Source organism: Triplophysa dalaica, chromosome 22 (genome assembly GCF_015846415.1).
Source record: "Triplophysa dalaica isolate WHDGS20190420 chromosome 22, ASM1584641v1, whole genome shotgun sequence".
Taxonomy (NCBI): Eukaryota; Metazoa; Chordata; class Actinopteri; order Cypriniformes; family Nemacheilidae; genus Triplophysa; species Triplophysa dalaica.
This window is the reverse complement of record NC_079563.1, coordinates 2,944,096-2,996,872: the sequence shown is the minus strand read 5'-3', so window position 1 is coordinate 2,996,872 and position 52,777 is coordinate 2,944,096. Positions and strand designations below refer to the sequence as shown.

Below are 52,777 nucleotides of genomic sequence, written 5' to 3'. Positions count from 1 at the left end.
TGAAAAAGTAGTGCAAACAGATATAAGAACAAGCCACGAACTATTTTATCACAACGTAAAATAATCTACAATATAAATAACCTATTAAAAGTAAAGTATTTTCTTAAAAACGTAATTGTAAAATATTTTGAAAATGTAGGATATAAATGCTTAAAATTAAACAAACTAATAACCACTTACAAGAGACATATCAACGGAAATAATTATGCCTGCTTTTCATCTAAAATCTCTGAGGTCAGAACGAAAATATAGCCAAGTATAGTCTATTAGGCTAAATGAACGAATGAATAAAAAAACAAACTGAAATACTGCCATAATAAAGACACCTACCTACGCATCTCATTCAGTCATCATAAGTTTAAAGAGGGTAAACTTGATCATTTAACTGAACTGTACACGTACATTTAAGACACTTTGCGATGAGGTGTACAGGTATGTTAGAGATCCTTATGGGTCCCAGTGGCTTCGGGTCTAAAACGTTGACAAAAGATCGTGTCCGATATGGCATTGTGTCTCTGGTAATTTAAAATGAATTTGCTTTTACCGAATTGACTAGAAAGACACAATTAAATCAGTTTAATTGTTATATAAACAACAAATATTTGTTACACCAAAATTTGCAATACATAATTAGGTTTATACCGCAATTGACATTGTTGCATTTTATTAACAGACAGCAACTCAAGCAGTTTGTCGCACATTTTGGGGAACACCATCTTACAGCTGTTAGATCCATAACGCCGTGAGGTATCTTGCTTTGATGCAGGCTGCAAGACATTTCGGGTCTTGTCTGGAGAGGTGGAGGAATAGCTGCTTTATTTAAAGATCTTTTTGGCTGCAAGCAACTTTTACTTGGTGACTACCTGTCCTTTGAATACTTGAGTATTGCTTTAAAAAGTGCACCACGCATTCTGTTTACAATTATTTACAGACCTCCCAAATACTCCCCAGTCTTTTTTGATGAGTTTTCAGAACTGCTACAATCTAGACAAAACCTTACTATCAAACTACAGGCCAATATCAAACCTTCCTTTTATAGGCAAGATCATTGAAAAGGTTGTCTTCAATCAGCTGATCAAATTCTTGAACTTAAATGGCTACCTGGACAATTATCAGTCTGGCTTCCGTCAGCATCATAGCACAGAGACAGTGCTCATAAAGATAATTAATGATATTCAATTGAATTCTGATTCAGGCAAAATATCAGTTCTGGTTCTACTAGATCTCAGTCCTGCTTTTGACACGGTAGATCATACCATACTCCTACATAGGCTGGAAAACTGGGTAGGGCTTTCTGGATTGGTACTTAAATGGTTTGGGTCATACCTTAAAGAGAGAGGTTACTATGTGAACATAGGCAACCATAAATCTGACTGGACACCCATGACTTGTGGTGTTCCACAGGGCTCAATTCTTGCACCGCTCCTCTTCAATTTGTATATGCTCCCACTTGGCCAAATAATCAAAAAGTACCAAATTGCCTACCACAGCTATGCAGATGACACTCAGATCTATCTAGCCCTCTCACCCAGTGACTACAGGCCTATTGACTCTCTTTGCCAATGCATTGATGAAATGAACAGCTGGATGTGTCAAAACTTCCTTCAGTTAAATAAAAACAAAACTGAAGTCATTGTTTTTGGTAACAAGGATGAAACTAACAAGGTAAACACATACCTTGACTTAAGAGGTCTAAAGACACAAAATAAGTAAAAAAATCTTGGGGTCATTTTGGAGTCTGACCTTAGTTTCAGCAGTCATGTCAAAGCAAGAAGCAAATCAGCGTACTACCGTCTCAGAAATATAGCCAGAATCAGATGTTTTGTCTCAAGCCAAGATTTAGAGAAACTAGTTCATGCATTCATCACCAGCAGGGTGGAAATCTGAGCATATCACTCCAATCCCCAGGTCCTTACACTGGTTACCAGTTACTTTTAGAATCAACTTCAAAGTATTATTAATTGTCTATATATCACTTAATGGTCTAGGACCTAAATACAACTTAGATATGCTCATTGAATATAAACCAAAAAGACTTCTCAGATCATCAGGATCAAGTCAGTTAGAGATAACAAGGGTTCACTCAATACAGGGCGAGACAGCGTTTAGTCATTACGCCACCCGTAGCTGGAATCTGCTTCCAGAAGACATCAGATGTTCATCAACAGTAGCATCATTTAAATCCAGATTAAAAACACACTTGTTTAGCTGTGCATTCACAACCTGAGCACTGTGCTGGTTTACATCAACTGCACTTTTATTTCTAATTTATTTTTATTTCGCTCTTATTCTTTTCATATATACACTAACATTTTTTAATCAATTTTATTGCTGTTTTATTGTTTCTTAAAAATCTAAAGTTTTTGTGATCTTAAATCATTTGCATTTTAAAGATACATTTTATTTCTTTCTGTCAATCATTTTTATGTAAAGCACTTTGAATTGCACTTGTGTATGAAATGTGCTATATAAATAAACTTGCCTTGCCTTGCCTTGCCTAGTCTGGCTCTAAAGAAAGTGCTGTCTATTTGTATCTGGTCAATTTTATTTGGCCTGCTCAAGAAGTTCGCTTGGCTAAAAGATCGGTTTTTCTATTTTTTATTAACAAAATAAAAACGACGAACGTTTCCACAATTCCACAACATCCAGCATTTTCTGAGTGTCGCAAATTAAAACAAGATCATGTGAGGAAAATAAAAAGAAAGTCTGTAGAGATTGCTGCTATGTCATATAAACAGAAGCACATACTTGGAGAGTTGCCTACGTGTTAAAATCGGAGCAGTTATCAGTGGGATGCTGGTTGAGATCTCAGTATTTGACTGACAATTAAACACAATAAATGTCATGTAAACATTGATGATGCATAATATTTATGTGAACATGATGGGTTGAAGTAAAACATAACATAATTCCTTCTAGCCAGAGCAGGAGGGCATTCATAGTCTGAGCATAATAGGCCTAGAGTGTGTCTGTGCAAACTACTGGCAGTGCAAGCGTCAGTTGAATTTCTGAAAATGTTTATGATGTATAAGAAGCTATCTATGAGAACAACTAAATTCACTTAATCGAGCAGATGAGTGGACACCGTGGCAAACATATAAAGAGTATCTGCATTTCTTGATTTGATCTACGTCAGAACCGACTTAAACCACCTGCTGGTGAAGCGGTCAGGCAGCAGGAAGAGATCATGCATTTGTAGAATCGGCGCTTTATTGCTTTTCCTGGGATTCCCGGATGTGAAACTTTGAATTTCAACCCGAATTTCAACCCCTGAATTTGTGGAAGCGAATTTTTAAATCGAAATAATAAGGACTGAAAATTATCTGTCGAATATTAAAGGTTGTATTTAAAAACAAGTTGAATTTTTTTAATGAAATTTAAAAGGTTAATTTTGATTTTTTTATTCTTAGACGGTGATACTGAGTGTGAAATGTTTCAATTTGAAATATTCACAGCTTAAATGTACAACCATATTGAATTGCAGAACCGTAAAATGCAATAACTGTTAATAAAATGCATTTTTTTTCAGTTAGTGCTATTCAGCACGTCTCTTTGCTTCAAACACATTTGTCACTATTTTACTTCCATACAATTTTCCAGATGAGAGTACGTAGGTCAAGGGATTATTATCACTGTACACAGTAAAAGTTGGGGCGTAATACAAGTATTACCTGAATTTTTCAGTCACAGCCCACTTAAGGGCTGTAGTTCTTCTCAGCCGTGGTTAGTGTTCTGGACCCGTAAGCAATCACCCTCATCTGTCTGTTTTGCCGTTGGAATAGGACAGCTCCCAGGCCCTGATTTGATGCATCTGTATGCAGAACGAATGGTTCAGAGAAATCTGGGAACCCTAACACTGGCGGTCGAACCAAACACTCAATTAGTTTCTCTAAAGCTTCTTGCTGGTTTGCTGTCCATTCTATCTGTTGGCTTGACGGTACCACAGAACCTTTCTTTTTCTTTTCTGTCCTTTTCTTTCCTCTTGTTGCACATTCGACATCATTGGCTTTTGCTTTCAAAAGGTTATACAGTGGACTGGCAATTCTGGAAAATCCTTTATGTACCGACGCTAATAGCTGAGCAGGCCCAAGATCTTGCATAGTTCGCCTGCATTATTGGGTCGCTTGTACTTGAAAGTTGTAACAGCAGCTGTGTCGGCTGGGTCCATGCGACTGCCTCCGCAGAGACAATTCTGCCCAGGTACCTCACTTCATTCTTGAACATGTCACATTTCCGTGGTTTTAACTTAATCCCATGGGTACAAAGTTGCCTCAGTACTCTCCTCACAGCCTCTACCTGGTCATCAAATGACTTTGTGAAGACAAAGATGTCGTCCATATAGGGTACACAGATCTCGTCTCTCATTCCCTCTAGACATTTCTCCACAAACTGTTGGAACGCTGCTGGAGCGTTCATCAGGCCGAAGGGGATCCATTCATATAAGCCCCAGGGTTTTGTAAACACTGTTAGGGGCCGGCTCTCTGGGGTCATGAAGCCTTGATGATATGCCTTCACTTGGTCGAGCAGGGAGAACCAAGAATTGCCCCCCAGGCCATCTTAGATGTTTTGTACTCTAGGGATCGGCTGGCGGTCAGGTACTGTCTTCCGATTTAAGTCCCTGTAATCTACACACAGTCTGAGGCTGCCATCCTTTTTACGGATGCACACAATCGGTGAAGAATAGGAGGAGGTGGACTTCTCTTTCCACACTTGATCAAGTAAGTCCTGCAGATAGTCCTTCATTTCCTGGTACAAGGGCTTTGGGACTGAATTGTATGTCCGAGCTACAGGTGTACTGTCTTTCAAGGAAAGAGTCATCTGCAGTCCCTCTGCACAACCAATGTCGTCATCGGATTTTGAGAAAGCCTGGCACTCATCCCTTAACATCTGCTTAACTTGTTGTTGCATGGCTCAAACAGTAACACACTGTCTTGCTTTATATGTGGCATTTTAACTTCACAAGGTATGTTCATGATTGTGTGCTTTGGTATGTTCACCGGTACCTTGGCAGTACTCACTATATACTCACCGAGATCTCCAGCCGTCACCAGATTGATGAAGGTATGCACTTTGCCTCTCCTCAGATTGGGGACCGCACTTGCAACGGTTTGGTACAGCTGTCTGTTAGTCACCCTGTCTGAACTGTCTCTATGTTTCAGTTTCATCACTTGCTCAATTACATTAAATCCAATGATAGTTTTAGGGAGTTGCTGACCCTTCAGAACAAGCACAGGAATGACTAATTCCTTCACTCTTCCAGCAGGGGAGGCCAAATTGAATGTCATCTCAACCCATCCCAGTCAGTACCATTGGCTGCCACAAGGTGTAGACGTTAGTCTGTTTCTGTAGCTTCAGCAATACCTCTCAGTTTTACTTCAGGTATGTACCTGTCTTTCCAATGCTCATCGATAATACACACCTGGGAGCCTGTGTCCCATAACGCTTCTGTTTCATGTCCTTGCAGATAGCAGAGCACCAGGCATTGTCTGCCAACTAGGGAAGTTACTGGGGAGTGCTGATTAACTCGGCATTGGGCTGTTATTATGCTGTCTATGTCATGAGGCACGGGGGGGTTGCAATACTTCCTTAAACTGTTGTTTTGTGCGTCGTGGGGACGTGCTTGTATCTTGGGTCACTCCCTGTCCCTTTGGAGCAACCCTTTCTCGTTTAACTAAAAATCTGTCTGGGCTCTCATACCCAGTACTCTGCAACCTGCTGCAAAATGTCTGGTGCTACCGCAATAAAAGCAATAGGTACACAACTTTGTGCCACCCCTCTGTTGGCAATGAAAACATTGTCTTGCTCGCTGGCATCTGGGCTGTTGAAATTGGTGTTAGGGTTGTGACAACCGTTCATTAGGTCCTGTTGCGTGACCGGGTATATTGACCGAGTCGCTTGGGGGGGTATTTGGACATGGTGGCGCTGGGGCGGCTGATGTTGAGCAAAATGTGTCAAGGAATGGGGTGATTGTGGTGTTGAATACTGTTGCTGTGGTACAGCACCAAATTGTGGATGTTGCGATTTAAATCGATATTGTTTTTGTTCATGGGTGACTAAATCTGGCCCTGGGCTCCACCCTGGCAGCAGCTGGCTGATCTGTGTCATGCTCTGAGGATGTCTGCTTGCTGCTGTCACTCCGAACCCTTTATTGGCAACTGCAAAACATTGTAACTGGTGGCTGTTGAATAGTCTCTTTGATCTGCATAATGTCATCGCTAAGTCTTTTGAGCTGAGACATCAGGTCGAGTTTTGACTGTTTAGGTAGACATTTTTCATCGGGGACAGGCTCATCTAGCTGTGTGGCGTGAACAATGGCATGGCATTCTGTTTTCCGCTTGTTCTGCCTTTCCGACTCATGAGAGCAAGCAACATTCAGTTTTTCGAAAAATACTTCTTTGGAAATCGCAGCGTCAGAAAGATACGGTTGTAAGTCGCTCTGAATACGGTCGTTTTGCAAACCCGTTAGAACTGAATGCAGAAACATATTCTGCACTAAAACAGGGTCATACTTCATACTTTAGATTTATCTTCCTGGGAAGCAAACAGAATTCTTTGTCTCAGGTCGAGAGCACGTATCAGGAAGTTTTGTGGGGTCTCTTTGCTGCGCTGGCCCTCTGTGGTCAACTATTTGTATAATTCAGTTGCATTCTTTTCTTGATAATGAGAACGGAGGATGCGTCTGTGTGCCGGCCCCACCGATTTTCCTGGATCGGCAGAAGTGGTCACTGTGAAGTCGTTTATTTTTTCATTAATACTTAATAGCTCCAACATACCACTATCCTCTAGCTCTTCCAGCTCACTCCTCAATAAATAGCTGCTGAGATACTTTATGAGTGAGAGACAGGTCACATTTGTCACATCTTTTACTAAGGTGATGTGTAAAAAAGAGCAGAGTTCCATTAATTTCTCTCTTGACAGCTTGCATAATTTTTCTCCTATATCCTCCTGCAGACCCTGAAGTGTGTCGATTCTTTTTTTCTCTCTTTTTCTGCAGTGTTTTGCAGTGTTGGAAGTGGCAGTTGCCTTACTGACCTGGGTGCCGTCGCTTCTGTAATCGGAGCCTCCAAATTTATGTTGTACTCCTGTAAGGGAGCACGTTTGCTAATGAACAGTCAGACGCGATGCTTCTCATTTAGGTTTTTTACTGAGAATCGTTTGTGGCAATAAATGACAATTATTACCTACAACAATGCATGAACTCTCTTATTTAGAGCTGCTAGACCTTAGTGCTGCATTTGACAACATTGACCACAGCATACTCCTACACAGACTCGAAAAGTAAATGGAATAGCATTGAAATGGTTTAAGTCTTATTTATCTGACCATTTTCAATATGTAGCAATAAACAATGATCTGTCCCACAAATCGCAAGTCCAGTACCGTGTACCACAGGGCTCAGTCTTAGGGCCTCTGCTCTTTGCATTATATATGCTACCTCTAGGAGATATAATAAAGCGACACGGAATTAGCTTTCACTGTTATGCTGATGATAATCAACTTTATATTTCCTCGAAGCCTCATGAAACCCAGCAGTTCCATTGATAAAAGGAATGCATAGTTGATTTAAAAAACTGGATGAGTAACAATTTTTTACTACTGAACTCGGACAAAACAGAAGTGTTACTTACTGGACCAAAAACCACCATACGTAACAACCAAGAATACTACTTAACTATTGATGGATGCTCCATAAAATCCTTGTCGTCAGCTAAGAATATTGGCGTTGTATTCGATAGTAATCTGTCATTTGAGAGCCATGTCGCCAACATCTGTAAAATTGAAAAGAATATATCTAAACTACGTCATATGCTGTCACTGTCAGATGCAGAGAAATTAATTCATGCATTCATGATATCAAGACAAGATTACTCTAATGAACTTTTAGGTGGTTGTCCTGCAGGCCTATTACAAAAACTGGTTCAAAACGTGGCAGCTCGAATTCTTACACTTACAAAAAAGTATGAGGATATAACCCCGGTTCTGTCAACCTTGCACTGGTTACCTATAAAGCATCGCATTAACTTTAAGATCTTGCTTATTACCTATAAAGCCTAACATGGTCTAGTGCTGCAGTATTTGAATGAACTTCTATTGTATTACAATCCTCCACGTGCATTATACTCTTAGGCATCCTGTCAGTTGGTAATACCTAGAATTTCTAAATCAAGTGCAGGTGGTAGATCCTTTTCTTATCTAGCGCCTAAACTTTGGAATATTCTTCCCTGCACTGTCCGGGAGGCAGACACACTCTGTCAGTTTAAATCTAGACTAAAGACTAATCTTTTTAATCTTGCATACACTACACCTCCATAATATTAATCCTCAGAGGATTTAGGCTGCATTATTTAGATCAACCGGAACCAGGAACACATCCAACAACAAATTATGTACTTGTTGCATCAAAGAGTGTAGAACAGTACTCTACTCTCAGCCAGTCTTGTCTCTTGTCTTTCCACCGTTTGCATACTGTTTTGCACTATTTGCCAGGCCGGGGGGGCTGCTTTAGAATTCAGAAGTTAGACATAATTAATATTGCAAAAAATAATTTATAGTTTGTTTAATATTTGACCTGTGGTTCTTTCCCCTTTATCTCAAATGTGTGCTTTCACTGTGCGTGTGTGGGAGTGTGTTTGCTTGCGTGCGTCTATGTCAATGTGTGTAAGTATGTATGCATATTGTGTGTGTGGAGCATTTTTTTTCACCTTTTTCCTGTTTTTGCAGGTGTATGACTTTAGTTGTTTTACTTGTAGTCAATGTGTTTCATGTACAGCTGCTTTGTAACAATGAAAATAAAGTTGAGTTGAGAAGATATTCAGTTGATTCAACTCCACTTAGTTTATATAGCGCTTCTTACAATTTTCATCATACCATGGTCTGTTTGAATACTGGATTCTGATTAGCCGGAAGGTGTGCATTAAAAGTCCTTATCGCACGGGTTAAAACTGACAAAATAACCGTCATTTTTCACCTGTTTGATCTAAAATGACACTGTAAACATCAATAAAGGTTATAACTTGGCAAATAACCATGGTATAAGCAGGATAATCCAAGGCTAGCCATTGCTATATCATTTGACTATAAGCAAAACATTTGAAGTTATACTTGTAAAAACGAAAAAAGGTGAAACACAGAAGACAGACATGCACACACAGGTTCAGACAAACCCACATACAAAACACAGACTCACAACTCCACACAACAACAAAATACACACATACTAAAAAAAGAAGACACACACGGACACGCACGCACAGCATAACGGAGAAGCACACCTTTCAGAAAGAGAGAGAAACACGGGTCAAATATTATACAGACTTTAAATTCCTTTATGTAATAATAAATAAGTTAAGTAAAACTTTCTAATTCTAAAGCAGCCCGCAGGCCAGGCACATAGTGACGAGGAACCCGAGGAACGAGGAATGGAGAGAAAAAACCTAGGGAGAACCCAGACCCAACCAGGGGATTCCAGATCCATGGCAAACGCCAGGGCAATAGCATCCCCCACCCAGTGTGACATAGTTTGTCTAGTGCCAGCCACCCCCCGGGTTGTGGCCCCCATAGCATATGAAAAGCTGCTCTGACTTATGCCACTGCCTGGTGCGGTGGACGTAATTCTAAAGAGCACATATAGGACACAGTAAGTGAAGCCTTTCCTGGTCCGGTGTCTTGATCGGTGGGGGGCAGAAGGCCTCAATTGAATTGAACTTTCGGAAGATAATTAGGCTAAGGATGCAGAATAGCTTTGTCCAGTCAAGGGGCAAATTCAAAGCAGAATGGCGAGACTGACAGGGCCTGCAAATCTCCAACTCTCTTCAGAAAAGTAATAGCCATAATGGCCAAAAAATATCTGACTCCATTTTCCTAATGGAGGGATCCCTAGCGCTTAAAATGGTCTCTATTATATTGACTGAAAATCCAGCATCTCTTAGTTGGTCCCCAGGCATGGAGGTTCCAGAGCTCTGGTCCGGAATGAAATACTGTCCCCTGTGCCTGAGACAAAAGATCTCTCCTGACTGGAATCTCCCAAGGCGAGCCTTCGAGGAGGGATACTAGGTACCACACTTTGGACAGCCAACGGGGAACTGTAAATAAAAGGTGAGACCCCTGTTGACTGACCTTGGACCTCTTAACTTGCTGGAGTAAGTATTTCAGGGCCTAAAATACAGCCATCATTTTGAGGGATTTGATGCGCCGTTTGAGAAGATGACCTCTCCAGATCCCTTGGGCTGTACTGCCATCTAAGACCGAACCCCGACCCGTAAGGGAAGCGTCTGAAAAACTGTCTGAAAAACACGGACCGAGAGAGAGACCTAAAGTCAGAAACCAAGGTCTGATACATATAAAAAAGGTACAAAACTCCTGACGCATAACCTGTATTTGCCTCTTGGGATTGGCCCTTGGATTAAATCCCCTAGCTCTGAGCCAAAACTGAAACCGTCTCATATGCAGGAAGCCCAATTGTATCATCGTGGATGCAGCCACCACGAGACCTAGAACTATTGTTGATGATTTGTAACTTTCTGGTCTAGCCTGATGTTTTGAATTGATTCGACACGTCCAGGGGACAACCGTGGCCGCCTTGTGCAGTGATGCCGGTAAAGCGTTACTTAGTAACGCGTTACTCTAATCTGACCACATTTTTCAGCGACATGTAATCTAACACGTTACTTTTTCCAAACCATTAATCTGATTAAAGTTATTTATCCAAGTCACTGTGCGTTACTATTTTTGTCATTTTCCTTAGTAAAAAAATATATTTCACTCAGGGAGTGAAGTCACGTAGCATTAAGTCACGTTTTCAGCATGAGGACAATTCACGTGTAATAGCCCCTACCACGCAGCGACGCAGGAGGAGAGAGATGCGCGTTTTTAGTTGGAAATACAGTCACGAGTTTGTGTCCGCTAGATGGCAATATTAAGGTTCGTTGTACTCTCTGTGATGGCGTCAAAGTGCTATCTAGCTACAAAAACACTACGTCACATTTGAAGAAACAATTGGAGTCGCAGCACTGCACAGTCCAATTTACAGAGCAAGTCCCACCAGGTGGTGCGAGGCAGAGAGCAGCAGGTCCCCCACCACCAGAAAAACAAATGCTGGACTTTGGTGCAAAACCAGTAAGTGGGGGAGGGTTGAAGAAGTTGGTTGGGCAGTAGTGATGCGCGGATGGCGGTCAAATTCGCGGTCGCTGTGGATGATCCGCAGGGTCGGGTGGGTCGGGTAATAAAAAAATACATTCAGATTAATTGCGGGTTGGTCGCAGGTGGATGATATCATATACAATATTAACAACATTTCTCTAAAAATACGAATTTGTTTTAAATGCATTTTTCATCAAGCGCTAATTTGCTGTAGTTTAAAAGAAATCCGCGCGTAGGGTAGGTGGAGGACAGTCTATTTCTTAAAAAAGGAATGGAGGCAAAACAGATCCGAGTGAAACGTAAAAAGGGAGAATTAAAAAGAAAAAAAGGTAGAAAAGAAAAGTACCGTTTGGGAGCGTTTTAGCAAAGATGAATCAAGTGCTGGGTATGCAATATGCAACGACTGTGATGCACTGTATGTATATGAAAGGCATAACACTGGTACCTCTAAAATGGTACATCAGGTGTGTGCTAAATCGAAATATTAGATTTAAGTATTTATAGACAGAAGAAAGACTGATTTGACCGTTAAGTGAAATCAAGAAAATCAGTCTTTAAATAATTTTAAATAAAAACATGTTTTTTTTTCAGGAAAAAGTCTTTAAATTCAACTTAAAATGTCAGGAGATACATTGTTGACATTCCTGTTAAAAATACACTTCCAATAAAGTGAGTGTTGGCAAAACCGATTGTCATTTTTATGTTGAGGCAGCGGGGGTGTTGGCGGCAGCTGCTGAATGTAACTGATAAAGTAACGTGTAATCTAATTTAGTTACTTTTAAAATCCAGTAATCTGTACGGTAACTAAGTTACTTTTTTTAGTTTTAAGTAGTTTTTTAAATGTTGTGAGAGATGTGGTTGAACGGACAGAGTTAGGAAGAATGTTCCACCAGTAAGGAGTTGTGAATGACAACGAGCGGGAGAGCGATTTACTGGCCTTATGAGAAGGCAATACAAGACGCCGCTGGTTTGCTGAACGCAGGGATCTTGAGGGGCTGTAGGAGTGCAGGAGAGTGTGGAAGTAGGCCGGTGCAGATCCAGTGATAGTCCTGTAGGCAAGCATTAGTGACTTGAATCTGATACGGGCTGCAACCGGTAGCCAGTGAAGAGAGATGAAAAGGGGCCAGAGCAACATCCATGCATTTTGTGTACTTGCGGGGTGACAAGGCAAGGCCGAATGGAAAAAACAATAATGGTAAGCTTCGCCTCAGAAAGTGAACCTCATGAATTTCCTGTGTTGTGGCAAGATCTCTATGTGAAAATACGTGTCCTTGAGATTGATTATGAGAAACCAATCGCCTGCTCGTCATACTTTTGGGTCTTGTATGTTCTCAGGTAGCGGTTCAACATGCGAAGATTGAAAATCGGACAAAACACCCCATCTTTTTTGGGAACCAGAAAATACAGACTGTACTAGCCTGCCTCTCTGTCTGACAGGGGAACACATTCTAAGGCCCTTTGCCCAGAAGACCTTGCAGTTCCTGTGAAATGTTAAAAAGCGAAAATAAATGCAGAAATTATTTTCAAAAAATATTAAAATGAACGAAAAATTTAAATTTAAACATATTTATTTATTTAAACATGTATTTATTTATTCATTTTTGTATTTATTTTAGGCATTTATGTTAATATATATGTATGACCACATTATTACATGTTCATATTTATTTATTTTATCATTTATTAATTTATAAATTTCTTTGTCTATATGGTAATGACGGGACGTGTCTTGCTTCAGACATAGCAGTCGAGCACAGAGTTCTGCTGTAGGCCACAGGCAAACTCTAAGGCCACAGTGACATTGTGCTTTGACAAAATGACATGCAAGAGATGAGTGTGACCACATGAAACAATAATATAGTGTAGTACAATATTTGCTTTAGTGAAGAATAGCTTTACAATGAGACTACATTACAGCTAGTGCTTGATCTGCTGAAGTAAGTCAGAGAAAAAAATCTTATCATGATTAAACCAAAAGACAATATATTATTTAAAGAGCAAAACCAACGCCTAAAGTTTGGGCTACTTAATATTAGATCACTAAATCCAAAGGCAGTTATTGTAAATGAAATGATCACAGAAATCAGTTTTGATATACTTTGCCTTTCTGAAACCTGGCTTAAGCCAAATGATTACTTCGGTCTAAATGAATCTACTCCACCAAGCTACGGTTATATTCATGAGCCATGCGTTGAACATAACTGTTCCAAATAAAAGTAAAAAACAATTGGTCTCTCTTACATTGGTTACTGTGTATAGACCCCCTGGGCCTTACACTAATTTTCTGATCGAGTTCGCAGACTTCTTATCGGATCTATTGGTCGATAAAGTACTGATTGTTGGAGATTTTAATATCCACGTAGATATTGCTAACGATCCATTAGCTGTGGCGTTTAAAGAACTGCTAGACTCTTGTGGTGTAACACAATACATCAATAGACCTACTCATCGCCTTAATCATACCCTAGACTTGATTATATATCACGGAGCCGATCTAACCAATATCGATGTAATACCTCAAAGCGACGATGTTTCCGATCACCATCTTATAACATGTACACTGCGCACTGCAGAAATCAGTTGTATATCTCGTTATCGACAGGGTAGAACAATCACCTCAACTACTAAAGATAGTTTCGTAAAGAACTTGCCAGATCTGACTCCTCTAATAACCTTTCCAACCAATATAGAATCGCTCGATGACATGACCAGCAACATGGGCACTATTTTCTCTAATACATTAGAAGCGGTCGCACCTATGAAGGCAAAAAAGAATAATGAAAAGATCACGGCACCATGGTAAAATAACACCAGTCGCGCCCTAAAAAGAGAAACGCGTAAACTGGAGCAAAAATGGAAACAAACCCAATAAGAGGTCTTTAAAATTGCATGGAAAGAGAGTGCAAGCTGTTACAAAAAGGCTCTAAAAGCAGCAAAAGCCAAGCACTTCCGTAACCTCATAGAAAATAACAAAAACAATCCAAGGTTTTTATTTAGTACAATTGCTAAACTAACAAACAAACAGACTCCACCTGACCTGGGTATTCCGCCGCACCTTGGTAGCAATGAATTCATGAAGTTTTACTGAGAAAATCGAAATAACACGAGACAACATAGCTAAAACCAAACCTCCAAGTGTGTCGGAAGAATTTGTTTCAACCGTCACCAAAAAAAGAAAAGCTACAGTGTTTTTCTCCTATAAATCAGGAAGATTTCATTAAAATTATTGCAACATCCAAACCGACGACATGCTTATTTGACCCCATTCCGACTACTTTATTAAAAGAGTTACTACCTGCTGTAATTGAGCCAATTTGTAACATAATCAACTCGTCAATTAATCTAGGACATGTCCCAGGGCCCTTTAAGATGGCTGTAATTAAGCCTCTTATCAAAAAAACAAACTTAGACCCCAATGAACTTGGAAGCTATAGACCGATTTCGATACTGTAGACCATAAAATACTACTAGATCGTATACACAATTATATCTGTATTCAGGGACAGGCACTGCAATGGTTCAGATCTTAGTTAACAGACAGATATCAATACGTCCATTTAAATGGGAAATCGTCAAATTTTACGCAAGTAAATTATGGATTACCTCAGGGATCGGTTTTAGGACCCCTGCTTTTCTCCATATACATGCTGCCCCTCGGCAACATTATTAGAAAACATGGAATTAGCTTCCACTGTTATGCAGATGATACTCAGCTATATATCTCATCAAGACCAGATGATTCCTTTAAGCTATCCAAACTGGCAGAGTGCATCGAGGACATAAAACATTGGATGACTAGTAATTTCCTCCTTTTAAACTCTAGCAAAACAGAAATATTACTTATAGCACCAAAATCAAGTAAACAGAATATCTCTGATTACAGCCTGCAAATTGAAAGCTGCACTGTTTCTCCAACAAATACAGTTAAAGACCTAGGCGTTATGTTAGACGGCAACCTGTCATTTAAAAATCACATCTCAAATATCACAAAAACAGCCTTCTTCCACCTTAGAAATGTTGCCAAATTACGAAATAGTTTGTGTGTTGCAGACGCAGAAAAGCATATTCATGCATTTGTGACCTCACGGCTCGACTATTGTAATGCTCTACTTAGTGGTTGTCCTGTATCATCAATAAACAAACAACAGTTAGTTCAGAATGCTGCTGCCAGAGTTCTTACCAGGTCAAGAAAATACGATCACATAACCCCAGTTTTATCATCGCTTCACTGGCTACCCATTAAGTATCGTATTGATTTTAAAATCCTTTTAATTACTTACAAAGCCCTGAACGGTTTAGCACCTACTTACTTAACCGAGCTTTTATCACGTTACAACCCATCACGCTCTCTAAGATCTCAAAACTTAGGACTTTTGACAACACCTAGAATAACTAAATCCACCAAAGGGGGTCGAGCTTTCTCATACGTAGCACCTAAACACTGGAATAGCCTTACTGATACTATTCGAGGGACAGACACACTCTCCCAATTTAAATCTAGATTAAAGACACATCTTTTCAGCCAAGCTTTCACTTAATGCATAGTTAATGAACAGCAGCTATGCTAATTATTCTCTTTATTCTCTTTCCGCCTCTGCCTCGGGATGCCCATCCCGAGGTAGGAAGAAGTTCCACCATGTCCAGACGACCACCACCAGCCAAGAGAAATTTGACCATCGGACCATCCCAGCTCAGACCACTACATCCCCAACCAAGAGCAAAGTCGGACTATTTGTCTTATTAATGCTGAAGTTACAATATTTGGTATTAAATGCTAAACTAAAATCACATGTCAGCAGTTTGAGTGCAGCTATGACACGTCAGAGGGGATCTGGCCCTCCCGGTTGAGTCTGGTTTCTCACGAGGTTTTTTTCTCCATTAATCAATCATTGGAGTTTGGGTTCCTCGCCACAGCAGGGCAGTCCCTGCTCACCGGGAGACTGCATTCATTCATTCATTTATTTATTTATTTAGAAATTAGATATTATTTATTAGAATGATCTTACTCGTTGTATAAATACCATGCACTGTGCTGTGTTTTAACTTTTCTGTTTTTCCTGTTTGCCCCTGTAAAGCTGCTTTGAAACAATACACATTGTGAAAAGCGCTACATAAATAAACTTGAATTGAATTGAAGTAATATTTTCATATTTTTTAAAGCATAGTCTGTCGTAATGTATTGTTTTTGCTCTTGGTCTACTGTAACAGTCTTTTTGGAAGTCTGCCGGGGAGTGAAACTTATCATCTTTTAACACCACATAAGCTGTTGTTGTTTCACTTTCTATGCCTTTTAAAAAAAAAACGTGTTATGAAAGAGTCTTCTGCAGGCAACTCTGAATAAAAACAGGTAATATAGAGTTTATTTATATTATCCGTACTCTGACCATAAGCAGTTCTTGTAAATAATAACTGCAATATGCAAACACTGCTAAATCCATCTGTCAATGTAAATAAAAAATAGAAACATTCTGCTAACTAAACAAAGTTAAACAACCGAACTACGGGACATGTGAAGGGATAAATGTGCGTACTGTTTTTAAACCGCGTTTAAATGTATTTCATTCCTGACATTAAGATCTATGGTAAAATGTAAATATAAAATTAAAATGATACCTTGTTTCATTCATAGATTCATGGCCCTGTGAGCTGCATTATAGTCTGTCCATGTCTTATTATTCTGAATAAATATATTGATTTATATTTAAGAATTTGACATGAAAATTATGTTATGTCAGATAGAAAGTAATTAAAAGATTTATCATAGAGGGGTGCACATATTTGGTTGTACCACCTGACGTTTTTGGGAGATCAAGTGGAAAATACTGTCAAAATAGCTTTAAATGCATTGAAATATTATTTAACAAATAAACACATTGTTCCTTTCCCAAAACATTAATGAAATCTGTTTTGAAACGATTAAAAAATCATTTGAACTGTTTCTGTCATTGACCCCTATAACAGCACTATGCACATCACCAGCAGAGAGGGCGCTGGAAACCAAAAAGCTATAGTTTCTCGTCTCAAAATTTGTGGTTTTAAAAGCTAACAGTTGATAATAGAAATTTACGATGAAAAGTTATATCGTGAATGTAATGTGATATACAAAAGTAATATTCTTTGTACTATTTATTGTATTTGTATTTAGTTTGAAGCAATAAAAAAAGGTTGTTTATGGTTTCTGGCATGGAACACGCCGCTTGTAAAACCATGATAACAGTAATAACAATTATTCATTGTGTGTAGTAGGTCTTATTCTTTATATTTTTGCATTTATAGGTATTGTATAAATGTATTTAACACTCCTGAAATGATTTCCACTACTTTATTAATAAAATGGAATACATTATGTATTGTTTGAGTGAAATATCTAGATAACAGATTAATGAACAACCAAAGAGATATCAGTATAAATGCCATTATTTCAATTTTTCTACTTCACATGCCATTTAAGGTAAAAAGATCTTAATAAACGTGAATCCTAGAAATAAAGTTAATAAATGTTGAAAGTTCTTGTTGCATGCATACTAGTTCTCAAGCAAGGCATCGAATCTCTCTTCCGACTTGGTTCAAAAGAGTCATTCATGTGTGAATCAAATAGCGATTCGTAAACGGAACAAACAGTCCGTCAGACCGGTGAGGTGGATGAAATGAGGTGAGCCTAACATATTTGCGTTTATTAATAATATTGTTAGTTGAGTATTTTAAGCGAGCATATATCAGAACTGTATAAATAGTGGTTTATTATTTCATGTCGTTTTCTTTGCTAATAAATCTAACGTTAGTAATTTACCATCAGCTGTGGATTAGCAGATGAGCTAGTCAGCAGCTAAGCTAAAGCTAATTTTATTAAATCGAGGCCCTCCATCAATACATTTTTGATTGTAGTATTCACATACTCAAATTATTATAATGTTAAAACTATAGCAATGCATTTCACGAAATAAAAAGCGATGAAAGTGGAGAAGGACAATGTTCCTTCATGGAGTAACGTTAACTGTCTTCTAGTCTTACATTTGTTTATTTCGTTGTTGTTTTCAGCGTTCACGTATGAATTTTGTGGTGTTAAAATGACTGTATTATTAAAGCAGATGGGTCATTCCGTGTAGAAACATCACCTGCTCAAGTCCTCATTTAATAAAATCCCTTCTGTCACTGAAACAGATTCATTTAAAAGCCTGTAAAGGAATCTTATGTTCATTGCGGTTGATTTGATAGACGGAAAGAAGATACAATTGTAGTTTGAACAGTATTTAAATACAATTAGTATCAGCTGTGTAAAGTGACCTACATTTGGACTCGGCCTTTAAAAGTGGGAACTATCGGTGCGTTCCAAACGGGTTTTATCGCCCTACGAAGGGTCCTTGAGGAAGGGGACACCATACGAAACATCACTCCAAATAAAGAGAAAATGACGTTGTTTTTATTGCTCCTTTTGCCAATGAAAATGTAATCAAACACTTTAAAAGATACACTTTCGAAGGGGCATATCAAACCAAATTACCATTCGTCTTTGGGTAAAAGGTTTGGACTGAATCTATGTGCTGAGACTTAATACAGCAAAGCTCGTCTTGTCTCTGCAGCATGAATGATAGGTCTACTTTAAATAGTGTTAAGATGTTCATAACTGATCAGATTTGTCATTCTCTTCTGGCAGATGATGAAATAGATAATCATCTCATAGACTTTCACTGAAGGAGGGATCTAGAGCCCACAGTGTCTTAGAGATTCGTCTTTTCTCTTTTTGCAAGAATGACTTACATTATCTTTCACTTGTATACTGCATAATTGTGTTATTTTTATTTATTTTTATTTTATGTAATTATTTTTCTGTCTGCATGTTTTTCCCACCAAATGCAGTTGCTGACCCCCCCATGGAACAGGCCAGCGATGAGGGGCTTTTATTCAAAGCTGGACTCCTCATCTTTGGGCATGGCTATGCCCCTGAACCTGGCTGTAGAGACAGAGAAAGCTCAGGCCCTGCTCCAGACCTTCAGCACTGCCTCTCTGCTGGCCAGCACAGGCCTGGGAGCTTTCTGTTTTCTCGCTGATCACTTTCTGACCCTGCCTTTCATCCAGGAGCATCTATGGCTCAGGGCTGTGCTGGATAATGGGGTCCACGGTGTAGTTGGGCTCTGGTCCTGGGCCATTGTGATTGGCTTGAGGAAGAAAAGTGACTTCTATGAAGTCGTTTTGGCTGGGTTCCTGGCCTCTGTCATTGACCTGGACCACTTCTACTTGGCTGGATCACTGTCGCTTAAAGTAAGATTGTGTCCTTGTTCTGCCCTTCAAATATTAATGTATGTAACTATTTAGTGAAGTTAATTATGTGATCAGCAGTCACAGAACAGAAAACATAAGCTTACATTAGTGTGATTTCAAATAGCCTCTTTGGAGGCAGCTTTTCCTCCAAGAACGGCCACCAGCATCCCCATACTGCCACAAGGCACTGCAAGTGACGTAAAACCATTCCCCCTATACTCTCAAACAACTTTAAACTCTCAAAGATTTTTTTAAATGATTGTGAACAATGTGCTTGCTGTACCCTGGTTTATTGCTGTAAGCCTTATATAACACTTAGTGGGTTCTTTCTTTCAACTCCCCACAGGATGCTTTGAGTCTGCCCCATCGGCCGCCCCTGCACTGCTCCACACTGATCCCAGCGCTGTGCTTCTCTCTGCGCTTCCTTATGTGGGCGTGCCGACTGAAGGACTCGTGGTGCTCCCTGCCCTGGATGCTGTTCATCTCACTGGCCTCGCACCATATCCGGGACGGCTTTCGTCGAGGCCTCTGGGTCTGTCCATTTGGAAACACGGCACCCATCTCCTACTGGCTCTACATCACCATCACGGCCACGCTGCCCCACCTGTGCTCTGTGCTAATGTATCTGACCGGTACAAGAGACATGATATCCACCAAACATGGTGTCACCATTGACGTCTGATACACTTTTATTATGACGCTTTTTTTAGGAAAGTTAAACACTTCAAACATTTCCATTCCTGCTTAGCCTCACATACAAAGATGGCTTTGTATTGTTCCTGCAGTATGTTTGATATTTTTAAATAGTCGGTAAGGTGGGAAATAAGGTTGTATTGACTGTGACTGTGAATATTGACTGGGGCTTATTTTTCAGCTTCTCATATTAGGTCCGGGCAATTTGGCTAGGTTTGTTTTTTAGCATTTGCTCTGAAATGCTCTAATACAACAATACCAGGTAATAGGCAGAAACAGTAAATATTTTTACTAAAACATTTTACTATGTTGAAAGCAACATTTAAACAGTAACTGTGAGCAGCTTGTGGGGGAAGTTAATCAGTTTTGTATTTCGGCAGACAGTTTAACTCGTATAAATGAATTTAACTTACACTTGTTTTTGTTTCCAGCTGTAGAAACAGAGATGCTGTAACTAGTCTAGAGACATTATTTTTAAGGAAACTTAGGGCGCTTTCTCACCTTTAGTTCGGTTAATTGGTCCGGATCAATTAAAAAAAAATCTACATTGTAACATTTTTCAGTCCCTTTCACAACCACACTGATTGCTTTGGTCCAAACCAGTCACATGACAACACAAGGAACTTGTACATCCCGCACATGTATGTACTGCTGGCAGAGTTTCATTACCTGCTCCCGGCACTGTTCCACAGATCTATTAAAACCACTTTCCATGAGTTGTTTGCTAAACCATGAAAATATATTGCTGTTCGTGGGTTATCAAAATGTTTCAAAACTGGTGAGACACAGAGTTTGTTAACATTACTTACATTAGGTATAAAAATACCAACGTAACAGTAGATGATTAATAATAATTAATGTATTACCATACCTTCGGAGCGGTTGTTCTTGGTAAATTCATATTTGTTCTTTAAAAATATATTAAGTAATGCTAATTTCAACATCTTGAAACATGAACATGTACATTTTACTGCAACTAATGTTAATGAATTTTGGCTATCAGCTTGTTAACCAGCTGAGGAACGTTCACTAGAGTAAAATAGACCTATATGCTTGTTTTTCTTATCAAGAACATGTAAAACAAAATAAACAATATAACCATATATCACAGACATTCAGTATACATTGCGTTTTGTTTTGTATGTTCTCTTTTGGTATTATACCGTTCCGAACAGGTTTAAATGAAGTTTTTATGTATTTTTTTCTATTTTGTCCTTTGTTTTAACATTAACATCTCAAATATTCGAACATGAAATTATTGAAAAATGCCCATCCCTAGGATGGAAAATGGTCATCAGGCAAATTTCTATGAGGCTCTGCACCTTCTTAAAACTGACAAACTGTCAACAAACACTATTCCTCACTCCATAATGCACAGATGACTACGACAGCTGGTTTAGTTCACAAAAGTTCAGTACTTTTTGCATTTGGGTCTGTTTGAGGTTGAATCACGTTCTAACCCCACAAAAGAACCGCTCCTGGGTGCACACTCGAGTGCGATTGCTGCATTCACACCTGCCAAAACGAACCGCACCGAGAAGTAAAACGAACTCTAGTGCGATTCAACCGTTCTAAATACCGTTTTAAATGAGTCTGGTGAGAAAGCAGTCTTAAAGACCAGTCATATAGGTGTCAATACATTATTCACTTATCACATATTTTATTCACAATTTTGCCTAATATTATATTGGCAACTAAATCATTGCGTGTAATGAGAATTTGATATGTTGGACTAGTGTAGATGGTCTCTTGTCAACTTACATATTTTAAGGCGTTAACACTGTTGTCATATTAAGTTTAGTGGCTTATGCTTTAAACTCGTCTACTGGATTATTGCCATTAGATTTTTCCAGATGAGAGAAGTCATTGTTAAACTCATACTGTGAAGAATGAAAAGAAGAATGGGTGTATATTGATGTATTGTGAGAGGTGATGCTGTGTTGTATATTTATGGTTGAAAACTTGCTGCAGGTGTAATTGAAGGATGTTTTCTACTGGCATTTGTTTAACCTACAACAGTATGAAGATCTATTCAAATTACTGGACACTGAGACACCTGCTGCCTTTTTTAAATCCAGGGAATTATTTAATCAAATCACTTTTGTTTTATTTAAACCACTTGCTAATTCTTACACCATTGTAACACTGCTCTTCACTGTCTTTATACACACTGTAGTTTTCACTGCAAAAGGGTTTTTGTGTCATTGTAATAATTTCAATAGTTTTAAAGGGAAGGTATATAATTGGAAGACGTGCAAGTCATGTTGTTGAAAACAGACTGAAAAATCAAAAACTGTTGTCATAGATTGCTGTTGGGCAGACGTTCTTAAACTAAAATCTTGGTATTTTCTTTGATTCAATCAAATCAGACATTGGTAAGTATTAGTATGTACGGTACATGTAGTTGCAGTGCTCATTGTGTGAATATATGATATCATATATTATTGACATTGTGTTTTTGGAAGCAAGGATCAGGATCCACATTGAACAGCCCTGTCAAAAAGGACTCAAACAGTTGAAATGTGTGTGTTGTGTTTTAATGTGGATACACAAAATGCCCTTCGCTTTAATTGAACTGCACATGTATTTATCTAACATGGTGTGTGTTTTATTTAGCTGCTACTGTTTATTTTACAGTTATTTGTTTACTGTGTAAGTTTTTTACATATTCTTTATGTGCATTTTTGCACATTTAATTTATATTTGCCTGTTTTATGTTGTCATTTGATGCTTTGTCATAAAATAAAAGTCATTATTTATGCAGTTATCACACCTTCAGGTCACTATTGCTTCCTTGAAAAAGAGATGCAAATATACACGGATCCCTTATGGGATTTTACCATGTTATAACCATAGTTCTTTTATTTAAAGTCTAGTTGACATGTTTTATTATAACAATGTAATATTGGTAATGCGTCCCGCCAACTTAGGTGTGTGTTTAAAGTCCATTGATAAATAACACCATATTTGTCAACATTACCTGGGCTTCAAGGTGGCACCATCCAATTTGGTACAGAGAACCCAACACAAATGAAAATAAAGGTTTATTTATGTTTAAAATATTTAAAGTTTAGGAACTGTGGGTCCTTTGAATAAATTGTAAAAAAACAAATATAATAATCATGGCAGCATACTTAGAAAATGAAGTTGAAACATGGTTAACTTGTTTTAATAAGTTACAATATAAGATTCAAATTGATGTTTTAAGTCAGTTTAATGCAAGTTGAAATTATTTGTTGATTTGATTCAGCAATAGAGTCAGTGTTTGCGTGGATTTAATATCTAAAAACTTGCTAAACCATTTGCGTGTAATATCACAATCCGCCGCAAGGTGTCAGTGTATTATAACAGCAACTTAATTAAAGCAACATGGATTCGGGTTTTACCAATGATTGTACACATGACCCCTCAATTATGAACTCATCCAGATAGCAAAGATGATTTATTTAATGTTGAATCAATGTTAAAAAAATAATCATCTCTTAAATAAAGTTATATCCACTTATTGCCTTGTTTGGTGATGGGCTTTAAATGATTTCACTGGTTTTCCAGACTTCTAAAGACTTGCCCAAACTATTGATTGGACGCTAACAAAATTTAGACTTGGCCTTACTTGGACCCAAACCATTAAAACACTGTCTGAAACAGGACAATCACCGGCTTGATTCATATCAAACATCATTCAGACAAACATTTGGCTGAGCCAATATTATTACCACAAGGAATATAAAACCAAGTTCTTTTACATAAGCTTGGATGAGTAACACTACAATTACAGTTTAAATTTCTCTAACGTTTAAATAGTAAATTGGTCGATTTTTAGGATTACAAATTTGCAGTACGATGATTGAATAAACTGATGAATTTTTACCAAGAAACAAAGTGGCCATATTGATGAAGAGTGTCCTATCACAACCCTGCTCTATTAGAACTTTATGAAATCATATTTCAATCATTCTTCTGATAAAATACTTTTTATTTCACAAAAATATGGACAGAGTAACAAAACAGCTTATGTTGTACAGGAAAATTGCATATAAAAGTTTATTTAAAAAATGAGATAACTCACAAATCATGTTTTTTTATTGTGCATTTCAATTAATATCAATTAAACTGCAGTTGGTTTGTTTTGATTTAAGCCATGAAAGCGCAAAAATACAGCTTACTAACACAAAAACATGATTTGTGAAATTTTTTAAAAACAGAGTTTTCTCATTTTGGAAACAAACTCTTCATATATGTATATACATACAATGGACTTTTTTTTTAACAGGCAACAGTAGTCCAATGTTTCTGATCTCCCCTATTTTAAATCCTGCAAGCAACACGAAAGTAAAGGGAAAAAGCTCACTGTAATAAACACATTTATCACCAAAGTATGTATTGTCTTTCCAGTCAACAGTAGATTATTGGAAAATGTTTCTTGTAATGTGGGGCCTGTGATACATACAGTATCTATAATGAACAGAAAGACTGCTGTACTTCCTCATGAGCAGACACACATTTCTGTTTCTCACAAACCAAAAACTACTGTAATAACATCATCCAATAACCAAACCAAAACTTTACAAAACCCAGTTCTGAGAGAGGGAACACATATATGACCAAATACAATAATAATAGACTAATAAACTAATAGACTGTCCACCTGTATTACTTCTGAATTATTGACGAAAGCTTCTTTGCATATTTGCAAGGAAAACCGCTGGAACATCTAATATTTTAAAGCGAAACATCATTAGAGCTCCAAGCTTTCCGGCCAGTATTACCATAAATACTGTAGTCCCATAATACGCTAAAGCTCGTGGGATAGAAATGAGTGAGGAAGGCACAAATAACAGAAGTTATGTGCCAATGGTGCAAATATGCATAGAGAAACAATAACACTAAGCAACAAGTTTTTTTTAATGCTGGTTAAAAGTCTCTTCACATGCTGATTGTAATCGCAGAGTAAAGTGGTCTAAATAAATCTGTATAAATAAATATTTTCTGTGGAAGGTGCAGGATCAAAGATGTTCAGTCATTGCACTTGGTCCTTAAAAGAACGTGCAATCTTATTTTTAATGTTAGCAAGCTAGATTGTTGGCAAGTTGTTGCAACAACTTCAATTAAAATCCTAATAAAACTATGAAAAATGAAATAAATTCATAACATTTCAGCTTTTGCGCACAGTTTCTTGACACTGCCAGAAAATAAAAAAATTGATGAAGAATAAAACTACTTACAGTAACTACAGTATGTTTTTGCAAGAACCAAGAGCCTAAAAAACAAAGAAGCCAAATTCAATAGCTAACATTGTGCAAACATTGGGAAATTTGAAGCATCAGGATGAGATAATGACAGATGATTACAGATATACATGTCCTTTTATACATGTCAACCATAAAGGTGCATAATGTATTTCAATGAACAATAGTAGCAATATGTTGGTAATTAGAGTTAAAATTATATATTTTGTCATGTATAAAAAAATGACATAACGCATGCATTTGAGCTGTATATTACAGGGGAGAAAGCACACATACAGAAAAAAATATGTATAGAAATGTACAGATTTTTTGTACAATATAACTGGATGAATTTATAACAATATAAATGTGTAGATAAGCTTCAATAGCATTTTTTATCATGAATATGTATTAGCTTCAACATAGAAATCAGATTTCACTCACAAATGCGTACATATGACATTGTAAGACTGATTTACATTCATGTCTTGATTCGATGCACTGACATTGGCAGTTTTTTTCTGTAGAAGTCATCTGTGCTTTGCTTTGAAGGTCTTCGCCAGTTCACCAACGGTTGCGGTGAATTTGCGTGTCTTCTGTGTTGATAATCATCCTGGAATACAACTAGATAACTAGCAGATTCAATGAAGATATGTCCACCTGTTATGAAATAGTTCTGCTGGACAAGATACAATGCAGTCTTGTATCTCTAAAGCAACGAGGGAAAGAACGTTTTGTCCATCATGGAGTGCCAAGACAGCAAACATTCTGTCATCCAAACATAGCTGCTGTCCGAAGGTTACAGAGTCCCGTGTTCAGCCAATGAGGGAGCGTGTCTGACACAGATAAAACCGTTTTCTCCATAATGCCCTATGAGCTCCACAAATCCAACCAACTGCAAAGACTTTTCACAGCATTCCAAGTGTCACAAATTGAGTAGAGTACTGTATAGGAAGGCAAGAGTGATAAAAAAATATACTATGTGAAATATAATTTTTCACTGTCCATAGAATTTGCTTTCAACAGAAAGAAATAAGAAAAAAAGAAATCGTGGTGTTTTTCTATTGCATTGTGCTACATTATCGAGCTGTACGCATTCACAGTTCACGTGACTCGGAGCTCTGCTGAAAGGAGCCCATCCCCTTAGCAGCGAGAGGAGAGGTGGATTGTGGGTACTGTAGTCTGTCCGTGTTGTGGTGACTCCCTATCGTTGTGCCCTATGAGAGCGGAATCGCAGAATTCATGCCAATTTATCAAATCTGGAAAAATGAAAACAAAGTAAAGAAAAATATTTTGTGAAAGTCAAACAACTTCTGACAGTCTTGTGTGACGAAACAGATTTTTTGACACAAAAAACAATAATAAAACTATCAAGTTTGGAACAACATGAGGAATAGTATTTTCTGAATTGTAAGACTCTGAAAAATTCAAATCTAGCTGGCTAATAAAAAACAGAAGGCTGTCAATTAATCCATCATGTTTATATCTTGTGATTCTCCCACTTGAAACACAAATCTAGATCAAAAGATGATGATATCATACTGCACAATTCAATTGAACACATGCTGTTTATTCCTCTGCTTCTACTAAACAAGACCATAAACTAGATTTGTCTGTAACTGGATTGGGTACAAACTATGCTATGCTATTAACAATGACCTGTTGTTCTGTTTTGTCGCAGTGTGTATGTGACCTACAAATGCCATCCAATCAGAGAGGACTTCCTTATAGCTAACGAGAAAATACAACACATCTTTTATTATCTTGGGCTGAGAGCAGGTATCGCCATGTAAAATATCAGAAGGTTCTCCGAGTATCAACATTGACAGTCGCCTCTCCATAAATAGAGCTTTAAGCGTGCGTTCTCGTTCACAGCGTATAAACAGCCCAGATGCCAGACCTCTGCTCTCACTCACTTTAGATCGGTATGGACTTCATCTTCACCATGGAGGTCAGTTCCTGATTCTTCACAATGTCTTGCTTCTTTTGTCTCACCCTTTAAAAAACAGTCAAGAAAACGGCAAGTGTCTTATCAATGCCACATCTATAAAAAAAGGTGCTATTCACAAAATAGCGATAAATCCCTGCCCTGGAATTAAAAGGTTCTATCTGCATTCTGAGCAGTTTTGAGAACGAGTTTCAACATTTTTGCAAACGTCCCACAACAAAGAAAAAACATCACATCATGTAATGTAAATAAGTTGTCACAGAATAAGAATATGTGAATTACTCAATTTTGCGAAAAGTCACCGATAGAACCTTATCATTCCAAGGCGACGACATGTAAAATGATCCACAGTATTTACCATAGAAGGGCTATGATGGTCAGTAAAACAGCCACCATGATTGCCAGGAACAGCCCCACCAAAACCAAGAGCCCAAGACTTCCGTTCTGGTCTGCTGATGAATCTGAGGAACAGAAGAATGAAAACGTGACAAAAACGTTTTATTGGATCTATAGTTTTGTAAGTATTAAAAATGTAGAATATCTCATCTGCCAAAATACTGAAATAAAGAAATGCGTCAAGAAAATAGACAACTTATTGAAAAGAAGTTGTAGATGTACTTGATGTTTGTTTAGGTACTTTGAAAACAATGTCTCGGTTAGCTAATAAAGAACATAGCAAGTCATGATGGTGTTTGCCACAAGACAGAATTCGTTCTCACTTCAGTATAGGGTGCAATTCTCGCTATTAACAAACCGTAAACTACAAATTTTTCCTCAATAAACTCTTAATTTGTTGCTTATTAATAGTTTGTAAGGTAATTGATAGGTTAAGGTATCGGGTAGGATTAGGGATGTAGAGTATGGTCATGTAGAATTTGTGCTTTATAAGTAATACTAAACAATAATAGGCATGCTAAAAACGACTAGTTAATAATGAGAATTACCCCCTATACTGAAGTGTTACCCAGAACTCTGTAGGACTGTTAAATAGTGATTGGCCAAAGCAGGATGATGGGAAAACCTCTGACCCCAGTCCAAACCATCTGGATAACTTTTAGAGGGAGATTTGGATAAAATCTCAAAGATGGTAACGCAGGTTCAGATGCATGCAAGTTATTATGGGAAAAACAAGATCAATGGTAAAAGGAAGAATGAAAGCAAAACCTTGACTCGGTTTAGTTATTTAAAATGAATGAAATCTCGAGTGGTCTGTACCTGGAGACTTATCGGTTGCTCTGACTGGAAATGATTCGACAAATGGAATACCAAAAGGTTCCTCTGTTGGCTCATCCCAGGACTCTAAAACGACAAACAAATATTTTAAATAAAATTTGTTTTAATTAAATATTCAAAATATAATGAAATGCTTAATAATTTAATACAATTATTCATGACCAGCTCCCATCTATAATGACGTCCACAAATACATGTCTGTTTCTGTGTGGGGTCACTCACCGGTCCACGGGCAAGCTTCTACAACATGACTCCACTCGCTCCACTGGCTGTAGTTGTTTAGCGCATCTTGAGCCTTGACCTGGATCTGATGCAGATGACCCGCCAGAGCGTCCATAATCCTTAGACTGCTGGTCTCCTCTATTTCCAGCTGAAAAAACACCAATAGACACATTCACTAAAAATGAACATCACTGTCAGACCTGCTGGAAGTATTGATGCTCCGCTCATGCGGAAACGCTCCCTTGAGGGATTTTAGTGCGTAGTAAAGAGTTAAAAATTGTACTTTTTATTCAGAAGAATCGCACTGGAGCTATAACCTCTGTTAGGCTGTGTTCATATATGACTTCTTTTTTGATAAGGAAAATACCGTAGTGTTGTGGTTACAAATAGCAGCCATTCAGAGGGAGGATTTGTGCACGAAGGCAGCTCAGAGAGACAGACTTCATATGCAGCGTAACTGAATCATATTTGAATTATAAACTGAGAGCATCTTTGCAATAACTAATCACAAACTTGGTTGTCTCACTAGAAATGCCATCAAAAATTGTTAAAAGTGAAAATTAAATTTCTCAAAAGATGCTCCGAGCTGCAGAAAAAGAAGGCGTTTAAAAAAGCACGGGTTACTCCATAGGATTACAATGTAAAACAAAGCCTAGCAGCTTCTAAAAAAGAAGTCATATGTGAACGCGGCCTTCCTCAAGCTTTCACATACAAGTGGGATGCAAAAGTATAAGACTCCATTAAAAACAAAATTTAAAACGAAGAACTTCTGTGCTAATTATAGATCTCCGATCGATATTTTGTGACAAATTTGGTGACGCAGACCATGTCCCAAGCCCAGAGGGGTAGATTCTTCGTGTCAAATAAAGGATCAATGTAAAATTCTTTAAAACTAAACAAAAAAAGACTACATATTACTTTAAACTCAAACGGTATCGCTGGAATTTACCACAGGCTCATTTTCACTCTGAAAAACAGTAGTAGTAAGTAAAATCCGTAAAAAGTCAGTAAAACACATTATATAAGACATTTAAGATTTCTACAAGCTCAAAACATTATAAAATGTTCTGATATAATCTGTTTTGCCGCATTATTTTTCAGTATAGCACTTGTCTTTCAGACAAAATGTCTTTCTTGTTCAATCGTCAGCTAAAACTTAAACAAAGATACACACACACACGTCTGGAGACAACATCTGGATCTCTGATGAAAGCAGCCTCGTGAAAGAAGATAAGATCAGTCCACGCAGGGATCGAGAGAACTCAAGATAAGCGGTGCGAGTGTGCGTGATCAATCACTGTTCATCAAACTCATATAAAATCTGATTACAGACACATAAGTAAATAAAGAGACTTTATGATGTCTTAGAGACACTTTAAATCACTCTTGGAACATTAAAGAGATCAAAGTATAGAAAACAGAATTTGATGTACTATGCAGAAAAACACAACATCAGACGTACTTTACAACTTGAAGTACATGATACTTCCCCAATGGAGTCCAATGGGGGTCAAGTGGTCTTTTTACATGCCATTACACAAATGAGGTTGGCTGCTGATGGCCACACATATGCCCCATTAAAGTCATCCACAATACTTCTGAAGTCACTATTCACAGAAAATCTGCCTCCGTGGCCTTCAAGTGTATTTGCAGCCGTGATGTTCACATAAACTGTGTGAAGACGCATGAATGTCAAAGATGCCATACGTGTTGGCTGTCGTGTGTCTTTTAACAAACTGTTCTGAATATAAAGAAGTAGGAAGAGATATTCAGAGGGCCACTAGAGAGAGGATCAAGTGTTTAATTCAGGTCTGCACAAATAAAAGCCATGCGGGCTGGAACAACATGAGGGTGAGTAAATGATGGCTGAATGTCGATTTTTTTTAAAGAGTTTATACCTGTAATAAATGACTGCATATGTTTACATACAGTATAAACACTTGTGTAACAAATCGCAACACGGCCCACCCTGAAGAAATACGCAGCAGCCTGGAAAATGTTATTTCTAATTCAACAAAGGTTTTGGAATAGGAAAGAGGTAAACGTTTTGTTTTGTAAGGTTTACCATTATACATACATTATATTTAAAATATCAGTGAAAAGCACCAAATCCACAAATGCCTGTCAGTCACTTGAATCTCAAAAAAGAAAATTCTAATGCCATCCCTGAAGTATGACTTCTTTTCTTCTTTGTATAGTAACATGCTGACGTCTTTTCAGCACATCTGTAACTTCTTGTGACAAGTGGGATGCACGCACTCCTGAAGTTATTAGTTTGTGTTCAACTGAAGAAAAGAAGTTATAAACGTCAGGGATTAGTACATTAATGTGCGAATTTTCATTTTTGGGTATAACTGTTTGTTCAAAAGCTATTCAAATTTATACCATGGGGTTGAATGCATCAATCTGATTGGTTGACAAACGCTCTATGGGTATGCATTAACTTTCGGCTAAATGCACACCTATGAAGGTGTTCCAGGTCAGCTGAGCACATTTCAGTTCCATATCAATTCGCCAAGTTTAAACAACAGAAAGGTTTAAGTGTAGCCTACAGGCCATCACCGCACACTGCACCCTTCTCTTGATCTTTATAATGTCAAACTTTATTGTTAATGGAAATGTGTGCAGTTTCGTTTCAATAAACAAAGAATTTCAAAAACAAGAAATAAATATACTGAAATCGAATAAGTAAAACAACTACAATGAAAAACAAAATGCATTAATAAACACTGACAGCCTACTGGTTCTTTTTCTTCTTCATTCTGCTAACAACTGATAACAAATATATTTTGATAGACCTTATCTTTCAAAAGATTTTTTTTTAGATAGAATCAATAGAAAGAATAAATAATTGATCATCACTTGCTTTTCTGTCACATTACTGTAAACCAGTCTCTCACTCACACTCAACACTCAAGCGCCGACTCGCTCTAACAGAAATGAGATGCGCAAGAAAGTAGTCTTACCAACAACAGCATGTTAAAGACGATAACATGACAAACAGTGAAATTAAACATTTGAACAATGTCCTGTGGTGTGTTAACCTTGGTATAAGCGGAGTAATTGATTCCGGTCCGTTCAATTATTCCAAAGTTAATACACCGCTTCACATCGTGACCCCATTACCACCTCGAGGTGTGCATTAACTTTCGAATAATTGAACGGCCCGTCGTAAATTATTCCTTACGTTTTTCAATAAAGTTATAGATGCTGGTAGAAGCTCTTACCGATGACCAGAAGCTGGAGCCAATTGGACGGTATCGCAGTACGAAATTTAATGGAAAGGCGGCCGTCATTTCATCAGGCCAGGACTCAGGATATTTCCACTGGACCAGTAACTGGGTGGGCTGACCATCCACCTGCACAACTGTAACATTCTCTGGAGGATCTGGTTTTACTAAAGTCACATAAATAGGAAAGTAAAAAGAAAAGTAATAAATAAACTAATTCTGAGATAACTACTTTACAATACAAATTACAATAAAAGTGAAAGTGACCAAATAACCTTTAAGATTCTACCTTTCCCCAAAATAAAAAAGTTCTGTCATTTTTTATTTAAGCTCATATGGTAAAACACCTTTATATGACTGCAGAACACAAAATACATAGTGAAAACGTCTCCTACAAAGGAAGTCAATTGGTTATAATGTCTTTTGTGTTCTTTAGGGGTAGTTGCGGCCTAATGTTTAGAGAGTCGGACTCGTGAACAGAAGGTTTCTGTTGTGCTTGTTGGTGTCTTCACTACTCTGGATGGGTAAAATGCAAAGGTCACATTTCGAGTATGGGTCACCATACCTGACAAATAGGACACTTTCACTTCACAACAAAAGTCTTACAGGTTTGAAATGATACGATATGAAGGTGAAAAAATGAATTTCTAAATGAACTATCCCTCCCTTCAAGTGCTTCTGGAGGATGGAATATTCCTAAATCATAGCAACCATTGATGATGTACACGTACAGAGTTTGGGATAATCTCCTTTGAAGATGGTGGAATTGGATCCCAGCGGGTTGATCTCAGTGACAGTCACCAGGAGCTTTGCAGCCCAGAATGGAGGGTCAGTGATGGAACATTCATTCTCCCCATTGTAGTCCTGCACGCAGGGTTCAACCACTCCCGTTTTAGTGCTAAACCGAACAACAGAAGTGTGTAAGTAATGTGTTCCCTACAGGAAATCAACAAAATATATTTTGCCTGGCTAATGTGTATATTCATTTTATATTCATTTTAAATAATTAAATACAGGTAAAATAATGTAAACTCAAATGCAGTAGTTCAATTTAAGAAAAGACAATTAAAAGATGAGAAACATATTTATCCTCGGTCAAAGGGAAATGATAAACAATAGACAATAATAAAATAACTTCACGATTTTAGTTTTAATGTGCTTAGTGTTTTCCTACTTAACATTTATTTGTCCCTTTAAATTTTATGTATTAATGTCAAAATATAAATTTTCTTATATTTTGTGAAGCTTGGAGATCATTATCTTTCCGTGGGGAAAATAACAAAAATGTGCATACTAGAATTTTACATTTAAACAATGTGGACTGTACCTGTAGGAGGAGATGTACCGTGTTGGCAGGTGTGTTGTCTTAGTCTGAGTCCAGGAGCAGTAAATTTTATTATGATTTGGTACACGGCAAGAAATGTGGACAAAATGAGGCTGATCTAAAAGAGAGAGGAAAAAATACATCACAAAACCTTAGACACAATTCACTTATATTTACAAATCCAACCAAAACACTGTCTGCACAATTGAGCTGTTTAAGTTTGGAACTTTGTTCAAGGCCATGAGGGAACGTGTGGTAGACTAAATTTAAAAACACTCCAGAGTCGACAATCTCACCCTTCCTATCAGGAAACTGTGGAGCAGTGATGTAGTGACTTCCTGTAAGAGGAAGTGGCCTGAGTTTAACAGAAAGGGCGTACAACTAAACGCTTACTCTGTTTCGCTGCTCCCCGGGCACAATGGTCAAGTGTTTCCGTTTAACTAGTAAATTTCCTGCTTTCTGACAATCTGTTCTAGTAAAAGTGCAATTTCAGAACCCTCAAGCTATCTATACTCTATGTATACACTAGGAGACAGGGTTGCCAGGATACCAAAAGTGTCAGTAACGGCCCATAACAACAGCAGTGAGGTTTAGACATATCAGCAAAATTTTGTTATTTCATAAAAAAATGTTAACAACAAACAAAAATATATATTAAATGCAGTCAGAGGAGGCAATTGCCATTATAAACTTTTATATAAATATACTATACTATAAATATAACAGATTTATCAGACTGCTTAATAACAAATACAATACAGTTGCCTAATAAACCTAATGATCAGTGTTTCAGGATTTTTTTTACCCGTTTACATAAATTTAGGACAAAACCAACTCGTACCAAAACAGGCATTTACCAAAGACTTATCCAAATACAGCTTTGCCTACTGTCAAATGCACCTCCCTTTTATTTATTTATTTATGCATTTTTTGCATGGTACTGTTGTACAGTGGTTTTCACACCCCAATGTTCAGCTTTATGTCTTGGCATAGTGTTTCTCAACTGAGTTTAGGCAACCTGGTGAAGAGGGTCTTGTATCACAATAAAGGGTACAACCTGCTGTCTGTACATTATCCCTCTTTTTACATCGCGGATTGCGTCATAAGTAAATTACTATACATGAAATATTGACATTAACTAAATATTATGCTTCCTTCCCACTGTCCAATGATCAGGCATTTTTAGCCCTCCCCTCGACAGCAGACAGTAAACTGACATTCAAATCTGCCGCCATATTGTTAGCAACACCAAACTTAGCACAAACCAATCGAAAAAAGTGAAGGACAATATAAAGCCCCGCCCATATTTTCTTATTTCGGACACGATACGGAAAAACAGTCAATCGCAACTTCTGTTTCATGGTGACTTTAAGCTAAGACACATAGTTCAAACAAGTCAAACGTGCAATTTGGTTGAATCCTTTGCAAATATGATATCAATGTTATTAATTAGCCCAATTTATATTTAATATTAAACTGCACCAGATAACCTTTATACCAGGAAGAGTCTGTGTTGTTAGTTTTGAGCAGCTGTTATCGAGGAATAACAGACTTTGGAATATCGTGACTGGCCATTCAGTAAACACATATTCAAACAGACTTGTGACGCAGAGGAATTATTGTCCCTGTTGAAGCCCAACTTCTACAGTATTTAAAGTGTAGATGTCATGTTTAATGCAGTTTAATGAAAACAAGTTCATAAGGGATATGATTTTTTAAACCATTTTTACTCAACATTTTACAAAGACATTAGCTGACAAAATCGACATACCATAAACGTAAATTTTTTCAACATCCTACATATTTGATCAAATGAATCACGCTTTGAGTCGAAACAAGGGACTCTTGTATGGCTGAAGTTGACTTACGTCCCAGCCGTAGTTTGATGATCTGCAGTAAAGTCCCACTCACATCGTGGCAGCTGTAGTTGCCCTCCATAGAGTGCGTGGCGTTCAGGAGCGTAAGCGAACCCTCTGAGATCTGCGCCTGCCACGGCTGTACTGAGCTTCCATTGAGCCTCCATTCCACTGGAGACCTGTCGAGCCCATCCAAAACTCACAATCAACATCTCAGTCGAGAACCTTCACCTACTTTCAGTGCAAGCTTGCTACAATCAAAGAAACCCCAGATATACAGTACCTGCCACAAAATAACGCACATCTGCGCCAACTGAACCGGGTATCGTTTTACTCAAGCAAATCTTATTTTTGGCAGTCGGATTCTTTTGGATAGCATGTGTATTGGCAAGAGATATGGATATTTAACAAGTGCGTTTGCACAAAGCACAGACCTGCAAAAATATGAGGCTTGGGAATCAAACCCACTTTACTCTCAGTAAATAGGTTCAATGTGTCCGAACCCTGCTAGGACTGGCCTCGTGCCCCTTCAGAGGGCAGTTCTTCACACTGTTATTCCTCCTTACAGGAAAGCTTTGCTTTAGAGTTTACCGGACTTCTAGTACAGCCTTATGCAGAATAGATTACATACCCGCCGTGGGAGCCTCCGCATGTGAGGGTGACCCTGGAGCCCAGTCTGCCAAATTGGACGTCTGAAACTGAAGACCAGGAATATGTGACCACTGTCTTCCAGACAGGGATTATTCCAAATGTGATTACGTTATCAAGAGTACAATCATATAAACACTGTTGAAAATTATATAACAGATGAGGTTTCCCATGGACAAAAATATACAATATATAAAAGAATACATTACAAAATATGTTTTTCTGATTCTTTAAATAGTAAAAAATATCCTGCCCAGGTCAGATAGCGAATTCTATCTTTAATTGTATACAACATTGAGTTTACGAAATCAACATTCAGTTTAATTATACATGTCTAAATGGATTCTGAAATCGATTTAATGTTTTATGCACAGCTCTTCTGTATACTACGGCTGTTTGTTCTGTGTGTATTTTTCTTCAGATAACAGGTCAAGCGAGTAAACAGCGAGAATCAATTTTATTTGACTATTTAGGACAGCCTATCGGGCAGGGGAAAGCAGTAACCGATTTTGCGAGCCTTGTAGTCAGATAGTCTACTGTTTTTAAAGTATGCTCGCATATACACTTGCATATCCCATTGAGGACACTGTAGCGGTGGATTCCCCCAAAAAAGTTAAAAAATAAATGTAATTGATACTAAGAAATCTAACGCTAATGCTTGTATGTAAAATAATTTTTGCAGTGCTGGTTAGTCTGAAATGTGAAAACAAACAGGTAACACGACAATGTGAAACAGATCTCATTTGTGTTCAAATCAATACGATGTTGTAGGTGTGACATAAATCGGTAACACTTTACAATAAGGTGCTATTTGTTAACAATTAGTTAATGCATTAGCCAAAATGTACTAACAATCAACAATCCTTCTACAGCATTTATTCATATTAATTAATGTTCATTTCAGCATTTACTAATACATCATTAAAATCAAATGTTGTCACCGTTAACATTAGTTAATGCTAATGTTACTATGAACTAACATGAATAACTGTATTGACAAAATAACATTAACAAGGATTAATAAATGCTAAAAAACCCAATTGTTCATGGTTAGCTAATGTTAGTTTATGCATTTACTAATGTACACTAATAGCATCTTATTGTAAAGTGTTATCCATAAATCAAATCTGATCTTCAATTTAATAGGTAAATCAGCTAGATGATCATTATATCAATGTGGTTAGCCATTTTTAAATGGCCTATAACTTGCTAACTACTTTTACATGAGAAGAAAATCAACTTGAACCGAGAATCTCGAAGACTGGAAAGCAACAGTTTTGAAGTAGCTTCTGCGCCGAGTTGCAGAATCTGTCTGCAAAGAATTTACCGTGCTTTTCTGCCTTGTCAGATTTTAGTATTTATATCAGGACAGAATAACAGGCAATTACTGCCAAGTGTGGAACAAAGTGGCAAACACACACACACACACACACACACAGTGGGAGTGGCTTCCCTGCATCGCCCAGAGTCTAAGTGCACTCCAGAAATGGTCGTGCTCAATGTCTGCTTTCAGGAACTATTGGCAAAAGAATATTATTTGAAAATCCACCACATTACTCAGATTTCTCCCCTCCAGCCAGCAAAACTGGAGCCACCGCACACATACGGACTGTACTCGCTTGGAATAATTGTGCAATCTATATGCAAGGCCGTAGAGACCGCGCTCGACTTGAGTTTTAAACAGAAATGTTTAATGTTCTACGAAACCGTGCATGCGTTCCCGGTGTGGATTAACCGAAATTCTGGCCTGTAAATCATAAAATCATAAATCAAAACTGGTTCATTTTACCATGCTTTGTCTCAATCAAAACACGCAACAGACATTTTGAAGTAGTCCCATATGCTGGTCTGAAAATAGATTTGGCAAAAAAAAAAATCGTACCTTCATTGGTCCATATCTCCGATTTGATGTTGACAGAGAAGAGATAGATGACACCAATGACTATTAGACCACCAGGACATGACAATAAACTGGGCATCTGTAAGAGAAAAACATCAATAAAGGCTGTTAGAGCTGCTTGAATGGATGTTCCATTTCAAGTCTTAGAGGGTATGTGATGTGGCCGGTATCTGAAATTCCCACTTGCCTAGCAACCAATCAGGCTGTCAGGCAACAGAACCATAAACCACTCGAATTTCCATAAAGACAAATAAGACACCGTGACATAAGTGTGCTATAGTCGGACACTTCCATTTAAACCGAACAACAGTTCATAATGTTGTTTCCATGAATCACTGTGGACTGCACCACAGGATTATGGGAAATCTGTTTTCTGATACATCCTCATTAGTTGACGATTGAAGGCACTCTGGGCTACGTGCACTGACATCAAATGAACATGGTGTGCTATCTGAAAAATGACCCGGAGGAGCCTGGTATCAACACGCTGTAAACATTTTAAACAAATAACTGACAGTAGACGTCTGTCATGTGAGCGTCTGGGACCTGTCTGTCGGATGTCGTTTCAAGACGTTTCAAAGTCTTCTGTAGCTTCAGGCGTAGTTAGGTGCAGGAAATATCTGCCTGACTCTGGAACGTTTCTTTTATCAACTTGTGTATGCAATGTTACGTATACACATGAAAGTGAAATCGCATCAGATTCAACTAATAAGCTAGAGTTAGTTTAGTTTGTTAATTATAAAAGTGTTGATGACTTCCATTACAATGATGCTTTGAGAAGTGTCGGTCTGGGTGAAGTTTCACTTTAACCTTTTTTTTAACACTTTTATTCATTTCAATTATACTGTGTGGAGAAAAACACACAGCATCTTGTGTACATGTATAGGACCAGTGGTCAGATGATGGTTATCAAGAGAAACACAAGAAAAATCGGTGTAAAACAGTAAGGGGAAACACGGTACATATAACTATTAATTTATCAGTTCTTTGCAGTTAATCAGTTTTTCTGGAAAAAAGTCAGAAAGAAGCAAATACTTCATTTTAATTTCCATGTGGTTTAATTGTATTATTATCAGCCTTTTTTTAGACATTGGAAACATGCTTCAACACATCAGACAGTCTGAACATTTTGACTTCTCAAAACCGCAGATTGCAGATGGATGAGAGATGTTAATGCTATCGCAAGGTTGTGACAAGCAGAATATCTACAGTTCCTTAAAATTCGTATAATGTAATTTTTCAGGCCACTATATGTAATAAACCTTGTGAAGTGTGCAGCTCACAGCTAAAGGTGAGCAGCTGTTATTTGATGTCATTATTTTGGATGTCCTCCATGTTCTCCGCTCTCAAGTGACTGTCAAATTCAGCAGTGAGGTGCAGCCCCTCACGTGTCTCATAAAGACTTTCTGCGTGTTATCATCTGCGAGTTTCACCCACTTAAAAGTCAGCTTTATCACTATGTCATGAGAGGCACTTATGGTCGTAATTATGAAGATTACAATAAATGTTTTTTGGACTTCAGTGGCCTACAGTAGATTGTTTCAGGGGTGGATTGAGACACCGTCTAAAACAGATAGACTGCCAAAAAGAACACTAAAAAAAACTCAGTAAGGTCAAGAGGGCACCTGAAAAACTGTGAATATGGGTTTTGCTCTGAAGTTTCACAAATCCTGTCTTGGCCGTGTGAACAAAAATATATATAAAATAGTATTTCTAATGTGTCTTGAACGTGTTTGGTGTGCACATGTTATACAAAGCGTTACAAATTATACATAGATACACAAATACGTGAAAAGTCTTGAGGCTTTGTGAATATGCACGTAACAAAACTAACATTTAGCTTTTATATATTTTCTCGTTTTACAATTTCTATTTATCTTCTATTTATTATTAACTGGTTGGTCTTGAGTCTTTTCTTTAATAAAAAAAAGAGGCGTGTAGCCTACAGTACATTATGTTTTTATTAGTCTGTGTTGTTCTGCATTTACCAACAAAACATAATAATACGTTTTTACTTTGTTTTAAAACAGCCGTCTTTGTTAGTATAACACCAATATATGCAACACAATAAAGACCAACAACATCATTTAGGCCTATTTATTTGGCACCGAGATTCAGGATTAATGCAGTAATATCGCACACCACGCTAAATGAGCCGCACAAAATCACAGCACGGGAAAACTTCGCCGCAGCAGCCCTAGTCTGTTTGGGGTTTTAGGTTTACCTATAAAACTCAAAATGGCTTTCTGCATCTACTCAAAATCATGAAGCATGTCATGTTTAAACATACACAATGGATTTATGTGTGACTTCAGTCAGTTCTCTATTGTAGATTTTGTGACAGCACAAGCCAATCTTCGCACAAAAATGTTTGTCTTTTGGAATGTTTAGAAAGTGGATGCACCTGTGGTTCTATGCAATTGAGCCAGGCGGTGTAAAACTTCATCAACCCCCACCCAAAGGAATGCTCCTAACCACAAAAATGCATCTTCACACAAGCCCTTAACCTACCAAACCCACAGCGCTAAAAAAACAGAGCTAGGTGTTGACCGCAAGCCAGTAAATTACATATCAGGACCATATAGCCATATATATTATTTTGTCTGTTGGCTGTATGGGATGGAAGCATGGCTCTAATACACCAGAACAATGGAGCATCTGGCGCAGATAAACGCAGAGCTGTTAATCCATGTGAAAAAAAACAGCCCTTCCATCCCCATAACACTCCATATTGCCTCCAACAACATGAGCAGACTGACAGATCTACATTATCTCTAAAAGCCTTTAAATAAAAAACGTATGAAAGTTACTACCGGAAAATTGCACCAAATGAATAAAAGGTATTGCTGCCATAAAGCACACTATTAGGAGCATACAGCTGGTGCTTTATTAACATAATTAAAATTAGGTTTGCTACTAACAAAAATCACTAATGTTTCACATTTGCACTATGTATTAAATGTATTCATAATACAGGTTATGTCATAAAAACAATAATATAAATTGTGCCTACATACTACATGTCAATACTACTATATCTATAATACATGTTCTATGTCCCTTCTAAAAAAGAATCAAATTTATTTAACATTTGTGCTTATATGGTATCGCAAGACAACTTATTGCACGAAGGATGCAAATGTTCCTTATATTACCATTTATGATAATTCGATGGCTTTGGGAGGACTTTTCCGACCACAAGATTTCATATTTGAATATTCAACGCCAAAACACACACGCTGTAGCACATATGCCAACCAGATGTTGAGCTTGCACATTCAAGCATGAGTAAAAATGAAAATTTACAAGCGAGATGCACGAGCAGAACTCAAGATTAATGGCAACTATCAGGTTGTGGAACAGACACACACGTGGTGAACCTTCCAAAATACTGACTCATCATAGACTCGCTATGTGCATGTGAAGTACTCATCTGCCAGAAATCAACCTCAGCAATTGAACTGTAAAAAAACTAAAGTCTTTATACTTTCAGTAAAGGAAAATCACTGCACTCTACCAGCGCAAGAATATTTTGTATTTATTATTCACATATAAAACACAGGCGACCACATGAACATTGTCAAATTTTATTTATTGTAATACTTTATAGCAGTCGTTCTCAATGGGGGACCGTGACCCACAAGGGGGCCCCCGTAATCATTTAGCATTGAAATACACACAAAATAGCTAAAAAATAATTTATTTCTTATCATTTGTAATTTTTTATATTGAATGAACCCTTTTCCAGTTAATATCAAGCTCTTAAAATTGTTAATGGGTAGAAATATTAAGTTTTTGTGAGAAGGCGGGGGGGACTTTAATATTATTGAACACAGTGGGAGGGCTTGGATTGAAAAAGGTTGAGAAACCCTGCCTTATGTGCTGTTTACATTACCTCGTTTCCGTGCAAAAACAGTGTTTTAAAACTAAAACGATTAGGGACGGGAGGAAAAAATTGATACACAATGAATACCGATTCAATTTGCTAGCTTTCTTAAATGTTACTTAATATAATAAAGTGACGTCTTTGGAACAAATAAGGCAGAAGTCTACTGAAAGAGCGGTGCAGCACCCGGACCTTTTACAGAGTGCACATCTCACGCGCAAACATAGAGGAGCACACAGGAGCTGTACAGAAAGAGAGAAAACCAAATACATTCAGCCCTGTGGGACTAAACTGCAAGATAAATGGAATGCATGTTTAGTATGGTCTTCTCTGCATCTGTTCTGTGCAGAGAGTGAGTGGCAGGGAGAGACAGTGCATTCAATTTACTATACCGCAGCTGACTTGTTAGTATAATTGCAAAATAGCATTTCCCAAAACCTGTCATTGTTTAGATTTAAAAAGATGCCAATTCAGAAAAAAGTCTATGTCTACACTACAGAAAGAGCATGTCACATTCAATTCAACATGACCATTCAGTTACCCTGGGCATGCGCACATAATGTAAACAGTTGTATGGGCATACATACAAGTTGGTTGTTGATGACAGTTAGTTGATAGTAATAGACCGGCCAGTACAAGATGAACATGATGGCGAAGAAAAGCAAGGACATCTTTGTGTGGATAGATGAGCTAAACCATCTTATTTGGCGTATGTAATTTCATCCGGTGCCACGCAGACCGATCGACGGATGATATCTTAGTACTGAGTGAGCTGTTTACAAGCATACAGTTCTCGATTCTCTATTGCGGTGCTGTAATGTCACCGTGTCGATCAGTGTACGCATCGCATCGCTGTCAACTTCAGGAAGCGTAATGGCTCATATGTAGGCTTTTGCCGGTGTTCGTTAATATGGTACACCACGGTAGAAAATTCTACGGTAGTGTTATCGCAAGCACTTCAAATCACCATGAAGAAGAATGTCCCTTCGTTTTTTCTTTGATTGGTTAAAATAACACTGCATGCGTTTAGGCTGTGGCCTCGTTCGCACGCACAACAGCCTCACATGGAGAATAATTGCGGAAGGCGGAGCGTTGCCGATTCCGACCCAAGGTGAAATACAAGATATAATCACACCACTTCTCATTTTTACATGTTTCTGAATCTGAATAATACATAAAATCAAGTTGCCGATTTAAAATGCCAAATTATTTCCATTTGCATTCCAGACAGTGGACGAGCTATCTTGGTCGGCTAGCTATGTTAAAGTTTGCATCTCGTAATTTAACAAATAAAATACAGTAATCCGCTAATAGCAAGTTATTTTGATTTCAAGTTGAAGATGCAACTCAACAATATCGTATTGGCCACGGAGTGCGGATTCCAAATGTCTTTACAACTTTATTAGCTATCCCTCTGTTTGCTATCAGGAAAAAAATGTATTAGTTGTTGTTCTGACAGGTAATTATTTATAGTATTTAGTGACGTGTCAGTAAAATGACCATTTAAATATCAAGCATGAATATAATGTTACATTTGTATTTTACTACGCATGTTGAATACACTATTGTGCAGCAAAAGAAAAAGATAGAAAGATATATTTATCATATTTCGTTAAACACCTGTCAAGTTATCAGTAAGCTTTAATTTCCATTTATTTCTTATTATTGGTTGATATTTTAAAAAAGTATCCCAGAATCAGGGAAGCAAACACAATGTTACAGACGACCTAAGCAGTAAGCAAATGTGGGCAACCCCGCCAGCGTATTCTAACGTTTCGATTTTCGTCCGTTTACACAGAAACGCAACCACAGAGTTTACAAACTAAAAGGGGTCTAAAGCGTTTCCAAAAGTCTCTATTTTTTCCAAAAGTCTCTCCATTGCTAGAAAGACATTAGAGCAGAGGAGGGGTAAGTGAGAGAGGATGGAGAGTAAACGGACCTCGGGGGACGCAAGCTGCCTCAAAGTAGGACAGCTGGCCAAGAAATCACGAAGGAATGTGTAAGTCTCGCCAACTTTTTATGTTTCTTTCCATTGAATTCCAGCGCATGCACTGTGGGGTAGCTACGCCTGCCAATGGTGAGGCCAACTCTCCACAGCGCTGTGATAACAAGAGATAAGATTTTCATAAAAACTCTTTTCTGATATAAAATCATTTTCAAGCGTCAGCTGTGCTGCAACAATTGTATCTCTTACTTTGCAAACTTATCGCACGTCATCAATGTTTATGGATGGAAAATTAAATAGGCATTGTTGATAAAGTCTACAAGAAAAGATATCCTGACGCCTTTGTGTGAGGTGTTGCACTAAAGAGAGCAACGCTGGCAAAGTGCTTTCCAAAGCCTCCGATTTTCTGGTATGCTCACAGAATCAGTAGCATGATAGCATCTGCTTTCTGAGGGCTTCTTTGACCTTAGGAAACAATTCCCTCATTTTAGAGCAGTTTGACATTTTTTCCCGCACTAATTATTAGAAAGACTTTCAGGGCAAGTCTAAGCATGGATCACAATGATGAGTCACTGAGTACTGTGGTTTTATAGGGGAAAATGCAGAGAAGAAGCCTGAAAGTAGACAGCGTGCCCTCTTTGGCACATTCACATTCCACAGCTCATCAACACGCCCGAGTGGAAAAAAAAGAACCACCTGACAGATGCATATTTATCTGAGTTTTGATAAATTCTTCAGTGACAGTTACTTCCTATACTTGACACATACAGGCAGGGGCATCATGGGGAGTTTGTTTAAAAGCTACAACAAAACTGTCTCAGTCAGTGTCGTAGGCATGAAAAGACATGACCAAAATGAAACACAGTGAAGTTTGACCATATAGTAGTTTTGGTTATAGCATGCAAATGGACTTGGGTTAAGAAAAACTGCTGTGACATTTGATGGCATTTTTTGTGTTCCACAGTGAAGTGAGTTTGGAACCACACAAGAGTGGGCAGATTACGACTGAACCTTCAGTTTCAACAAGTAAATGATCTGTGGAAAGTTTGACTCAACTGGACTGATGAAATTAAGACATTTGAACGGTCGATTTCTGCTACAGCATTTAACATGCATACAGATGTACGTTAGAAATCCTGTTGAGCCATGAGGCCTCTGCACACGGACAGAATAATACAATAGCATGAGTAGCGTTCCTAGATTATCTCCCCCCATAAAAGGGCAGCACGAGACAACAATAAAATTGTGTCAGAGTTCATGGTATGCTGGACAAAACTGACATTTGTGTTAATCTCATGTGCTTTTCTCCTGAAAACAGAAGGTGTTTAATGTTTGACACGTAAGATGGCAGTACCTCAATTTACCAGTTGACAGTATTAGTACTGTAAATGCTTTTCTTACACATGAAAAAACGCTTCCTTACTATTTATTATCACAAGGTAACAGCACCCTTTTTGAAAAGAATACAAATTTATTTCATACTCATGCCCTTGTAAGTTTGAGATAAGATGCACTTTTCCCAGAGTTGCCTGCAGTGCAGGGCCACTACAGGTCTTTGAAAAAAGAAAGACAGTGGATCAGCACATCTTCACAACGTAAGACTTTCAAGGGATTTGAGGAAAATAAAGCTGTAAGTAATCTTCCCTGTTGTTTGGATGGGCAGAGCTTGCTAAACAGTCCAGGATGTGGATATGCAGGGGACTGTGGCCTGTGTTCTCTCTCCGTAACTTGAACAAAGACCACCCAGAGCAATTTAGATAAAGGTATGGTTGCAAATAATTGACTGGCAGAGTTTACAGGTCCTCAGGCCAAAAACACAAGTCTAATCCCAGAAGAGGAGAGAGGGTTTGGAGATTTATTGGGAGACAATAGATCGCTCAGTCTAGGAAAAATTGGAAAGATTTTCATTGAAGATATGGACTTAGTCCAGATAGGAATAAAATACAAATCAAGTGGGGCAATAACTAGCAATTCAGAGTCTTCCAAAGACAGACTGGAATTTTCGTTACTATGGGAATAACACAAAAATTATGTGGTGCACATTATCAGCTTGCCTAGGGCTAAGGCTTTAATGACTTCTGGAACAAAAGTTGGCGTTGCTTTGAAAATCTGCAATCAGACCATCAATCTGCTCACAGAATTTATTTTACAAATAGAAGAAGAACATGTCTGGACTGTTGTACTGTCTAAATAAACATCAAGAATTTGAAGGTGGAAAAAATGGTAAACTTATTTTTTTTCTTCAATACTTGACAGGCACATGCCAACTGCACTTCTATTTAGTAAAAAAAACTCCTATGTTAATTCGATTCGTTGTGTCCTCACTCTTGTAGGTGGCTTTGGATAAAAGTATCTAATAAACATTGAAATGTAAATTGCATCATCTATGTGCGTCATCATCTGCAGTATCCTCAAGATCACCAACCTTTTTGCAAGGTTCCAGTGATTTCTAGTGGAGAAGTAAATTTAGGCTGGGTAATGACACAAATAAACAAGCAAACCAAAGCAAGGCTTGTTGGAGTTGCCCAACCGATGGCTCTGTGATGCCCTTCTACAGGAAGCAAGTTAATGATCTAGTAAGTCTAAGAAAAAACAACATCTGGCTTCAGTTCCCTTTCATGTAACGTTTGGGCTGTTTGACGGATAAAGACTTTGAAAAACGACAAATTATGAGCGTTTTAGAGCTGGCTGGATGACATCAGACATCAATCTGACGTGCAACAGGGATAAGGGCATGGATTGGTACATTATACGAGTGCTATCATAGGCTCTGACGGCTGGAATTTTCTTAGGCACTGGCCAGAACAAGATGGCTACCATATGCCAGCTATTGACTGAGCTTTTGGCTGGTTTCCCAGCTAGAGTTGCAGCCTCAGCCCGTTCTGCTTGAAGGTAGACTGTGCAATGAACACTTAACAGAGGATTAAACAACAAGACAAACGTGTCCTCATATGATTGACTTCCTTGCTCTGTGGTTCCCTACATGGGCTGGAGACTTGATTACAACTTGGTATGGCACAAAGTTTTCTTGGGCACAGTGCCTTTCATGGAACTAGGGTTGCAAGGTGTACCAGTGCTACAGTAGCATTGCGATGCTAAAGCTTGAAAATTCCCGCGATGCTTCTCTGTTTTTTAAACTGTAGTATCATAGTGCCGTAACTAATGTTGCATATGGGCGTTAACGTTCATTTGAAAACTTTCATCTGCCTTTTTTTGTGTTTCTCTCCTAAATAAATCAGTTTTTTTAAAGACTCGGACGAGATAATGATTCAGTGTGTCATTCATCAATCTTCGTTCTTGAAAGAATCAGCTGTTTTGAACGAGTTGGTCGAATGATTCACTGACACAAAAGAATTACGCCACCTACTGGCCGTTTTAGTCACATTTAAAGTAATCCTAACAATTTAATTTATAAACATTAGTATAAATGCAATTTGTCGCACATTGATTGAATAAGTTCGTTCCAATGTTTAAAAAACGTTCTTTGGTAGTTACTACAGTAAACAGGGATAAAATCACTAGACGTAGACACCAGTGTATTTAAATCTTCCAGTGAATATTATAGTACATTACAGTATTTGCAAAAACGTATCCAATTACTACAGTTAATATTACAAATAATTTAGTGTGCAGTATAATACAGTTCGCCAAATATAACAGGTTTCATTTAGATCTGTGTATTAAGGAATTTTGGTCTATTCTGTCGCTTTAAAAAACAAACATGACACAGCAGCACAATACTACTTGGTATCGTGATATTCCATAAGGTACAGTATCGTAAGATATGTATATGGTACCGTGACAACCCTACATGGAACTTGCACCCAACTGGAGCCCCGGTCTATTGTAAAGAGGTTTCCATATACTGCAGTTGTGAGTCACGGTCACAACCAAACATGGAAACTTGACCCAATGACATTAGCTCCGTCGATTCGCTACCTGCTTCCACGAAAGCAGGCCATAAAGGCACTAAAAGAATTACAGGAGCTCTCCGCGGCAGGGCCTCTCGGACAATGACAGCAGTCAACACCAGCCTCAACTGCTTGGCATTTAAAACGGCGCCACAGTCCCGCTGCATGTAATTACAGTGGCTGTACGGGCCAAAATTCACTTCAATACGCAACCACATCACAAAAAGTGCAAAAGTCCGAAACATCTCATTTTATCCGGCCAATGTGTATCTATGTCAGCCAACATTTATGCACCTGGCAAAGTTTAGACCAGAAGAAAGATGTAAAAGAGCATGTTGCTTAAGCCCTGTATCTGTCGTGAGGAGTATGGCGTTGGCCGTGGAGTCTCAATATATCCTATCATAGCCAAATGAGTCATGGGGAGTATAAACCCGAGGAGTGAACAAGTGGTCTAAATAGTTTGTTGAAAGCTCGGCTGTGTTGTTTATCATGTGAATGACGTTCTCAACGCTGGTTGAAAGTTGACACAGCTCCCCGTGGAGGAGATACTCACCATCTGACCTGCTCCATGTGATATCGAGCTGAAGGGAGAAAAGGTCACACAAACAACCCAAGATGATCCAGCAGCCAAAGCTTTGCAAAGCGTCAAACAGCAAGACAGCCGGAGTATCAGATTTAGCCTGCAGGTATATGTATTTGTATACACTTCCCAAACAGAGGGGAGCTCTCTACAGAAGATAAAGTAGTTTGTGACTATGACTCACACCTGCTGGGAAACGGCACATATTCTGTTACCACTGTTCCAACATGCTTGGCTCATGGAGTCCTTGTCTCGAAAGAGAGAAGAAAAAAAACACAGCATCCAGTACAATCAAACCTTTGGCAAACAGAACTTAGCTTGAATGTCCTTACCGATAGCAGTCACATGTCTATCAAACCGTGTTCTTGCATTGTATACACAGTGTGGCAGTTCCTCAGACAGAATACAAGTGTTTGAAGCGCCTTATAAAATCTGAGCGGCAGGGAGAAATCTTTACAGATAAAAGGCTTTGCTGAATCAAAGCAAGTTACCGTGACAGGCCTAAGCCAACAGAATTCCTACAGCCTAAAATCTAATCGCCAACTATTACAAACAAGTCTCAGGGGAAGATAATAATAGGTGTGCATATTCTGGTTATTTTATTCCTATCAGTGATTAGATCACTAAATGTAACATCTGAAAATAGTACACAGCAGTCCCATTAGCCGAAGGACTCCAGATGCAATTTTAGGGACATTTTTTGCTGCTTTATTTCCAAACCTTTCAAAATAAATATGATAAAATCCCATAAGTCGTTCTCTTCTGGAAACATATAGATGTATATGCCCTTGCAGCAAAGTTTTTTTTACTTTAAGAAAAATTACCTTACAGTTAGTATTGTAATGTGGTCATTAATTGAACTTATTTGGTGTATATTGCAATTTCAAAAAGTGTTATATCTGTTTTAAAATGCACTTAATCTAAAGTCTACCTCACTACCTAAGGCCACATTCCTGTATCGATTCCAACTGGTCTTCAACACATTATATGAGTTGAAGCCAAGGACTGTTGAAACCAATTCAAATTACAATCTAAACTTATTATCACAGTGTCACACACAGTACACTGTGAAAGAATCACCACAGTGTTATGCAGGTTAAGTACATTGAGATCATTGTTGTTGAAGTGAGAGAAGTGTGATCAGATAGAAACCATAAGCTCTAAATGGCAGCAAGAACTAGGGCTGGGCAATATAAATGGCATTCTAGATATTATCTAGACAGTTATCCTGAATACAATACCCAATTTCACTAATTTCACTCCCACTTTATGTCTCATAAGAAGCACAAAACAAGACACAGGTGTGAAAAGAAAGGTGGAAGTTAATAGACATAATATTAGGATGGTTTGGTTTGCAGAAAATATAATTACAAAATTCCATTCTATTTGCCATGGGATAATTGTGACAAAGGGTGGTAAAGCAATCTCTTTCATTACCTCATGCAGAAGTTGTGTTGCATTAATAAAAGTATTAATTGTGTCAACATTTTGAATATGTTATCCCAATGCATTTTTTCATAAGAAGAAAAGAAAAATGCATTTTACATTATTCTAAAGCAAAAAACTGGTAAATAGCATATTTCATAAATTCCTGTTAATTTGGTTTGAAATAGGTATTCAGAAATCTGAGTATTGGCTGAGTAGCCTCAGGAGTTTACCAGGGTCGAAACGTGTGAACAGAGAATGTACACAAAAATTATTTCATACCCCTCGCACAAACATCCACTTTCTCACATTCTTCAAGAAAGCAGACTTCAAAGACCAGGAAATGTTGACAGTATTTTTGCCTAATTTCCTATCTGTGGGCGTCAACAGAACTTGACACTTTCAACTTGGAAACAAACCCCTACGTTTCCCAAACTTTTCTTCAATGACATTTCAGTTTTATGAATGATGCCAAAACCTCAAGATGAGCGCTATTACCTTTGATCAGAATGCAATTTGAGTTTTTTTTCTTTATTTGACTGTCCTACCTTACTTACTTGGCAACATCCACATAATCTCTTATGTTAATAAATCTGTTCCTCGTACAAATCGATGGTTTCGCGTTGTTCATCTTGGAATATCTGTATTTTTGAACTGCATTGTGATTGCTGGTATCTTGTTTTGTATATTGCGATAATTAAACTGTGTGAATAGCGTCATGTAAAGGCAATTATCCTGGCCGTTCAACTTAAATCAAACCCCGAAAGACCATTATTGCACATTATATCCAATATGCAATTTCATAACGAGCGTAAAATTTGTGTGCGATGCACCTCGAAAAACGATGCCAAAGGGGTACCCTGTGCATTAAAAAGTGACGGCCAGGGGCGTTGACCGAGTGTCAATAAGTGACGAGTCGGGAGAGAGAATGTGTTGGCAAAAAAAATCAGTCAGACTGTCAAATCTTGAGCAATATGCCCGTTATTATAAAAGCTATTGTGACTTTTACCCCTTAAAAGTGTTTTAGGAATTTTCAAACTTCGTTGTATTTCTAAGTTGCTAGTAAGGGCCGTCTGTGCTGATTTAAAAACAATGATCCACTACCTGAACCTGAATATTGCTTTTCCAGCATGTCACATTGTAAATGTTTCATTTCTAAAATTTTGTGTGACTTTGTAAAACGTTTCTTTTAAACATAAATTTAAAATCCTGATCTGACTTCCTTAAGACCAACTATTCAATGCGAGAACCCACAGACTAGTCCTTTATGAAAATATGTTGTCTTCTACAAGCATAACTCTGGCTGTCAAAAAGATCGCTTTCAGTGTATAAAATCCCATTTAAGGCCTCGGAGCTGCTCGAAGCCCAACACACCACCGGCATGCCAGTGAGATAGTCGACTGGGTCCCCTTCATGAGGGCCTGTTCCCCTGACAGAGCACAGAGCTCTCGACTTTAATTTGAAATTGATTACAGCCACTCATAACGTATGCTGAAATATGAGCTCAAAATGAGCGCTCTGAATGAGGAACAGAACTTGGCAAGTCAGAAAACCAGATTCAACTCTGAAATACAGAGAGGGGGTGGGGGTAAGAGCCATGGATTCCAACCAAGTTAAACTCCAATACTGTGATTTTGCTATGCAGATATATGTCTTTCCTCAATTTAAAGTTGTCTCGAAAACATGTTTTTTCTCAAATGTGCATTTCAAACTCTGACGCAGACGTTCTTAGCCTAGGGTTCAAAAGAACTATTCTGTTCTCAATAACAGGTTTATGTCTGTTATGGTAACTTAAAAAGTGATCTGCATCATCACAAGAGTTATTTCAAATTTTAAGTCTGAAAGTTCAAATTGTTCAACCAGCAAGAAAAGGATTCAACGTTAAGATTCGACACAAATTATAGACATGCTGTCACAAACAATTAAAAATGAAATCTAAAGCAAGTGCGTTTAAAGCACAGTTTACATGCAGATACAAGTTGAAATATGCTTATGAAAGTACACTACACATGCGAGAACAATGCATTCATTTAAACCAGGCACAGTGTTTGCTCGGATAAAACTGAAACCAAATAATGCCAAGTTCTTGTGTGCATCCTGCTATACTAGAGTTAATAATTATGAGATTAGAACATATAAATATTATACAATTTCCAAAACATATGGTGTATGTTCAGACTAGAGAACGACCACAGACAGATCGCACATATTTGCTCCCCATGCTTGAATCTTGAATACTTACATTCTTGATGGGGATGATTACTTGCATATGTTTCCAATTAAAAAAAACAATAATATCAGGGCTACTTAAAAAAAAAAAAGCCACTATAGAAAAACAAAACAATAAAACACTTTGATAACATTTTATTGTCATATAGCATATAGCTTTTAAATCATTTCAATACTAAGAATAAGAGAAAATACCTAAATTACTTTAGATTACTATTAATTTTGATTAAGTTTTCTCACTTTCTAATAACATAAGAATTGACAATGGACAATATTGTAATTTTTCTCATCCACCACCCTCAGTTTTTGACAAGAAAGCGTATGGCATAATCACATACATAAGACATTATCCCGAACAACATGTAGAAACAACATAGAGCCAAATAACGGTGATGTTTGTCAACTCCACAATGCATTTCAACCAAGAAACCAATATAATCAACAAGTCCCTAAACTGCATGTTACGAACTAACTTCATATCAGTGGGCAACTTTAACATTTAAAGAGTTAACGCATACAGTTTTAGACGTGCGATCCAGTTTATCCTCATTATAATCCAGGCGCAACAAACAACATGACCTTCCTTCGGTCACAAAAACTTTCCTCTTTTAATATCATACCGTTCCTAACACCTTCAACAGTTTCCCCAAGCTAAGCCCGTCGTGTCTTTCTGGTTAATGCTTACCTTACTTTTCTTCAAACATTAAACGAGCATTTTGAAGCGGTTCCTCTCCATTGCTTCGCCTGTGCTTTAACTTCGCAGTAAAGTCTGTCCAGTGATGCGCTGATCCCATTGGAGAAGAGCTCCGTCACTACACGCCTGGACTTCCTGTCGTGGGCGTGTTCCCAATGGCAGACTCCATGCTTTTAGATCGTACTATGTTTTTAAGTATGATTTATCTCTACTTTAGCTGTAGCTGTCCTGTAGCTCAGTGGTAAGAGCAAGGTTGTGGGTTAGATCCCAGGGGATTGCAAATACCACTGTAAAATGTATAAGAAAAGGCAATGAAAGTCGCTTTGGATAAAAGCGTCTGCCAAATGCATAAATGTAAATGTAATGTAAATGTACTGCCTGGAATAGCTTAAGTTATGGAAGTGCTACTGTACATTTTCACCAATAT

At 38.0% G+C, this 52,777-nt stretch overlaps 2 protein-coding genes across 2 annotated transcripts; one reads left to right on the top strand and one right to left on the bottom strand.

Moving 5' to 3' along the window:
• Nucleotides 1-17,747: 17,747 nt before the first annotated feature.
• On the top strand, nucleotides 17,748-22,863 carry tmem267 (transmembrane protein 267). Its single transcript, XM_056737394.1, has 3 exons — nucleotides 17,748-17,791; nucleotides 18,997-19,398; nucleotides 19,745-22,863. Exons 2-3 carry the CDS (start codon nucleotides 19,027-19,029, stop codon nucleotides 20,078-20,080), a joined length of 708 nt encoding a protein of 235 aa, XP_056593372.1. The 5' UTR covers nucleotides 17,748-17,791; nucleotides 18,997-19,026; the 3' UTR covers nucleotides 20,081-22,863.
• A 1,183-nt stretch (nucleotides 22,864-24,046) lies between these two features.
• Nucleotides 24,047-52,441, bottom strand: il11ra (interleukin 11 receptor, alpha). The gene is made up of 12 exons (XM_056736672.1): nucleotides 52,342-52,441; nucleotides 37,663-37,759; nucleotides 35,764-35,830; nucleotides 35,145-35,311; nucleotides 33,280-33,394; nucleotides 32,684-32,850; nucleotides 31,950-32,119; nucleotides 28,723-28,870; nucleotides 28,483-28,566; nucleotides 27,626-27,728; nucleotides 27,236-27,315; nucleotides 24,047-26,578 (listed from the first exon to the last, which is right to left on the bottom strand). The coding sequence occupies exons 2-11, from the start codon at nucleotides 37,757-37,759 to the stop codon at nucleotides 27,237-27,239; spliced, it is 1,197 nt and encodes a 398-aa protein (XP_056592650.1). The 5' UTR covers nucleotides 52,342-52,441; the 3' UTR covers nucleotides 24,047-26,578; nucleotide 27,236.
• Between the last annotated feature and the right edge of the window lie 336 nt (nucleotides 52,442-52,777).

What these genes read in the sequence shown, in the direction of transcription:
- tmem267 (XM_056737394.1), top strand. Translation starts at nt 19,027, where the DNA reads ATGAGGGGCTTTTATTCAAAGCTGGACTCCTCATCTTTGGGCATGGCT. An exon ending in CTGGATCACTGTCGCTTAAA is followed by an intron (nt 19,399 to 19,744) that starts GTAAGATTGTGT and finishes AACTCCCCACAG; the next exon opens with GATGCTTTGAGTCTGCCCCA.
- il11ra (XM_056736672.1), bottom strand. Translation starts at nt 37,759, where the DNA reads ATGCCCAGTTTATTGTCATGTCCTGGTGGTCTAATAGTCATTGGTGTC. An exon ending in GGAGATATGGACCAATGAAG is followed by an intron (nt 35,831 to 37,662) that starts GTACGATTTTTT and finishes CCTGGTCTTCAG; the next exon opens with TTTCAGACGTCCAATTTGGC. An exon ending in AGGAGATTATCCCAAACTCT is followed by an intron (nt 32,120 to 32,683) that starts GTACGTGTACAT and finishes ATGTGACTTTAG; the next exon opens with TAAAACCAGATCCTCCAGAG.